Source organism: Durio zibethinus, chromosome 16 (genome assembly GCF_047325235.1).
Source record: "Durio zibethinus cultivar Kanyao isolate XHJ-2024 chromosome 16, ASM4732523v1, whole genome shotgun sequence".
Classification (NCBI taxonomy): Eukaryota; Viridiplantae; Streptophyta; class Magnoliopsida; order Malvales; family Malvaceae; genus Durio; species Durio zibethinus.
Window position 1 is genome coordinate 21,898,940 of NC_143177.1, and position 69,108 is coordinate 21,968,047.

At 32.5% G+C, this 69,108-nt stretch overlaps 4 protein-coding genes, 2 long non-coding RNA genes and 1 pseudogene across 29 annotated transcripts; 4 read left to right on the plus strand and 3 right to left on the minus strand.

Annotated features, from left to right (window-relative positions):
* Nucleotides 1–4,327: 4,327 nt before the first annotated feature.
* Nucleotides 4,328–17,895, plus strand: LOC111295589 (MADS-box transcription factor ANR1-like). Of its 2 annotated transcripts, XM_089745400.1 has the most exons (9): nucleotides 4,336–4,644; nucleotides 4,760–5,045; nucleotides 11,511–11,589; nucleotides 15,676–15,737; nucleotides 16,854–16,953; nucleotides 17,048–17,089; nucleotides 17,177–17,260; nucleotides 17,492–17,646; nucleotides 17,756–17,895. In XM_089745400.1, the coding sequence occupies exons 2-9, from the start codon at nucleotides 4,864–4,866 to the stop codon at nucleotides 17,769–17,771; spliced, it is 720 nt and encodes a 239-aa protein (XP_089601526.1). In that variant the 5' UTR covers nucleotides 4,336–4,644; nucleotides 4,760–4,863; the 3' UTR covers nucleotides 17,772–17,895. The 2 variants fall into 2 exon arrangements, with proteins under 2 accessions (XP_089601527.1, XP_089601526.1); XM_089745401.1 differs by lacking the exons at nucleotides 17,048–17,089; nucleotides 17,177–17,260; nucleotides 17,492–17,646; nucleotides 17,756–17,895 and having other exon boundaries at nucleotides 4,328–4,644; nucleotides 16,854–16,959.
* On the minus strand, nucleotides 12,554–24,666 carry LOC149514436 (uncharacterized). 21 transcript variants are annotated; one of them, XR_016328711.1, is made up of 8 exons: nucleotides 24,206–24,666; nucleotides 20,928–22,862; nucleotides 19,194–19,577; nucleotides 18,804–18,888; nucleotides 18,367–18,416; nucleotides 16,805–16,905; nucleotides 13,057–15,213; nucleotides 12,554–12,936 (listed from the first exon to the last, which is right to left on the minus strand). It is a non-coding gene; the product is annotated as an uncharacterized LOC149514436 (long non-coding RNA). The 21 variants fall into 21 exon arrangements; XR_016328709.1 differs by having other exon boundaries at nucleotides 12,554–13,295; nucleotides 14,379–15,213; nucleotides 24,206–24,659; XR_016328707.1 differs by having other exon boundaries at nucleotides 12,554–13,618; nucleotides 14,379–15,213; nucleotides 24,206–24,659.
* A 5,758-nt stretch (nucleotides 24,667–30,424) lies between these two features.
* Nucleotides 30,425–33,972, plus strand: LOC111298672 (uncharacterized). 2 transcript variants are annotated; one of them, XM_089745402.1, is made up of 6 exons: nucleotides 30,425–30,731; nucleotides 30,826–31,096; nucleotides 31,181–31,927; nucleotides 32,510–32,589; nucleotides 33,035–33,299; nucleotides 33,404–33,972. In XM_089745402.1, the coding sequence occupies exons 2-6, from the start codon at nucleotides 31,009–31,011 to the stop codon at nucleotides 33,661–33,663; spliced, it is 1,440 nt and encodes a 479-aa protein (XP_089601528.1). In that variant the 5' UTR covers nucleotides 30,425–30,731; nucleotides 30,826–31,008; the 3' UTR covers nucleotides 33,664–33,972. The 2 variants fall into 2 exon arrangements, with proteins under 2 accessions (XP_089601528.1, XP_089601529.1); XM_089745403.1 differs by lacking the exon at nucleotides 30,425–30,731 and having other exon boundaries at nucleotides 30,761–31,096.
* A 1,982-nt stretch (nucleotides 33,973–35,954) lies between these two features.
* Nucleotides 35,955–39,367, plus strand: LOC111295597 (heat shock 70 kDa protein, mitochondrial-like). Its single transcript, XM_022889145.2, has 6 exons — nucleotides 35,955–36,128; nucleotides 36,726–36,787; nucleotides 36,877–36,955; nucleotides 37,058–37,624; nucleotides 37,705–38,325; nucleotides 38,524–39,367. The coding sequence occupies exons 1-6, from the start codon at nucleotides 36,054–36,056 to the stop codon at nucleotides 39,151–39,153; spliced, it is 2,034 nt and encodes a 677-aa protein (XP_022744880.2). The 5' UTR covers nucleotides 35,955–36,053; the 3' UTR covers nucleotides 39,154–39,367.
* A 97-nt stretch (nucleotides 39,368–39,464) lies between these two features.
* LOC149514437 (uncharacterized) lies at nucleotides 39,465–42,962 on the plus strand (annotated as a pseudogene).
* Nucleotides 42,963–43,825: 863 nt separating this feature from the next.
* On the minus strand, nucleotides 43,826–47,169 carry LOC111295606 (transcription factor GTE7-like). 2 transcript variants are annotated; one of them, XR_002690846.2, is made up of 4 exons: nucleotides 45,497–47,169; nucleotides 45,180–45,384; nucleotides 44,944–45,091; nucleotides 43,826–44,837 (listed from the first exon to the last, which is right to left on the minus strand). XR_002690846.2 is itself a non-coding variant. In XM_022889156.2 (3 exons), the coding sequence occupies exons 1-3, from the start codon at nucleotides 46,937–46,939 to the stop codon at nucleotides 45,033–45,035; spliced, it is 1,707 nt and encodes a 568-aa protein (XP_022744891.2). In that variant the 5' UTR covers nucleotides 46,940–47,169; the 3' UTR covers nucleotides 43,826–45,032. The 2 variants fall into 2 exon arrangements, 1 of the variants encoding a protein (XP_022744891.2); XM_022889156.2 differs by having other exon boundaries at nucleotides 43,826–45,091.
* A 3,731-nt stretch (nucleotides 47,170–50,900) lies between these two features.
* LOC149514438 (uncharacterized) lies at nucleotides 50,901–51,643 on the minus strand. The gene is made up of 2 exons (XR_016328726.1): nucleotides 51,273–51,643; nucleotides 50,901–51,113 (listed from the first exon to the last, which is right to left on the minus strand). It is a non-coding gene; the product is annotated as an uncharacterized LOC149514438 (long non-coding RNA).
* Between the last annotated feature and the right edge of the window lie 17,465 nt (nucleotides 51,644–69,108).

The following is a 69,108-nucleotide window of genomic DNA, read 5'->3' on the forward strand; positions in this document are numbered from 1 at the left end:
ACAACTAATAATTAATTCCAAGAGTAAATTCTGCATCAAGGTTGCATTCTGCAGAGCCTTTCGTGGGCCAACACTTTAGTTTTGTTCATGCAATCGCATTGGCTTATCTTTTTTTTTTTTAATTGCCATTTATAGATTCCAAATCCTTCAAAATATAGTATATTTCTCGTAGCATTTTGGCAATGATACAAGCCAGGCGTAGGTGTTACGGATCTAAGAAAGAGTCATGAATCGCACATCGAATATAATAAGAAGGTCATTAGGGTATAAAAAGGTTCACACCAATTCTTCTTTGTAAGGCACCTTTTGTAGGATAAAACTGTGAGGTCAAAGGGCCGGAGCAGACAATACCTTACAAGGGTGTGAATCGTGGCAAGTAAGCTGATCTGAGATGTCGGATGAGTGGATGCCCGGGTCCTGGAGTCGCACGGGTTTAGAGTTTAAGTCTCGGTCCGTGACAAGTGGTATCAAAGCCAGCCCTAAACCGTTCGATCTATGCTAAGCACCTTGAGGAAGGTAAGCAGGATGGCTAGCCTCCATGACGAAGGCGTCACGAGGTTGGATAAGAGAGAATGTCACGAATCTAAAGAAGAGTCATGAATCCCACATCGAACATAATAAGAGGATCACTGAAGTATAAAAAGATTCACACCATCTCTTCCTTGTGAGACGCCTTTTGTAGGATAAAACCGTGAGACCAGGAGTCCAGAGTAGACAATACCTCACAAGGATGTGAATCGTGACAGTCAAGTTGATCTGAGATGCAGGAAGGGTAAATGACTGGATCCTAGAGCCGCGCAAGTTTAGAACTTAAGTTTCAACCCGTGACATAGGCACTTAGCTTAAAACAACCTGCTTTCTTTTTTGTCTTTCCTAGCTATGATCATCCTAACCTTTTCCCTTTGAAATCCTTGATTTTATCTGAAAAGTTGAGGGACGTGAATCAGATTTAGTCTATGTTTAAAACTAGGAAAATTTCCCTTCCAGAAAATGAATAAGTCGAAACTTTTTTTTTTTCATGTTGTTAAAATAGAATAGTATGGTAGCATTTGCTTTGTTGGATAAATTATGGAAAATTTACAAATCAATTTAAAAGGAAAGATTCTGGTTTTGGTCTGAACTTAGATGTGACTTGGACATCTTTAATTATTAAGTTAAAATATGTTACTAATATAATTATTAATCATTTCTCAAAAAAAGTATAATTATTAATCAGAATTTGACTGCAATTATGCGCATATTTTGGTGTAAAAAAGTAAACAGTAAGGGATATTTCTTTCCTCTAAAGTCTAAAAAGAGTGGATATTAGCATATGGCTTTCCTAAATTATAACAGATTCTATTATTTTCACTACAATATGCAAAGAGAATAAGAATATTAGTCTTTCTGTCCTTTTTCTTTTCAAATTAACGAACTCAATTTTGATAGTTATTTTTAAAAATATTATTTAATTAAAATTTTAAAATATTTAAAAATACATATTTTGAAAATTTTGAAACACATTTTCGAATTTTACAAATCTTATTTTTTTATTATTTTATTAAAAATAATTGTCAAAATTGTATTTATTTGACCCAAAAAAAAAAAAAAAACAAATACGATGAAACAAAAGAGAACATAATATGTACGAACTTGAAAATAACTGTAATTACAACACATGCATATATATATATATATATATATATATACATGTTCTGCTTTCATAATTTTCCATTAAAAATATAATATAATATATATTTCTCGTCAATTTAAAAGCAAATGCTAGTGGCAATTCTTTTTTTCACAAGCAATGTAAAGGGGAGAAGTAATTTCTAAACATACCAAACAGAAAAGTGAAGTCCCATTTATAAAAATTGTTTAATTCTCTCTGTTTCTTCTCTCTAATTAGATTTCCTCCTTTAAATTTTCCTTTGGAAATCAGATGGAGGTTGATCATTGATAGTTGCATCTTCCAACCAACAAGCTGGCTGCAAGAAAGAGCAAGATTTGAGCCTTTTTCGGAAAGATTTTGCTTCCACATTCCTAGGTTAATTTCCCTCTTTGGGAAACCTTGTTGAAGTCGAAAAAACAACTTTGCAAACTTTTTGGACTTCCATGCAAGTGTGTTTCTTCAACATAGCAATTTGCCACTTGCTGACCAACTCGCATGCCTGCATTGATCAATTCCATTCTTTTCAATATTTAACTCTGTACTGACCAGCTATATGGGAATTGGAGAAGAAAGCTTGAGCTTTTAAATTACTGCCCACTTGCATGGATATTAATTAAACCTTTTTTGGCCACCGATTTATACTTTGACGCATTTTGATAGATTGTCGAAGTTTATTATTGTACATTTTAAACACTTTAATCTTGAATTTCACTTTAAAATATTAATTAAGCATTAAACTTAAAATCCAATATTTAAGATATTATCACATCTTTATCATGCGTAAGTAGAGACAGAAACTTATCTCATGATAAATTTGAAAAGGTAAAAAGCAAGAATAACATACAATAATAAATAATTAAACAGAACCTTGATTATGATACTATATTAATTAGCATCCAAAATAAAATTAATCAATTGATAATAGGTTGAGAGGTCCAATTTAAATATAAGATAACAAAAAATTATATATTTACCAAATGTAACATAACAATATTTTAGCATAAACTATAAAATCAGTTAAGAATTAATGATAGATGAGATCATCAAAAGTGGTAATATCTAGCATACAAATTTTTTTTTAATTTCCTTTTATTATTACTACATGATTAGAAATGGCAACCAGTCAATCGGGGCGAGTTTTTGCTCATTTTGAACCTAACTCAACTTTATATTTATAAAATCCGAACTCAACTAGACCCAAAATTTTTTTTATTATTTTCATATCCAAATTCGACCCGATCCAATATTTACATAAACTGTATCCGACTCAAAATTAATAAAATATTATTTTTTAAAATATAAAATATTATTTTTTAAATATAATTATATAATTATATATAATTAAATAATTAATTAAAAAATAATTTTATATATTGGGTCAGGTCAGGTTGGGTTTGCCTAAAACCCAAACCCGACCCAACCCTGTTTTTTTTTCTTAATATTATCTAATCCGACCTAATCTAAAACCCGATTTAAAAAAAATACCAAATGAAATCGGATCGAGTCAAAACTCGTCGAAAATAAATTAAGCTACCAACCTTATACATGATGAAATTGAAGAGTATACAATCAGATATAAAACTTTGAATGTTCATATGCATATGCTCTCGATATTTTCAATAAAATAACTTAATAAAAAATTATTTTTTAAAAAAATACACCCTGTTCGTTCTCCTTGTAATAATCCAATCGGTTTTTCATGTGAAAAACCTTTTCTTTTAATTTCCTTTTACTATAAAAATATTTATGAAATTGAAAATTTGATCAAATGTACCTCCCCTGCTATAACTATGAAATAATATACTGTAAAAGCTTAGCAACTTGAGATTTGTCTTTCCAAATGTATAAAGTAAAGCTTGGTTAAAAAAAATTAATTAGACATGTGTAAACCCTAGAAGCTCAAATCTGTCAAAGAAATTGATACAGTTGTCAATAACGGAAAGAGTAGGGCAATTCTCTCTCCAACCAATCAGAAAAGTGCCAAGCATTGAAAATAAAAATAAAAAGATTGTACGGCTCTCATTTTGTTAACCCACGTGTCGATAATCTATACGTCACTTTGCCACTACTGCCACACCCGCCACCCACGAATCATGGGCCTACTGTGCAGTCCGAGGATACTTCTTCTCTAACTCTGTCGATTACCATATTACTCTACCCGCGTTTTCCTGTCCGCTAAATCTACCTATAATTCCTCGTTGATGTAAATGAAATACTATCAATTATTAGAATTTGATTTAAATAAAATTTAAATTTAAATTAATTATTATCAAATAAAATTTAAGTTATTAAAAAAATTAAATTCAAAAATTTTAATATATAATTTGAATAACTTATTAATTTAATTGAATTTTTATATTTTAATATATTTTATTATTATTTTATCTTTATATGTATTAAATCAAGCTAAATTCGAATATAAATAATTAAACTTAAAGTCAAGTATGATAATTAAATTTATTTTTATTTAAAAAATAAATTTAATTGAATAAATTTAAATAATTTAATTTTTTAAAATTAAAATTTAATCAAAATTAAATTAAATTTTATACATTAAAATATGAATTGAGTTTAAATTTAAATTTAAATTTCCCACCATATTAACTTAATTGAATTCAATTCAATAATATCTTTACTTAAGCATTTGTCTATCACGACTTTGATGCAGACGCGAATGATGCCATTTTAATGAAGCGAGTAGATTAAATATTTAGCCACTCTTGAGAGCCGGTCCAAGGATCCACATGGTGAGTTCCACAATGAAACCACTAAGTGGTTTCGGGCTCCATGTTTTTTTGTCAGAAAAGAGGTTTTACACAAGTTAGAAAACCCCATCCAACTTTCCATTTAAAGCATAAGCAATTTTTCCTCATTTTTGTTTTCTCAAAACCTTTCTCTCAAAAAAAAAAAAAAAAAAAAACCTTGCATCTCTCTCTGACTCTTCGTCTATCTTTCGGTTTCAGCTTACTCTCTCCATAATCAGCTTAAAACAAGTAACTTTTTGCCTTTAGAAAATCTCTTTGCAAATATATATATATATATCGTGTTTGTCTGTCTTGGGTTTTCTTTTTCGACATTGATTTGATGACTTTGTTGAGGTTTTTGTAGGGCTGAAATTGGGGCGATCTAGGAAAAGAGAAGCAAAAGGAAGAACCCTAAGATTGATCTTATAAGTATATAAAAGGAAGAAAGGAAATTATAAATAAAGAGAGATGGGAAGAGGAAAAATTGCGATCCGTCGGATAGACAATTCAACAAGCAGGCAAGTGACTTTCTCAAAGAGAAGGAATGGATTGTTGAAGAAGGCGAGGGAGTTATCCATCCTTTGTGATGCTGAAGTCGGTTTGATTATCTTTTCCAGCACCGGCAAGCTTTATGATTATGCCAGCTCTAGGTCAGATACTCTTCTCTTTTTCTTTTTCTTTTTTTTTTTTTGGTTATTTGTTGCATTTGTTTTTTATTTATAAATAATTTCGTTATCTCTCCCTTTTATATCATATTATCTTTTTCTTTCACTATATATATACCAGTCGCTTAATTTTTTATTTTTTATTTTTGGTTTTCTGAGAAACCATGGCTGTTTACATTTATATAGAAATATTACTACTACTACTATAGGATAAAGTTTGGCTTTTCTTTCCCTTCTTTTAAGGTTAACATAACTTAAGATAGAGTTTGCCAAATTATATATATATATATATATATATATACATATATATATATATATATATAAGAAGTTGAAGATTTTCTCTAATTTTTTTATATTTGAGATTATTAGAATTTAATCTTTAATTATTGAAACTAATCAACGGATGACATAACTATCTACAAGATTTACCTCCACTGTTGTTAAGATTCATGCGAATATTAAGTTTGAAAAGTTTATAAATATAGATAATGAAGAAGAAACTCAAAAACAATAAAGCTATTTCAAGTATATATTATTAGTTCAATTTCTTTTAATGGAAAGGATCGACAGCAGTTCTAATTACAAGACAAACTTTCCCCTTTTCTTCTTTACGGATAATCTTTTAGTACTGTACAAATCTAAGTACAAGCTAACACTTAAAAGAATGGAAGATTAGTATCCTTAAACCTACATTAATGTTTTTTATTCATCCATTAATTGGAGAAAACACTATGAAGTATGAACGAAGATTGGAATCCTAATATATTGTCTATAAACTTGATATTACAATATTGTTTTTTCGTTTTCAGTAATGTCCCAATATAATGGATAGACAGCTTAAATGAGAAAACAAAGACAAACACCAAAGAAGTCAGAAACTCACAATACCAAACCTTTAAGAACAATTGTACAAAAGTTAGAGCAAAGCTCCAAAAGATATATATTTTTAATTTTATAATACAATTAATGAGGAGTATCCTCAAATTTTGTTCGAGCTTAATCTGCACATTGAACAATCTTAAAGATGCATTTTGATATGACACATTTAAGATTTTATTTCCGATGTGCTTCCCACAAGAATTGATACCTAGTTGACAAAAAAGGAAATTCTTCCCTTTATCAACTAGACTAACTCTTGAGGGTAAAGCTCCAAAAATATAGTCTAGGAATGAAGCTTACTATGTGTTGTTAACGGTATACTATACAATACATGTATTTTCGTACAAGAAAGATTTAATGATGAGCTTCGATGAGGTTTCTCTTTCTTCATGTAAAAGATGATCAAGGGAATCCTAACTCTTGGAATATAGAAGGAATCCTTAATTTTCACAGAGGAATATATCAATTCTACTTGGAGAGAAAACAAAGAAAAATTGACAGTATTGGATTGTAATTTTTGGCTTAAATCATTTCATAATTAGCTTTGGAGGTTGATGCATGCTTTTCTTCATTATTTAGGATCGATCAAGTTGGTTGTGCCTTGGATAATGCTAAAGAAGTTGTTGATATCTTGGTTAGAGAAGTTGAGCCTTAAGAGAATATTTAAAGAGAACGATACTTGTATATCTGATTTGGAGGATATAAAGTTTTGAATTCCATAAAGTTTGCAGCTTGAGTAGGAACTGCGAACATCTAAAGAATTGTGGAACATTCTTTTGAGAAAAGAAAAGGAAAATTTTGTGGGAAATCCTGTCAATGTGGGTCCAATGCCGAGACAGCGGAGTGAATGCTAGCCAAAGAATTGTATTCTTAGAATCACTTTTTATTAAACTTAGAGTTTAACTTAGTTAAATCATATAATTATTTATGAGAGGTGATATTTGATAGGTTGATTTAGAGTTCGAATTCTAGTGCCTGCAACTCTTTCTCCTATTCTTAAACTATGATTCCTTTTTTTTTTAAAAAAATCACTTTCTATTATAACAAGATGAGAGCAAGTTAAGCAGAAGAGGAAAAGAAAGAAAGATCCTCCTTGATTGCCATGAATTCAGCATAATTAGAATCCTCCAAACCAATTGATTTGGAAAAAAAAAAAAAAACCCTTTGATTATTCCATCATGGTCATTCAAAACACCTCCAAAAACAGCAACACCTGGTTCTGAAAATTTTCCCCACCCCCGCCCAAGTTGTTAGCTTAATTGAAAAGTTATCCCAAAATTTTGAGACAACTAGCTAGACATTTTTATTTGAAGCAATAAGTAATTTAAATGAAACTTTACTTGGTTATTACTCATTACTTTTGCAGTTTTGCTACTCAATATTTATTTTTTAAGGCTTAAAACAAAAACAAATAGTAAAAAATAACCATTTGATTAAAGATGAATAAATGGCTAAAATGTAATACCAAATGAAACAAAATGGCTTCAAATAGAAGTAAAAATATGCATCTGTAATCCCATAAATAAAATTGTTAGTATATATTAATCCTTCCAAAACATATTTTCCTTCATGGTAATCCATAAATGAGAAACTTTTAGGCATACAGTTCTTCAAAAACATATTTGCTTTTATATACAAAAGAATTATGTATTTTTTACTTAAAAATTAAACTAACCAAATGGATCTGATTGAATTGTAAATGACCATAAGTACTGATTTGCACTAAATTGATCGACTTTCAGGAATTCATCTTTTTCAAATAAGAATTATGGTGGTTGTATGATGGAATTTGAGGATAAGGTGTATGTTTTTGTATGTGCATGCGTAAGCAACGAGAACAAACTACTATTAATAGTTTTTCATTCAGGTGTTTATGTTGTTTGATATGTAGTTATCACCTTAAAATCTATAGAGTAATAACAATAATCTATATTTGGTGCTTAGATCACTATTTTGGAAAGAATTAAATAATCCAGTTATGCAACCATATTATATCATTTAACTCGAAAAATAATCATATTACTATCTTTTCTTAAGAGTGATTCAAGTCCCATGTGAAAATGTTAAAATATATATTTTCAAAGGTAAATTTTGCATACACCTTATGTGGTATTCGATTTTCTTATTTATACACCCCGTGAATTTTTTATCCACTTATCGCTATTATTATCAAAGGGTAAATTTGATAATTTATATATTTATGTCATGTAAAATATTAAAATTTATATATTTAACATGAAAATTACGTATCACAATTCATATCGACGTAAAAATATAAAATATATAATTTTGATTTTATTTATCAACATAAAAATATAAAATATATATTTTTAATTTTATTAAATTTATATATAGTAATTGTTAAAATTTTAAATCATATTATCTTCGATTTTTTTTTTTGTATTATGTTCGTATCATGTTATTTATTATATTTTAAATTATCAATTATTAAGTCTAACAAAAGAAGATAACAGTGTTAAAAATGAACCATATTTTATAAAAAACCCCCAGTCCTTTAGTCATTGATACAAACTTAAATTGAAAACAGTTTTTTCCTAAACGCAATTTTCAATACACGCCATAATAATTAAAGATTTTGATTTTGGCTTTCTTTTGAAAATTTTCGAGTTCAAAAATTGGGTGAACAAAAAACATTAAAAAAAAAAAAGCCTCAACAGGAAAGGGTTAAAGGATTCTTGGGATTTTTCTTGGGTGTTCAAGATAGGTGAACAGGTGTAAAGTACAGTGAAGAGTAAAGAACAATTCAGAGGCAATCCTTAGCAAACAACGAGGGATTCAGCAAATAAAAAATTCCACAACACAGAAAAACCCTAGCAAGAATCAACATAGAGGAATTTAAAAAGAAATGGGGGAAAAAAATCGAATCAAAGATAATCAAGACCTAATTCCAATCAAATAGAGGAAGGTAATTCATCAGCAAATCCCAAAGACCTAAATACTTTGCAAAAATAAAGAAACGCAATTATCAAAAGCCACAAAAGAAGCGAGAAACCCAAAAAAGAAAAACACTAGCAAAGCACAGACAATCAAACATTAATACACAAAAATAATTCATCTAAATATAACAGTAAATTTTGCTTTGGACTCACATTTAGCCCTAAAGATGAAACTGAGAAACTATGAAACCACTGAAAATTATATCTATTAAGAAATTGGTGAGTATGCTATAGGGGGAAATGAGAAAGTGTCAATTGAGGAAATGAAAGGAGTTAAAGAATCTGAAGAAGAATTGGTGATAAATTGATGGAACTTGAGAATAGGAGTGGGGCAGGGCTTACGTAGGAGGGTTTGGGGAGTGGAATAAAGAGAAGGAAGTGATTTTGGGGAAAAAGAAAAGAGAAGAGTATAAAAGAAAATTAGTAATGGGGATTGGGAAAGAGTCTGAGATTGAGATTTTTTCTGCAGAGATAATAGATCTCCATTTATTGGAGCAATGACACTAATTTCAGAGTTTTAGAAAGGGTTTTATTACCAATCGGATTCAGGATTTGGCGTTTGGTTGGTGTTATTGCTGTTTCAAGTGATAGAGATTAGAGAAAAGACACAGAATTTAGGCTTATAGAAAGCACAAGGTAAATCTCTATAAATGAATGAAGCGTTGAGGGTATTTTTTGATATTCATAGTCAAGTTCATTTTGAACAGTGAGCTTCTAAATATACCCTAAAATTTTTTTAAAAAAATGCCACATAGTAAATACCAATTTTAACTTTTAGCAAATGATAAAAATATCTTCAATAACTTAAATATCCTAAAAGCATCTTCGTAAATCTCAAAAATAGATTTTTGAAAATTATATTGTGTTCTTAAAAATAAATTTTCGAAAATCATATTATATTTTCAAAAATTCATTTCAAAAACTATATAAATTTTTATTTAAATGTATATTTAATTATAAATTTTTGATAACGTTTAATTTTAATTTAAATAAAATAAATACATTTAATCTTAAAATAAATAAATTTGATTTGCTAGGATTTCTAAACATCTCTCATCATTTCTTTGAAGTACGATTTAATTTCGACAATAGGAACATCTAATCTAAAGGCCACCAATATTTTAGTAGTCAAAAAATATTGGTGGCCGAAATATTATAGGTTCTTATTACCAAATTTGTTAGTCTGTTGATAACATCATAAAGGTTAATGTTTTATAGGATGTTCAAGCTCAAATTAACATGCATACAAACACATGAGTCATCAATATGCCCATTCTTCTTTGATCATATGTATGAATGAAAAAAAAAAAATGTTAGTTTTCAAATACGCATGGGCATAAAGGTATTCTTGTATTGAGACTAGAAAACCAAGAACACCCTTTTGCCCATGCAAAACCAAAAAATTGTGCTTTTAGTTTTTCATAGCCTCAAAAAAAAGAACAAGTTTTTTATGTATGCTTGAGAACATCGATTTCAATTCCATTCACATATATGATCAAATAAATAAATTCATAAATATATAATTAAGATTTTTAATTATTAAAAGTGATATTGAGTTTCTCAAAAATGGATATCCGCGAAGTTTTGAGTTTTCTAAAAAAATAGATATCCAAGATTCAAGGCTTTTCAAAAATAGATATCTAAAAAATATTGAGATTTTTTGAAAATGAATATCCAAAAAGCCAAACTTAATTTCAAATAATAAAAAAAGAAGAAGAGAGAGAGTAGGAACAAAAAATAAAAAATGAAAAATGAGGTGTATTTAATAAAAATAAGAAATTGAGTTTTGAATTTAAAGTATATTTAGAAGTGATGTATATAAAATAATAAATAGAGTATAAATAAAATTTCACTTTTTGTAAACCATAATATTATAAATGAAAAAAAATGTTTCAAAAGAGATGCAAATGAAAATGTCGAATACCCCATGAAGTGTATATGAAATTTACTCTATTTTCAATGAAGTGATTGTAAAAGTGATTCCACATAATTTTATAACCTTTTAACATTTTCCCAAGAAGTCTACTAATATATATATATATATATATATATATATATATATATATATATATATATATTATAGTTTTGAGATTTGATTTTTGCCATTCGTAGGGATATAAGCACTCTAACAATTTCTTGTGTATAAAAAAAAGAAAAGAAAAAATGGAAATTAGTGGACTTCTTGTGAAAATGTGAAAAGGTTATAAAATTATGTGGAATCACTTTTACAATCACTTACACTTCATTGAAAATATTGTGCCTATATCCCTATGAATGGCAAAAATCAAATCTCAAAACTAATATATATATATATATATATATTGCAATTTTTTTTTCCAAATTAGGTTCTGATTATTATTTTTCCAACTTTTCATTAATTATTTGTTGTTTTGAAATAAAAAAAAATCACCAAATACTCCAAGTATACTGAAAGTAAATAGCTCTAAATTATGACATAATTTAAGTTGTTAGATTCATATATATATATATATATATATATTATGTTATCTTCTTCGAATTATAAATATATTCACAAATTATAGTAAAATTAGAAACTGCCATCTCTCAATTAGAATAATGGTGTTGACTTTTTCTTTTGTTTAATTTTTATCAGCATGAAACGTGTTATCGAACGCTACAACAAGCTAAAAGAAGAACATCATCAACTATTGAATCCCGCTTCAGAAGTCAAGGTAATTGTCCATCATCTAATCCTGCACGTGCCTATATTCAATTCATCATCTTTTTTTTTTTTTTTTTGTTTTATTTTTCCCTTTTGGTTGCTTTCACTTAGCCATGCCTTTAATTTGTCAAAAACATCTTCAATATGATGGCCTAAAGGTTTTGAGATTTTAGCTTGTTTCGATTAATGGTCACTTTTCTTAGCGGTCAAGTTTAGGACGCAGAAAGCAAACCAGGCATGAAATTAGATTTTTTATTATGGTTTTGAGCATAACCACCCTTGTGGTAACCGGCCAAGTAGCTAATCACTGTCTTGGTAAAAGGTCCAATAAACATCAGTGATCCCCCCAAAGATATGTTCTTAATCTTAGTGGCAATACGTGCGGTTGATCAATGAAGATCATCATCTACATACTGCTTTCAGCACAATTCCAGAAGACCTTCTAATTGTAACCATTATGACTTCCTGCTTCTAAGGCATGCTCCTCACTCTAGGTGAGATCTCAACTTTCTTAGCAGAGAGTATTAGAGGGCTTTGGAATATCATTACGGCCCTCATTCGATAAACCGTAGGGAAAGAATCACATCCTTGATGGTGGGAAGTTGGTTAAAACACGCAATATATGTAGGACAACATATCAAAATTGAACACATCTTTTAGATGAACCACAGAGATTGATAAGGATAGTTAACTGAGTTAAGCCCATGCTTACCAAGTTTACAGCAAGACATAGGGCTCCTGTTACTCCTGGAACATTAAGTATTGTTTCTAGCATGCGCACCCATATAGATATATCGTGAATGGAGCAGTGTAATGCGTGTATCCAAGCCAGTCATAGTGCTAAGGAAAGTCTACTTCCTAAGCAAGCCATATGAAATACAGGATAAATGATGCCACAAAAATATCTCATACTTTAGCTACATCAAAAACATCAGCTTCAGCAAGGAACTTCTAGCACTTCTAAACCAAGAAAAGAGAAAAACTTCAATGTATTGAAAAATGAAAAGCATCCAAGTGTACGAGTATATCCCATTAAGTAAAACCTTCAACATTGAGAACCATCCAAGTATTCCTTCAGTCACAAGATAGTTTGAAGATCTTAGAAATCATAACAAAATTTAAAAAATACTTAACCCTACAACCCCTCTCAGAGTCTCCATGATAGTATATCAGTGGTGCCTCAAGTTGACTATGACAATGAATTCCTGCAGCATCACTCATGATTTTCTATCAAATAGAGGGTTTAGCGGCAACCACTTGATGATATTTCAGCATCGATTATACTAATTGCAGACAATCATACTTGAATTTCCCAGACAGCTGTTGCACACTGATATTTGAAGTCGAAAGGCAAAAACTACAGCAACCACCAACGGGATGCCACATTATTTGGAAGGTTTGTCAGATATTGAGCATTTTTATCAGACTATCCTGATGCGTTAGCTGAGTACAGGATCTTCTAGAAAATCATACTCACTGTTTAAATTGCAGATACAGAGTCCTTTGCTTTGCCCGACTGAGATCTTTAACGGTTAAATAATACTCTCTGAAGTGGCATTACAAGTCAAAAATCATAACCTCCCTTTAGAGTACCCAAAGTCACTTACAATTGTTTTTCAACTGCGTCTGCAGGTTCTGTTCAATAGACTCCAATGCCACTACTTCTAGCCAACTACCGTCTTTCCTACATGTAAGCTGCCACCTTCTGCTCTAAATCTAAAGCAACAATCCCATCATATATTCAGAAAAATCCACTATTTGTTACCTCAAGTAGATCAGGACACTACTCCACGGGCAATCATTATGTTCCCTAGCTTCTTATTACTAGATCAAGTATCTCTTTTTTAGTCTAAAGTCGAATTCATGAGGGCATAAACAAAGTCTTAATAAATTTCTTCTAGCTGAAGAGCAAGTGCTATCAATGTTGCAAAAGAAAAATAGTATTCACCAGTACACTTCGGGTGGTGAGAGGGAAAATAAGTCCAAATCAATACCTAGTATTGATTTCTGACCCACTTACTCGTGAGTGAATTAATGTCCTGATCTCAAGCATAAATGTTTATAAATGTCAATATTCACATTCAAGTAGAAATAAAAGAGAAAACTTATTGCTCATGAGGTTCAAATAGCAGACAAATGAGAAAGAAGAGGTATCCATAATCAACAAGCAAATGTCAAAAATGCCAATATAGCACTTGGACTTACCAATAGGATGAAAACTCTGAAAATTAAACACCAATTTCATAATCATAAAACATTAATAAGTTGCAAGAAATATATAGGCTGATCATACATCTGTATCTCCAAAATATTATGAAAGGAACATTTTTCTCCTCTCCCTTAGCATGCATGAAGTTTGACCACAGTATAAAGAATAAAAATTAGAAGGGGGTAAGAGTGACTCCAACAACTTACAAGGGCAGGCAAATCACTTTTTAACATACCCAGAAATAAGTTTTCCCAAAAGAACATAAGAAGATGCCTGCAATAAGCTGTCCATAACCATTTCTTGCTCTCAGCAAATCCAAGTCCCTTTCAGCCCTTCCCTTCTTTCCCAGACATAAACATTATGAAATTAAAAATTTACATTAATTTTCCTTTCAAACAAAATCTACATTATATTTCAATAACCAATCTATTGGCCAGCACTTCCAACAACCTTTATAACCTCTTCTTTTACTAAACAAATAAACGGCAAAACATATTACCAATAATGACAAATCTCACATGGGCATGGCATAGGGGGCCCTTACCTACTAAGAAATCAATGCTAGGGAAGACATGAATGGAAAAACTTACCAACAATGTTCCTTTCTTTAGGGGGCTCACTGCATGGATAAGAGCACTCCCTCATAGGGGCGAAGCCATAGCCTAATCCCAACCTCACAAGGACACGGTGTTAAAACACCTATGGCTTAGTGATGAATACAAGTCCTTTACCCTCTATTCTCCAACAACCACACCTATGGCTTAGTGATGAATACAAGTCCTTTACCCTCTATTCTCTAACAACCACAACCTTAGCTGAGAAGATTAGCGACAAGCACTTTGTGAAATTTCAGCGACAATTATACTAATGATAGACAATCATACTATTGGTACGCCCAGGAAAGCAATGAATTAAGAGATCTTAAATATCTGCTTTAAATTCCAAGAAAGCACAAGATAAAAACAAGAGGTAACATGAGACCTAAGAGACAACATTAGGACAACACAGCTACATAGCAAATTCTATATAGAAATTTGTAAAATATAATGTTGGCACAACAAAAACAAATATAATCTAGCACAAAGCAATTTAGTTTCGAAGAAGGAAAAACGAAGAAAAGGGTTGTAATGAAAAGACAGAGGAGATTTTATTTTCCTTCATTGGGAAATACTAAGAAAGGCAAATAATGAGTGATTTGCACCTTTCCATTCTCTCAAAATCCAATCCTTGCACAACTGGGACGAAACCATTCATTCAACGAAAATCATAATTTCATTCACAATTTTACCCTTAACTCTTTTTTCCTTCTGTTTCTATCTCCTCTACCAAACAAGGGGAAGGAAAAAAAAAAAAAACAAACTGCTTTTCTTTCCTTTGCAACCCTCTTCCATTCCTCAATTTTCTCCTTTTCCCTCCATCTCCTTCCTGTCAAACACCGCATTAGAGAGAAATAACAGTTTATAATCCTTGACTATTTAAGAAGTTTTAAAAGTGTCCACATTGTCTAAGCATCAAATTAAGTCAATGCTCAACTAATTCAGCTTTATTATCATCAAAGAAGAATAGCTCAAACTTGAAAGCAAGCCTTCTAACAAAGTATGTGAAAAATCAAATGCTAGATTAAGCTTGCAAGCAGCTTCAGTCAGAGTATTAGGCCACTTGGATTCACTCCAGTTACTTATTTTACTTGAACTCAACAAAAGAATGAGTTGTGTCTGAGTAACTAAGTCGAGTCCAAGAAACTCACAAGTAGTTGATGTTGTATTATCATTGAAAACAGGCTAATCTCCCAACTTCTTTGGCATGTTCTTCAATTTTTACATCTCTTATGATAATAGTTTACAATAAAATGCTTCACATTCAAGAATACCACTTTGTACTTGATAGTTTTGGCAAAAGGAGGCAGCAAGCTTGAGGCAGCAACTCCAACACTTGCAGGAATGCCACAGGTACTCAAAAACACTCTTAAAAATCTTTGAACTTGTAAATTTAATGCAAATGTTAGCAACATTTGTAGACTCTACAGTACTCTTATCTTTGTAAATTTGCTAGGAAGGCATAAATCATGGTCTTACTTCAATTTTTTTGGTAGTAACAAATGCATTAACTACATTGTTTCAGAACTACTAGCTTCTCCTAATAAAGTTTCAATGTATAATTCCACTTACCTTTCTTTAAAGCTACAAGTACAGGGATGAAACAAGTCAATGCCAAAACAGCACTCTTTAAAGTATGCCATGGTATGCACCTCATAACTTTAGTTTCAACACTAGTAAAAGGATAAACCAAGCCTTGTCAAGATCATATCCTCAGTAAGCTTAGAAAAAGTGAGGTCCCTTTCAGATTTGACCAACGATTATGTCCCACTGTTCCATTGTACATAATAATATATGTTTTGAATTATGTTTTCAACTAGCAAAATGAGCTTGTCAACAACCAATTCCAAAAATTATTAAAAGTATAGTCCTAAACAAATATATAAAAATCACCATGTTTTGCGCAACTGTAACATTTTCTTCATGATTGTAAACGTCATATGTAAAGCTCAAGCATCTTCTCTACTTGTTTCTAACCACTAGGCTCAGACTTTGGGGTGAACATGCATAAGAATTGTCTTATTTAGTCAACATCACTTAAAGGAAAAGTCAAAGTCGATTGATTGTGGAGTTGGATAATCCCAAAACTATCGGCCATCTTCATTAATTGTTTGTCACTGTATCTAATAATCTGTTGCAGCAATATTGCCAATTTTGCAATTCTATAATACAGATCTCATGTATAATTTTATAACCAAACCATTAAAACAAGGAATTTTCTAGCATAAAACACAAAATCAACAGCAACTCTTACTATGGGGGTTTCACAAAGTGCTAAGTTTCTACTATATGACATGCATAGCATGATATTAAAAATGGTAAAGATCACTTTAAACACTCTTATTAACAAAGTTCCTAATAGGACACTCTTGATAGTTGATAAAAACCTTTAAAACATGATACAATGGGCTTTTCCTTACCATGAGATAAACAATAGCTTACATAACATTCCACTGTGATGTGTTGCAGGCAATTGATGGGAGAAGAACTATCAGGTTTAAGTGTCAGAGATCTACAGAACCTGGAAAACCAACTTGAAATGAGTTTGAAAGGTGTCCGCATCAAGAAGGTATGACAACTTTAGAATTTAATGATATTTTCACCGACAACATTCAAGATCAGAATATTTAATGCAATTGTTCCTTGTTATTATTTCCTTGTAGGACCAAATTCTAACAGACAAAATCAAAGAGCTAAACCACAAGGTTTCTTTTAAAGTTTTGCCGCATTTTTTGCAGATTTTCATCCATAGATATATTCTTGTTGAGTGACTTTCATTTATTGAATTGCAGGGACACCTCATACATCAGGAGAATCTAGAACTGTATAAAAAGATAGACATCATCCACCAAGAAAATACTGTGCTTCAAAAGAAGGTATTGTAAGAGACAATTTATTATATTTGCTACAAATATCTCACATTCACCTATGACACTATAACTCGTACTTCCTTTATAACTCTTTTCCTTGGTTCTCATGAAAGTAGTAGCATCAAAGTTTGAAACCAATACCACAAGGCCATAAGGGCCTGTGAAATAATCTTGAATTTAAGCAAATGAATGATTTTCCTCCCAATACTCCTAAACGACATAAAATTTTGGCCTCAGGTTTATGGAACACGAGAAGCAATTGAATCTAGCAGAAGCTCCTACTCAAATTGTACTTTCAATGATGGATATGATTTGCATGCACCTGTTCATCTCCAGTTAAGCCATCCCCAACCTCCTAAGACTGATACACTCGCAAAATCAATGAAGTTGGGGTAATTTATCCACTCAATACTGTTTTAAGAACTACAGCCTAGAGAAATCAAGTAAGAAAGCAAATTATTTCAATATTGATCCTAAAAAAAACTCTCAAATTTGCAACAGATTACAACTGCATTAGCAAACTTGTCTGACAACTGTGGATGAACATCACCAACACCTTATCAACAACTTGCTCATGGTTAAAGCCTAAAGCTACTACCAGTGAGCTTTCATATTCCAGCTACTAGATAAAGTATGTTCAGCATAAAGAAAAGGATTTCATATGAAACATTTAATGAAACAAACTTTACAATTTCAGTAAAATGAACAGAGAAACAAGTTATCTGATGTAAATTTACACAATAATTAGATTGCACTGTTTGTTTGATGTTACTCAGCTGCCTTGTGAACTTATTGTGTTCTTTTTGTGTTCAACTGCAATTGTACTACTTGTGTTATCCAATAAAAAAAATTCTTAGATTTGTTTTACTTTCTTCTGATGGCTCCCCATCCTTGATGAAAAGAAAAAACTTAAAACAGAAAAAAAGTAGGGGGGGGGGGGGGGGCAAGGGGAATCAAATGAACTGATAATTTAATATGCATAATTAATAGGGCACTAATAGGATAACAAGCAATTTCATTTCACAATGAGAAATGACTTGCTTGATTCATAATACTAAAAAGATGATTTAGTAACTGATCTAGGCAGGCCAAAAATTTTCTAAGCACAATACCTTTCAGGTATAGTCACCATTTCAGCAGGGAACTCCTTATCACTCGGTACCTGTGCTTTTATCAATTCTCTGAGTATATAACTAAATTTCATCTTCATCAATAATTGTAATGACTATATCGGAGAAAATCAACTACTTGAAATCAAATAATTCATACTGATAAATGTCATGATAAAAGATGATATAATTACATAGAATGTAAAAAAGATTGTAGTCAACTGCAGGCATTCATGCATACATCAAATGCAGATATGATAGCAGAATATAATCAGAACTGCTTCATAGAATTCGGCTGCAGGAGAAAAACTATGTGGAACCTGTGAGATGGAAGAAAGTTTTAACGAAAAAGCTAGCCATATTCTATTTCTAGCACTATAATATCCTCACAGTAATACAATCTTAAAGAAATGCAGATTTTCAAGAAATTTGAAACTCACTTCATACGCATAATTAGCATAATTAATTCCCAGAAGCCAGGTAAAGAAAAGTTATCGTGCTTGGCGCAGAGAGAGCCTTTGGTAGCTGCACACAGGAAAGACAGAAGTCTCAAACACTCGGAAAATTTCAATTTACTCCTGAATTCGGTACCCAGGCTATGAAATATCTAGTTTTTCCAGGTGTGCTTTTAAAAGACATTATGAAAACTTTTGATTCAGTGAATTGGAGATTTCTAATGGGGGTGTTGCATGCTATGAAGTTCCCTGAGAAGTTTGCGCCATGGATTCAATGCTGCATCACTGGTCCTATGTTTTCGGTTGATATAAATGGAGGTTTAGAAGGGTATTATTCTTGCAAGAGATGTCTCAGGCAAAGAGATCCTTTCTCACCTTATCTCTTTGTGATTGTCATGGAAATGTTTGTCATAAACGCTTAATAAGGAAGCTATTTAAGGGCCCCTTCCATGCCACCCAAAATGTGATAAGATCCACCTCACCCACCTATGCTTTGCTGATGATCTTATGGTGTTCACTGAGGGGAGCTTGCAAGCTGTTCAAGCTTTGAAGAATGTTCTGAATCAATTCTATAAGCTGTCAGGGTTGAAGTTTAATCCAACAAAATGTGAGATGTTCTGTTCTGGCATAAATGAAGATATTCAAACTCAGATGGTGGCTGCTTCAGGATTCAAACTTGGTTCCTTGCCAGTAAAAAATATTGGGGTGCCCTTTATCAGACTCAGTGAGAAGGAGGGTAAGCCTCTAGTTGATAGAATTCTGAAATGAATAGAGAGCTGGATGGTCAAGCATATATCTTTTGCTGGCAGATTACAGCTTCTCAATTTAGTCCTCTTTAGCATCCAAAATTATTGGTGTTAGGAAAAACAGACATGCAGTTATAAATGCCAGAAGTCGCATGTTGGCAGAAAGATACCAGGTAAGTACCCCCTTCAAAGCTATAAGTAAGGTAAGTAATATTTTTTTGTTAATCTTAGGCTGCAAATTGCATCTGACTAACAAATCACATTTTTTGCAGCAATAAACATGATATTTGGGCTCACATTCCAAGATGAGAAAATTAAACATGATGCAATAAATGCATGACAGCAAGATCTGTCAGTGTATGTATCAGTCACAGGAGAAAATTTTCTTCCAAATAGGTAAGGCAGTAGCTTCAAGAAAACATACATGTTATTTTTCCTTAAATTATAAAATGGATAACTATTGTGCTCAACAAAGGCTCATCCACTCAACAAGTTTTCATCTGCTGACCGCAAGCAGAGCATACCCCTCTTCCAACAATATCTAAAGACAAGTATGAAAAAAGATTTAAAGTTATGATTCTAGGTAATTTTCAACTCCCACGTGGAATGACATAATTAAGCAAATCTTTGAACTGAAAACAAACATAAAATTTTCAATGACAACTAGAAAGTTTAAATTCATCGGACTGTTGAAACTGAAGGGGATTCAAAAGTCTTCTGCAACAAAAGGAAAGAAGAAAACAATAATAAGCTTCTTTAGAGACATGCACACAAGTGCAGAAGCACATGTACAACCAGATTCCGGACACATGGAGATATTTTGGCTTCTAGGATCTGACAAGATCCCAATTGAGGTGGAGGCATTGAGGTGATGCAGACACGTCTTGGCTAACTAGTTTATCCAATGACATTTTAAGGACTTCAAGGTAACTAATGGATAGAAGAGAAGTCATCTGCTACGTATTAACAAGAACTAAGTTTCTATATTATACCAGAGAAACCATGTAGTCCTCAGGCTTATAGGTCATACCATAAATCATTAAGATAGTAATTGAGCACAAAGCATTATATTGCAGATTAACATAAAAAACAACTCGGTTTGCATGAAGAGAAACCCATTATTAAAACTGCATATCTGTTATTGGAAAAAAATTATTAAAAAAGAAATTAGAGAAAGGACAAGCAAATCAGAAAAGTGCAACCAATTAGTTTATACTCTGACTCACCCCTCAGATGAAAGCCAAAGGCACAAGGTAAAATCTAATTTTAACAATTAAGGATCCTAAGCACAAGAACATTAAATCAAACAGGCTATATACTAACACAACAAAAAACCATCAAACCTACAAGTTTAACAAATCACCTATATCTATCAAAATTTAGCACCACTCAGCATGTGCTTCACTTCAATTAGAAGAATGGTAGTTCCCATGAACCACACTGCAAGGCCAATATATGTTTCAATGCCATAAATGAAGAACCATTGAACCCAAAAGTTTAAACTGATATGCCAGGACCAAACAAGTGTTATTTGGCTTTGATGCTCCAAAAAGACCACATTCTCCTCTTCTCTCCTCTCCAAATAAGCAGTTACATCATACGTCACATAGCAACCATCAAAACCTATTTAAAAATAAATATGAAAAACAAAAGTTATGGAATAACTCCAATAGTAATCAATAGTGCGATGGGAGTATGAAAAGTAAACCCTAGAATGATGTGACAAATGGCAACTAAAGCAAGGTAAATGTACAATGACTTCACATATTTATTTTTCAACTGTAAGAGTCATAAGATATTTAACTTTAATTTAATGAATATCCAATGAAAATAACTAAAAACTAAATCTTCCATACATCCAAATTTTCAAAGGACATAATCTTCTTAATTCACATGGTCTTTTACAAGGTTTAGCTTTGGACTTCCACAAAAGGTTTGCCCTTTATGACTGACTATACCTCTAAGTTAGTTTTTAGCTCCACCTATCAACTCAAAAATCTCTAAATATCTGTGTCATATACAAATAACTAAAGCTACAACCAAAGATTCCAAGTCTCAATCTCACACAAGCAATAAAAGAACATGTAAAGCTTGACTTGAGACGACTTGAGACAAACCTAAGTTAGTTGTCATGCCACCAGCATTACAACTGCCCCTTTAGCCAGATAGTGGCCCAAAACTATTGGGTTTCATTGGCCCACGCGGATGAGCACACACAAACATTGAAGAAATAAGTAAACTACTACATGTTTTCAACTTTCTATTTAAAAACTTTCATATCCTTAAATTCTAGTGATAAGCATGTGACTTCTGCTTGCTTGAAAATCAGTAAAAGAGATATACATGTTATCATCGATTAGGACTGTAACGTTACTAAATACTGACTGTAAATAATCTTTTCAAGGCCCATGTAAGGTACAGATGGAGAGGTTCATCTGAAATTTTCAGCATGGTTTTTCTTTTTGATCTATTAACATACAATCCTTGAAGTACCTTAATTCAATATATCTCTTTGGTATCTTCATTGATTTTTGTTGAAGCTGCTTCTTGACATTAACCAAATTTCAGTCCAAAGACATAGCACAGCTATAATTTTCAATAAAATCAGACAACAATGCATTTAACATTTCCAAGTACAACAAGATGCATTTATTTGCAAAATGAGTTTATAGGATCCATTATTAATTAAAATTTTGAGACAAAGAATCTAATCCATTAGAACCTAATTTGATGCCAAAGATTTAAAAAAATTAAATTATAATAGAATTTGATCCAGTTTCTTTCAAGTGGTAAGGAATAGGCAAACAATGGTAAAAATCAGAGTGACAATTCTAGAAGTTCAATTTTAGTTAACAATAAAGTTACTTTTGAAACAGAAACACAGAGCATGACTGAAAGAACATAAGCAGGATGAATAAAATTAAAGCCATAAACTATCCATTAACTATCATTCAACTTCAGGAAACTTTAGATTCATAACAAAACCATAAAAATATGAAATATTAACCCTTGAATAACCCATGTAATGTTGCTCCAACTCTTTACTTTCCTAGCACACCTGTACTGGAAACCTCAAAGAAATAGTATAAGGGAAAAATTAAGAAGATTGAATGTATTTGTGTTGGACACATACCTTATCTGACTCTCGCACCCCAAGTGCAATCAATGTAGACATAGTTGTCAACAGATATGCCAATAAAGAACAGAGAAAATTTTATTGACAGCCAAAATTGGTCTAATGCTTCCATCAAGGTAAGGAATTTACTAAGTGCTACTCTTACTGCTAGTAATACTTCACCTAAGAACCCAAAAGGATTATTGGAGAAAAATAATGACCAGTTACTGAATTCAAATATCGCAACAACAACAAAATTATAAGAAATTACTACTGATTGCATAACTTAAACGCTAACTGATCAAACTATTTTAATGTTCCCCTAAAATGTTAACATACCAAAAAAAAAAAAAAAAATCAATGAATACAAATCTACCCCCAATCCCCTGGAATGCAATACCACTATGATAATAATTCCATAACTCACCAACAACGGCTATTTCTTATAAAGAAATTAAAAAAAGGAGAAAAATGACCGCATAAATTTTTCTTGGAAATAGAATTTAATAAGTAGCAATGACAATGATAATACCCTCCTTTTGTAACTTTAAAGATTGTACAACTATTCAGAACAATTCAGGGAAAAGGCTTTATAAAGCAATATTTGCACATTAACATAGGTTAGAAATTCAATTAAGTATTACAAAGATTGAAAATGCAAAAACATCAATATAGAAACTCAATTAAAATTAGTTTCCAATCAAATATCACAAACAAACGACAACTTAAATCCATTCAGCAACCTCATAGCACAAAGAGACAATTCATAGTGCAGCAATTTTTGTTTTACCTCCATTAAGCTTATGCAAAAGCACATCAACAAAGAATGACATTATGGTCTAACAGGATGAATCCAGATAGCAGGTCTTATAAACAGCAATTTGGCTTCTTACTTGTTTTCTTCATGTCAATATTGAAAACAACAACTGTATCCTTACATCTTTTTTTCTTTTTCATAATCCAAAAGTATTCTCACAGGAATTCCAACTCATATAAAATCAATATTACCCCTTGACAATTTAACCATACAATTACAGCAGTCGGAACTCAAATAATCTCACTTCTGATCAGTCATTGATCGTATTTTTCATAACTCACACACATAAAACCATGTGTTTTTCATAAGCAAAGCCCTAATTCACAGCGAGATTCTAACACGGTCAAAAATACCAATACATTTATTCCATCAAAAAGTACTAGCAATATCAAAATCAAGAAAACAAAAACTCTTTTTAGTTTCTTCCATGCAATTTCAGGGCAGAAAAAAACCCATAGAATGTAGTTAGTAATGGCAATTAGTACTCTTTCCAATATAAAGATTAAATTAAAAAAAATAGAAAAGTTACCAAACAAAAATTAGACGTAATAATGAATAAATTCATTGATTCAACGTTATAAAGCGGAGAAAATATGTCAAAATCACAACATTAACAAACAAGAAATCAAACAATCTATACGATCAAACTATACTGGAATTTGTCAAAAACAAAAAAGTAAAAGATATGATGACAAGAGCTTGTACTTACAGATAACTAAATGCGGAGAAACTTAAAAGCATATAAGCAATTTCTGGAAGAAGCTTGTTGAAGGCATTAATCTTAAAAACATAAGAAAGTGTATATCAAGAAACGGAATAACAAAAGAAAAAGAAGAAAACGTGAGAAAAAAAAAAAAAAAAAGAATGGTTGGGAATGAATACGCTCTTCACACCACCATTAAAATGCACGGATCATCATAGTGCTGAAAGAAAGAACTCGTAGGACGAAACTGCAAAAAAAAAAAAAAAAAAATCAAAGATATGAAGGGAAAGAAGAAAACAGTGAAAATTTGGAGAGAGAGTAATATGTTTTGTTCATTGAACCAAAAATCGAACGTATTATCCGCTTGCATCATCAAAATCGTATTTAATGCCGAGAGAAAAAATATCTGAGCCAACATACACAAATCCATATTTAAATAAGGATTTTTTGTGCAAACGGAATTAAATAAATGCTGTGCAGTAACAGCTGTCGCTTCTCTAATCGCCATGTCATATTTGAACACTTGCGTTGACTCCACGTCTACACGCTGAACTTTTTTTTTTTCTTTAGATTTTTTAGTCCAAACTGGAATTTTTGGTATAAAAAATACTATTAAATGAAGTTAAGGTTATTTGATTAGAACATGATTAGCCTTGCTATATCAAGTAACATACACGCAGAGAAAGCACCTATTAAAGAAAATTAATTAAGCTCTACATCTTTCCTGTTCATGAAAAAAATATAATATACATTAGTGTATAACTACAATTATTAATGTCAAAGTTTCTATATCCTATAGTTTTATTTTTTTAATTATATCCTATATATATATAGATAAGAGCCTTGTACAAAATTATAATTCTAGTAAGCCACATTTGTTATTCTTATCCTCAGTTTGACAAACACATTTTTCACAAATGGATGAAAAAATAACTTAAATGAAAAAGAAGATTAAAATAAAAAAAATATGAATTTTATAACTTAATTTAAGTAAATTTTATATTTTTATTATATTTAAATAATTCTTAATTTTTAATTTACATCCAAATAAATTATTAATTTTTACTTTTTATTCAAATAAATTTTTAATTTTTAATTTGTATATGAATAAACTTTAAAAATAAATTAATATTTTATTTGATTTAAAATTTTATTTTGATATAAATTAAAAGATAAAAATTTATTTGAATATAATAAAAGTATCAAAATTTATTTAACAAAAATAAAATAATTTAAAAGCTTTTTTATTTTTTAATTGAAAAAGAATGCAAGTAATGAATTTAAATATTAATTTAATTGATTTATATAATTATTTTTAAAATATAATATTCCTTTAACTTTTGTAATTTTTTTTATATCCGCATATTATATCTTCCTCTATAATATATATATATATATATATATATATATTTATATACAATCAATGTAATTTCATTCATTTTATTTTTCTCATTTAAGCCTATGGCCATAACATTGCAACTTGTCTTTCTAAAAAGAGGGTGCTTCAGTTGTTCCATCAAACGACTGATCATAGTCTTCCGCTTTACGACGCTTCATGACCTAGTAGCCACAGAAATTTTTAAGAAAACATAAAAATTTGGTTTTGAACCAAATCTTTTCTCCTTTTCTTTTGTTATAAGGTTTTATCCTTTCTTTGAAACTAAAAAAAAAAATGACTGATCGTAGTAAGATTTCGTATGATGTAATAATGTGATAAAAGTAATGTAGACATATAAATTTTTGTATCAAGGTGAAACGAAAAACTCCATTAAAAAAAAAAAAAAAAACTTGAAACTTGACAGAAATATTAGGCCCAAGCAGTGCTAATCCATGAATTAGCTGTTGTTTCTGCGCTTGGCCAGAGTCATCGACATGTCGGGAAACCTGAAAAAAAAAAACAATGCGAGAAAATTGGTGGAATCTATAGAAACATATCCTCTAGAGTTCGTTGGAGAGTTAAAGAGGGAAATTGACAGGCATTCAGCAATAGCTGCAACATGACAAGTGCTTTGTCAAATTCTTTCTTTTTTTTTTTTTTTTCATGTGGGGGGCTTTAGGAGACAGTACCCCTTGCGTGGATTTGATTGTCCTCAATCAAAAAAACAAGGATTTATTTGCTGGGATTCATAAACCGCTAATTCGCTATGGAATTAATATTACAAGTAGGGCAAGTGGAATATTTATTATGGATCTAGTGGGTGATAATTTAACATTACTATTTGCTTTCAAAAATATTGCTAGGCGACTTGGTTTTTGACTTTCAAAGCGGCGGGGGAGTGTCTGGGGACAAGAATCAAGAACCAAGTTTTCATCTTGTACACAAGTTTTTATGTATGATTACTTGCCGCTGGTTTTAGAATGCTGTATGAATCATTTATCTCACTGTTATATCTATATTTTATTTACTAGAGACACCGATGCAGAAGGTAAATATTTTCAAATACGGGCTATATTTTTTTTTATTCCAAAATGATCAAGTTGAAGCCCAAAATAATTGGGTCAAAGGATCAGCGACCCTTAGTATCCCATAGTCTCTTGCAGCATCGGCCCAATTTACAGCCCTAATACTACCCCATGATGTAAAACGTAGAAAACCACAAAAACCAAGTAAAACTTCTGAGATTTTGGAGTTAGGAACTTGGGATCCTTTTGGTCATTTTCTGAGTTGCAAATACGATCACACTGATTGCATGGAGTCTGTTTAATTTGTATTAATTATATGGTGTCACATTAATATGTAGCATGCGTGTCTTCCCCAAATCTCTCTTGGCCATACCCTTCCCTCTCCCTTTTCTCTTTTCATTTCTATAATATTCTGTTAGTAAATTTTGTCCTTTACTATGGTTTTAGGGAGTTAGAGCAGATGGCAACTCTGATATAAGTGATGAAATTGGCAAGCAACTAAGTCTAAAAGTTGCTACAGCTGGTCTAAGATAATTTTTTAGATAAGATTTTTAGGATGTGTTTGGTATATAAGATTATAACAAGATAGAATAAGATGACATTATAAATATGATTAGATTAAATAATATCATTTTATTTTATATTTGATGTATACAATGATTAAAATAAAATTATTTATTTATTGATCAAAATATATAAATTTAATCTTATGAATTAAAAATAATTTTTTTTACATTGAGAAGATTGAATCATCTCATACCAAGAGGCTAATTAATTCTCTTTGTAATTATATCCTTTCATTTAGATACGAATCAAATATAATATAAAATAATTATTATTTTATCTTATTCATTATCTTATATACCAAATATGATCTTAAGGATGAAGATTCTCTTCTAAACAAATTAAATTCCCAATGTGGTATCATAAGCTCTTTCATAATCGAGATATGATCATTGTATTTGTCTTGGAATATATGCATTGATGATGTCAGACCCATAGGGGCTGTTATATACATATGCAAAGGAAAAATCTTAAGATGTGCCTAAAGAGCACAAATACTGCAACTGATACATCTGAAGTTGCAAAGGTTGTTATAGTAACAAATGCAATCATAAGTTCATCTTTACTCTTTATTGTTCATATGAAAATTTTGTGATAAACCTTCAAATGATTTTTTTTCCCTTTGTAAACTAGAAGGCATATGCCGGAGGTGGCTGTCCAAGTTCCAGCTCCTTTATCATAAGAATGGATGAGTATAATCAGTGATTACTTCGAGTTACTTTAGGGTATTAAATATGTCCTTGAGGCACTCCCTTGACAATTACATTGTCCTATAAAATTAAATACGTAGACCATCTCATCTCCTTAATATCTTTCTTTGCCTGGACATAGATTTTCTTTTAGAAAATTCAATTGGAAGTTTCAATTTCTTTTGCTTAATCGCAAAAAAGGCACAGCAAAATTTCCCTTGTATTTCATAAAGTATTCCCAAATTGAGACTTCTGGTGCTGATGGTGATTTTTTTTGGACATAAACTTGCTCTTTGGCTACAAATAAATCCAAAGAATGCACCTGAATGTTAAGGGAAGCTTTTTGAACAATATCTTCCATATAACATAGAAACATCTGTCGATGCCTTAAGTTTTTAAGCTATACTTTTATGTCCTTGCTAATTCATGGTGTGCAGTGCACATCTTGAAAGATTTAACTGAGGAGTGCATTCATTAATTCACTGGACAACCTTCAACCATTATTCCCTTGTCCGTTGGACAAGTTGCTAATTCACAATGCTAACCGTCCATGCCCCACCATGTCACACTTCGATTTTCCATTCCCACTGAAAAGTACAATAGTATTGCCATGAAAGCAACCCCGGCATCTAGAGCTGCTGAAAGAATGTAATTGTCCCTTTGCCGCCACTGCTTTCGTTAGTGGACAATGAAAAAGTTGAAAATAGTTCCATTTATAATCCAGGCATTGTAGTTTAATGGTGTTGCTGGTGGCATCATTCCTGTTGCTCCTAGAAGGACTGGAAGGTTAACGAGGGTAATCCAAAATTGCTCGGGAAATGTCTTGTGCACGAGCCAAACAATGACAGGTCCTAATGCACCTCCTACAAAGAACCAATTCATCGTCCGATTGTTGTCTCGAGATCCAAAGATCCATTTGGTGCCCATCAAACCCCATATAACTGATGCATCAGAGAAGAGTCAGTCACCGGGGCATGTCCAGGGACTGTCAGCGGGAAGGAGATAAGCAGATGCAAATGCCAGAGAAGTAAACTGTCTCAGATGCCGTGCCTTAAAGAGAACACTGATAAAAAAAAATGTATGTCCGCAGATAAGCTATACTTCCTGCATCTCAAATTATTTAACTTTCATGAACTTCAAAAAAAAAAAGTTTTCATTGTGTTCTCATTTTTTTTTAAAGTAAAAAACCCTTTAACCTACTATCATGTTTCTAAAAATATTTTCTTTTTTTTCCATTATATATAAATTAGTTTTTCATTATGTCAATTAATGTTAACGATAGTACTCAAATTTTGTTTATCCGTGAATCGTATTCAAGCTTGAGCCAGCCCGGGAGCTGGCCCATTAATCATACTCTACGCTTTAGCGTCCAATTCCAATTTTTGCATGGATAGGCTACCCACGACATTTTTGGGCTCCATGGAGACCCATCATACTTGTCTAGGAGGCTTAATGTACCATTGGGCTTGACCTGTGAACAGGGTCAGGAGAGATGGCCCATATGTTATTTAGCAGTTATTATTCCAAGAATTCTTTAAGTTACTGGGCAGGCTTTTCTGATCAGCGGTCACTCAAATCTCATAAGACCCCTGGCTACATAATTACCAATGAAAATCATTTTACCAAATATTCCAAATGATTTGTTTTCTAAAACAAGGAAACACATATCTAAAATTGTTCAACAAAGGTAAGGTCCACCGGATCCCAATTAAAGCTGTTAGAATTAAATCAATTAGTTAAAATTTATTCCAACCCACAATTTATTTTTTTAATTTCAAATTACGTTAATTTTATAAAAAAATTAACAATTTAATAGTTTATCATTAAATCATACTATTATTACTAAAAATAATTTTCGTCTTCATGTTTTTTTTTTCAACAATTAAAAATTATTTTTTTAAGAAAAGACTTCCTATTCTAACAGTTACTACTTTATATAGATATATATATATAAGAGAAAGGGTTTGGACTGTTTTGACTTTGATTTAGACGTGTCAAAACTTAAAACCGCAGACATCCAGAAGCCAAAGAATTGAAGCTGAACGTTCCATTGCACTTGCAAGCTGCAGATACTATTTACTGGATCCATTTTAAAACGTTAACAAATGACAATTATTTCTAGAACTCGTGCTTTTGGACGTCAGATAAAGTGATTAAAACTCTGTTTTCCTCTGCCAATCTACCAGGAACAGAAGGGCAAATCAGACATCCAAAACTCACAAAACAATTCAGCAGAATCTTTAGTTCTACCAAATCTTTAAATTTTTCTCTTTTGTCCAATAATCTTCGGGCTTCATGCAATCGATTTTCACTTTTTTTTTTGTCAAAAACAAATTGAGTACACACCTAAAACTATGAGGATAATAAAAGCAAGAATTCATTCACTGCCCATAAATATAGGCCCCCTCCCCTGTTTTAACTCTTTCACCTCATAAATTTTCATGCTTTCCCCCTCTTATTTATGGGTAATCTTTCTTTCCTTTTAAACAACCAAAATTAACCTGATTTTATGAGGTTTAGTATTGGTAAACTTTAAATATCTATAAATAAAATTTTTAAAATTTGGTAGGGGATTTGAATAATTATAGTAAACCTCGAGTCTCTGAGAAACTACTATCGTAACAACACGTCTTCCTTTTCCTTGAATCTAATAATAATAATATTAATCTATGTTGTATTTTTCCGACAGTTTCCATTTTCCAAAATGTTCTTAATTTGATTTATGTGTCATGTCTTATTGCCACATAGAAGACTTTTGGATCTTTCTTCTTGATGTTTTTCTGGTTAAGTTTGAACAAGCTTTGTTAATTCTGATCTGGGTTTTCTTGTTTAGGCCAAGATATTCCTGTTTTTTAATATTTTTTTTTTTTGTTGAGGTATGCAAATTATCTTGTAATTTCTGGCTATTGAAATGTTTCAAAATTGCATGGGATTTATAACTGGTGAAGTTGGAATCTTTGTGGCTTGCAGGAGAACACCAGTTGGCTTTCTTGCAAGTTTTGGTGAATAATTCTGATATGGGTTTCTATCTATTGGATCTCTGTTCTGGTTCTGCTTTGTTTCGAAGACATTCTTTTTCATCCTCTGCTATCCCCCTTTTTCGTTTCTATAATTGAATCTGGGTTGAATAAAAGATGGGATTTTGCTGTTGAAATGTTACATTTTACCTTCAAGAAGCAGCTTTTCTTCGAATGTTCTGAAGCCCAATTGGATTCAATCGGGATAGTTGAATTTGAAATTTGTGAGTCGTACAATCTTGATCCAACTCATTGTATTTCGTTAACTTGATTGGTCAAAGGTAGTTAAATTAAAGTTATGGATTTAGCTCAGGAAGAACCAGTTGGAGATGGAGAAATGGAGGAATTGGTTAGAGTATCCTCTGGTAATATACCTCTTGCGGAAAATCATCTTCAGAGAACACATTTTCCTGGTATGGTGAGACAGAAAGCCTACGTTTTTGATGGTCTTGGAAATTATTATAATAAGGAGTGGGATCTTGCTGAAGGTGGTGGCCAGGAGTTTTGTTGGTACCATGTAGAACTTCCCAAAGGGAAACAGAAACTCTCACAGTCTGCACAATACCTTATAGATGTTCTTTGCCCACCTTTAAAGCTTCAAGACATTCTCTCACTTGTTAGCAATGGGCCATTTTGTGGACATGTTGATGGAGCGCTTGTTTTTAGGGTTAATTCACCTGGTCCTCCCTCCAGTAATTTTACATTTAGACTAGCTGCAAGGGTTACTGAGAATTCAGTGATTACTGTGTCTTTGGGACGTGTTCCCAGATTAGGTTTCTCACCAGTCGGTCAATCTCTTCTCTCAGAGATTCCTAGCGTTGAAAGCCCATCATATTATAGAGGAGAGAGGGAGGAAGGGAGTGGGATTGTTATAGGAGAACATGTTCTTGAGTTCTTATTGACAATGAATCACTCTGAGGAGGCTGATAATCCTGTTCCAAAGTCTGTCTCAAACCTCGTAGTTCACATCATTGACACACATGTGGATCATCTTCAAGATGTTGTTACTAAACTCGAGATGGAGCTGGATTCAGTGGAGCTTGAATTGGATAAAGGTAAATTTCATCCTACAGAATTTATTCGGCCCCTTATCTAAATAAACACTAGCCTAATTCCTTTTCTGTTAAATTGGTTTATAGCTTTCTGTGCTATGGACTGAAACCTTTTTGAATTCCATATTTCAAGTTCATATGGGAATAAGCGGTTTAAGGATTTTCATTGACACTGAATGAGCTTGTAAATGTAGATCCAATTTAAACCACAAATGCATGTGACCTGGTAGATTTTTCTATGAACTTTAAGGGCATTATACTCTCTGAATACTTAGGATCAATTCCATTTATTTACATTTTCTTAAACCATCCTTGGAACTTCCTGTAACCTCTTTGGGCAAAAGTTAGGATATTAGAGGCATTAAGCATTTAGCATTTGTGTTTAATTGCATTGGCGAGGATGCTTTTCCACATATATACTCTCCACTTGAGATATGAGAAACATAGGTTTTTCTCATTTTCATTTTCTTGTGCCTTCTTAGCTCATTCCCTAGTTTATATTGTGCACTTTTTAAAGTTGCATGCTTTATTTTGGCAATGAAGTTATCTGTAGATGCAAGTCATACTTATTCTGCTTAATCTCAGGTGGAGATGCTTTAAAGAAAGAGATGCTAGATGATAGAAGATTCCCCAAAATGCATCTAAATTTGCAACGACTCCTGCAGGTAATTTACATGCTTTCTAAATGGCTACTAGGCAGAAAAATTTGTAAGTTGCTTGGTGGTTAACTTAGACATTGCCTTTGAGGAATTATTTTAACCAATCGAAACCTCCATTGAGGAGCCATAATGAAAAAGCAGAAAGGCACGAAGACATGCTAGGCAGGGCTCAATCAGGTCCCTTCATCATCGAAGTTTAACCGTTTCTGGGGATGTGATGGATGTCAGCTCCTTGTCAAACTACATAGTAATGGGTTGCTGTTAAAGATTTCACTTTTGAGGGTTACTGAAAATCCAATGATTGGTTGTTCTTGCACTCATATTTTCTGATAATCCACAGGGATGTGATTTGGTTGAAACTCCCATTTATTTTGAGTTTTGATTTATTGGCTGTGCAATTAAGACCATGAGAATAAACCCTCTTTGCTTATATGTATTCTCCAAAATGCAGGTTATAGCCCATGGGGAGCAAGTATTTCCAAGAGTCAAGGAAAAATGTTCTTCTAAACATTGGTTTGCAAGTGAAGACATCAGCTCCCTTGAAGAGCTGATTGGACGTTTGAGGAGGCTGAAAGAGAACGTAGGGTTTCTAGCAAATCGTGTTACTGCAATTCAGGCTGGTTTGGATAGCTGGCAGTCTGAGCAAATTAACAGAAAACTCTATTATCTCTCTTTCCTTTCTATAATATTCCTTCCTTTATCTGTCATCACTGGAGGTAATATTTTTTTTGTCTGCCTTTCCCTTGTTGTAGGAGCTCTGATTTGTTGATAGATCTTAGGTGGCAGGTTTGAACTCATTGCTTTTTGTTGAATATTTCAGTGTTTGGAATGAATGTGGGTGGAATTCCATGGACTGTGCAAAAGGACCCTGCACTAAAAGATGGTTTCCGCAATGTCATGGTTCTCTGTCTAGCAATGCTGCTTCTAGTGTTGCTATGCTTTATTTTCCCTGCTCTTTATACCCGACTGACTGCCTGGTATAGGAGGAGGTCTTTGAGAAGAAGTTGGTCTCGTAACAGGAGATCATTCCTCAAGAGAACCTTTGGAATTCAAGAAAGAGGTGGTTACCACAGGATTTGACAGTTAAAGAAAGCCATTATCATGGTATTTTCATTAAATTAACCTTAATTGGCTCCTCAATCACACGTGTTAAGTGTACCATTCTATACACATATAGAGTTGTCATTAGCATCATTTGACTGGGCTAAAAGTAGAAATACCGTGTTCATCACTTACTCGTATTTAGACTAGAGGTGGTGAAGGTGCTTCATTAGAGATGAGTCTTATTCTTTTGCCCATTCTGTTGTATGTTATATCATTTTTGAAGGTTTAACTGTACAGGTGTTTCTATTAAAGTTTGACTATACAAACACACAAAATTTGAGTTTTATTGCAATCTCAATTGTATGGTAATTGCAACACAGTGGCACTGACATTTAAGTTCCATTTTGTATATTTGATGGTTTTTCAATGATGTCTGTGTTCAGCTTCCAGCCTTCCAAGTATCAACTTTAGCTTTGTTGAGGAATCTGGAAGTCAGGTTCACTATGCTGTGAAAGCAGGAATTTGGCTTGAAATTTTGAAGTTGAAACCCAAGGTACTAACAGAAATTGCTTGAGTAGTAAGTTTCAAAATGAAGTGAAAGGTGTAGTTGGTGTACATATAGGTGGATTAATCATAATCCTTTCCCTTTTCAAATGTCTTATAGCATATAAGTTTTTTCTGAATTCTGTCACGAACCATGTGTACCAACTATCAAAGCATATAGCTCAAAGGAAACCATCAAAATCTTTTTTCTTTTTTGGTTACAAATAAAGTCACAGTGAAAGAGTTGCAAATGCTTAGATGTAAACTTTAAACCTACAAGATTTCACTTTTTAATAAAATAATTGCATGGATCAAATAAATTAAGTTTTGCGCTTCAGAACTTTTTTTTTATTTTAGTTCTTGAAAACACACGCTTTCAGCACCATATTTGTTAGTTTTGTTGGTTAGAAGCCATTGTCTGGTGCAATGGTAAAGGTTACTTCTTCACAAAAATGCCAATGGGGTAGGATTATTAACACATTACCCTTCCATGATCAGCAGATAAATACCATTTCCTTCAATTCGGCATAACTTTAGCCTTTGTCCCCTCTCTCTCTTTCATGTACTAACCCTGAGTTACTTGCAACCTGCCAGGGACAACTAGCCCTTTAAAGCCATGAAAAATCTTAGGAGAAGTGTTTTTAGGAACAAAGTGTCAACCTATGTTAAGCCACGAATGGTTGTCCTAGCTCTAGTCAGCGCCTTGGACTTTTTTACACTGAAATCAGCCATTGCATACCAATTTTTTTCACCATTGGTTTCACGCTTGAATTTTCTGTTTCTTCTTTTGAAAAACTTCAACTGTTGTTAATAGCTCTAAACAAAGGGAAAAAAAAATAAAAAAGAAATGGAATTACAAGGAAAAGCTACCTATAATTTTTCATGTGAGCAGACAGATTGGGTGGCATAAGAAGCTTCAACCCCGCATTTCGGAAAGCCAGACCTTTCTTTAGTTGAGGAATAACAATTTTGGAATCCTTTGTGACAAATTACACGTCCACTTGCAAGGCAAAAATTTTGAATTCAGAAAGCTAAGCTGGATAAAATCATTTTAATTTGTAAATTATGGTCGGCGCTTATTACATGATTGGACGTTTGTGTTAATGTTATAATTTGAATTTAAAACATGTTAATGAAATTTTTTTAAGTAATTTAATAAATTTGAATTCTGCATAATTGGATGATTTAATTTCATTTTTAGTTGAACTCAGTTTTTTTTAGTATAAAAAAAGTTGCATTTTAGGGATAAAAAAATTTTAGGATTTGAATTTAAATTTATTAAATATTATTTTTTTAAAATAATGATGTATTAAATTTTATATTCAATTTGATTTCAACTTTAATAATCATAAAATCACTATTTCAATTTGTTACCAGTTCCACAATTAAATTAGTCTTCCTAAAGTTTTTTTTTTTATTTAGTTAAAAAAGAAAAACAAAAACCATATTTCTCAAAGCCAAATCTAATAAAAAACCAAAATTTTTTTTGCAGGAGTGTGTACAAAAAATTAATAATAATAAATTAATAGAAATAATTTAGAAAATGATGTAGCAAAAAAATAATAATAATAAATTAGTAGGAGTAATTTAGAAAATGATGTGGTTTATACCAACCATCAGATTGAGTTTTGTTGGCTTGGCATATGTGAACCGGAAAAACGAAAGGCTAAATAGCGGCTCGCCTCGCCGAGCTCTTTTTAATCTAGAACCTTCTATCTCTTACCAGAAAATCTCAATAATCCCATTTCCACCTTATAAAACTAAAGTGTCTGCCTTAGCAAAGCAAAACCCTAAACCCTAGAAAACTCGTCTTACTTTATTTTAACCGAAGTACCCTCATTCAATCTCCATTGATTCTTTGCTGCTCTTTCTAGGGAATAGCTATGGTAACGGCAACACTGCTCCGTTCATTTCGACGCCGTGATGTGGCCTCTGTACCTCTCTCCGCTTATAGATACGTAAGTTTCAAACTCTTTTTTTGTTTGCTTTAAAACTTTTCGTGTTGTTTTTTATGATTTTCTTGATTGATCTGTGGTTCCTAGTTTTATCTTCTGTTTGGTTGTTGAGAAATTCGAGAAAAAAAGAAAATTTATCTAGATTGTATTCTTTGATTGGGAGGTTGCTAAAAGTATTAGATATTTTGCGTTTTTTTGATTCATTCATTTAAAGTGGAACTTTTGCGAATATTATTTGTTTATTTGGAACTGATGATATATAAATAAGTTGATAAAGAGCTTGTTTGTATGATTAAATTGAAGTTGGATGGTACTGTCCATTAATCTGTTTGGTAATTAAAGGATGATTACATATAGTTTTTTATTGACTTTGTGTCGCTTATAAAATGAGCTTATGTCTCTAACTAAAATCGAGTTACTGTTGTTAGCCAAGTGGCTCGTCAGGTCAAGTTGGTTTAAGCTTTAGTTACTGGGGTTTCTTGAAATATGCTTGAGATTTGTCTGTGAAAATGGTTATTGCAGTTTGTTTGCTAAGGACTTGAATAATATTCCCGGTGAATGAAATGGATGGTGCCTCATGCTTAATTGGTTTTTGTGCAGCTTGCTAGCAATGGCAAGAACCCGGTAGGAATTAATTGGACAAGTTTTTCTAGAGCTTTCAGGTAACCATAGTTTGGGTTATTCTCATTATTGTTTTTTTTAGTAAATTTTTGATTGCTCAATTTAACTCTTTTCTTTTCCTTGAACATAGTTCAAAACCTGCTGGCAATGATGTTATTGGTATTGATTTGGGTACAACCAACTCCTGTGTTGCTGTCATGGAGGGAAAGGTAAGAATTCGACAAATGGGTTGATGTTCTTAACAATTTTGTTGTTAGCTTTGGAAGGTGAAGTGCCGTGATTATCTCTGATTGAGTCTGTTATGATTTCAGAGTCCCAAAGTTATTGAGAACTCTGAAGGTGCACGGACCACACCATCTGTTGTTGCCTTCAACCAAAAGGGAGAGTTACTTGTGGGCACCCCTGCAAAACGACAGGCTGTGACCAATCCAACTAATACACTTTTTGGAACCAAGCGTCTAATTGGTAGACGATATGATGACCCCCAAACACAAAAAGAAATGGGAATGGTTCCTTTCAAGATTGTCAAAGCTCCGAATGGAGATGCGTGGGTTGAAGCAAATGGACAACAATATTCTCCTAGCCAAATTGGGGCATTTATTTTGACCAAGATGAAAGAGACTGCTGAGGCTTACCTTGGAAAGGGTGTTTCTAAAGCAGTTATCACTGTTCCAGCATATTTCAATGATGCACAGAGGCAAGCTACTAAGGATGCTGGTAGAATTGCAGGCCTTGATGTTGAGAGAATAATCAATGAACCTACTGCTGCTGCACTCTCATATGGAATGAACAATAAGGAGGGTCTTATTGCAGTTTTTGATCTTGGTGGTGGTACATTTGATATTTCAATTTTGGAGATTTCTAATGGTGTATTTGAGGTATGCATCTTTTTTTTAATTCTAAAAGGATTTGTTTTAAGGATGATTAGGCCAATTGTACTAATAACTACCATATCCAGGTCAAAGCAACCAATGGTGATACTTTCTTGGGAGGAGAGGATTTTGACAATGCCTTGCTGGATTTCTTGGTGAGTGAATTCAAGAAAACTGAGGGAATTGATCTTTCAAAGGATAGACTTGCACTCCAGAGGCTTCGGGAAGCTGCTGAGAAGGCAAAAATCGAACTCTCATCAACATCGCAGACTGAAATCAATCTTCCATTTATAACAGCTGATGCTTCTGGGGCAAAACACTTGAATATCACATTGACCAGATCGAAGTTTGAATCTTTGGTAAATCACTTGATTGAGAGGACCAAGGCTCCTTGTAAGAATTGTTTGAAGGATGCTGGCATTTCCACAAAGGATGTTGATGAGGTTCTTCTTGTTGGAGGGATGACACGTGTACCTAAAGTACAAGAAGTAGTTTCAGGGATCTTTGGGAAGAGTCCAAGCAAAGGAGTGAATCCTGACGAAGCAGTCGCTATGGGAGCAGCAATTCAAGGTGGTATACTTCGTGGGGACGTTAAAGAGTTGCTTCTCCTTGATGTCACTCCTTTGTCACTTGGTATTGAGACGCTAGGAGGTGTATTCACAAGGTTAATCAACAGGAACACAACCATTCCAACAAAAAAGAGTCAGGTGTGTCTTTGGTGCAGATTTATAGCATTTTCCTTTAGTTCACTCAATATTAAATAACAAAAATGGTCATTGGGACAAAATAAGTTGACAGAATTGTTTTTTGGGCATATAAGTGTTGACTAATTTCTTCCAATCACATCTTCCACGAATGTTATTTATCTTCCTGTTTCATGTTTGATGGGGATCCTTGGTTTGCAGGTGTTTTCTACTGCAGCCGATAATCAGACTCAAGTAGGTATCAAGGTACTTCAAGGTGAGCGTGAAATGGCCACTGACAACAAGATGTTGGGTGAGTTTGACTTGGTAGGCATCCCCCCTGCTCCTAGAGGCATGCCTCAGATTGAGGTGACATTTGACATCGATGCCAATGGTATTGTCACTGTTTCTGCCAAGGATAAGGCCACTGGGAAAGAACAGCAGATTACCATCCGTTCATCTGGTGGTCTCTCGGAGGATGAGATTGAGAAGATGGTCAAGGAAGCTGAGTTGCATGCCCAGAAGGACCAACAAAGAAAAGCTTTGATTGATATCAAAAACAATGCAGACACCACTATTTATAGCATAGAGAAGAGCTTGAACGAGTACAGGGACAAGATTCCTAGTGAAATTGCAAAAGAAATTGAGGATGCTGTTTCGGATTTGAAGAAGGCAATAGAAGGAGAGAATGTTGATGAGATCAAGGCCAAGATTGATGCAGCGAATAAAGCTGTCTCAAAGATTGGGGAGCACATGTCTGGCGGTTCTGGTGGTGCCCAAGGAGGTTCTTCTGGAGGTGCTCAAGGTGGTGACCAGGCCGAAGGGGCAGAATACGAGGAGGTGAAAAAGTGAGTGACGAGGCAGTGATTCTGTTAGTTGTTTCTTTTGAGTGGCATTCAACGTTGCCACAGATGATCCTTTCGATTGATGCATATGATGTTTAGCATTTTTGTTTCTAAATAATCACGGTCGAATGTATTATCCTATTAGGAATTTGAGTTCTGAACCCCTTCAATATGGGACAAACATAAATTTTCCAAATGAAAAAAATATGAGATTTCCTTGACTTGCTACATCTTCCGCCCATTCATTAGCACAATATTTGGCTGCATGATACATGAAAGATGCAATAGTTTGCAACTATCACAGATAAAATGTAACGAATGGAGCTTACTGGTATAGGGGGACAATGCTGTTTCTATATGCTGATTTGCCAGGGCTGGAGACTAGCAAGGGTTGGTCGCTCAGATCAGATGGTAATTACGGCATTTCCTTCACAAATACTATGGACTTGAATTGTGATAAGGGAGAAATAATTGCTCAGTTAGTTACTCTTACCTCTAATAAAAAAAGTGAAAGTGAACTCTAGGTTTAGTTCATGCAATCATTTTTAATAAATAATATTCAGCATATATAAAATTTATGTTTGATATTCAAATTTCAGTATTTATAACTTTTATTCTTGCAATTACTTTGTACCAAAAAAATAGAGAAGTGAATTATCCTCTTAATACTTGTTTTCTAGAATACATAATATGAGAATAAATTTATTTATACAGAATCGAAAAACTATCCAAGGGTCTCCATGCAAATTTGCAAAACGTTTCCCTAGAAGGTGGTCATTTATCACGTATCAGCATCACCATCGTCTGATTGTTATCTTTATTTCTTCAGGTTCTTCATCAGCACCTTGAAATTAAAAGTACCAATAAGGTAGCTTTTATTTATTGCATTGTCTAGGTATACTTGATATTAGTATTCGTTTATGCGGTTTAATGTCCTTTTCTTATTGATTACTTTTAGTTTATGCGGTTTAATGTCTTTTTGGAATTACGTAAAGACTACTCTGTTTTGATTAAAGGGTATTCTTTACTCTTTTTTTTGGCTGAAAATTGTTTCAGCAGAAGTAGAAATTTGGGTTTCAATGGCTAGCAGGAAAAGAAACATCCACTCCATAGCTACTGGAAATAATGTGTTTACAATGCCTTCGAACAATAAGAAAATGAAGAAGGATAGAGCATCCGCCATGCCCGTTGAGAGATTTAAAAAAAAAAAGACAAAAGAAAAGATAAGGCCCTGGACAAGGAGAGGCGGTTTTATGCTTTACAAGATAATAAAGATTTGCATCCCAAATAGAAAAGTGTAGCACGCTCATCAGCCAGTGATCTGCATCTGCCTGAGTTCCATCATAGAGTTTCTAGTGACTTATGTCTGGCTGATGCTTCTCTAAAGAAGCTGCAGCGGGAAAATTGGTGGAACAGTTGAAGGAAATTCAGAAGGTATATCAGAGGCTTGTGAATAAGGAGCTCCATGGAGGATGGATTCAATCAGAAAGATGAAAAGGATGATGGCTTGAAAAACTGTGCACCATCTTTGAGATATGTTGTGCTAATCAAGGGAGTTTCTTCATCCAGGGAGGTTTGATTAATTAGCTCTGTTCTAGAAAGTGTTGCATGTAATCAACATTAAAATATGCATTTAAGTTTCTTGTATATGCCTTCCATGGTTAAACTTGTCAATTGAACATGGTGTGGCATCAAGCACTTGAAATAAGCATGTTGTTCTGCTGCTTTTGCAGTGTGCTAGACAAGGTTTTGCTTTGGGTTTGGCCATCTTGATTGCTACAATGGCTAGCATTAGAGTGGGCTCTTCAATTATTTGCTCATGCTGCTCTTGCTGATCTGACAGAGTTATTAAAGAGTGGTTTTGTGATAACAACACTCGTCATGCCTCATGTCAAGGAATCCATCAATGCCTTTATCTCCCCTGCCTCTAAAAACTATACTTGAAGGAGGCAGCTATCTCATTTATATTAGAATTGGTTGAAAAGGTTGTTTTTTTTTTTAGATAAAGTAGAATTTCTTCTTCGATATGCCTGTAATTTTAACTAATGTTGGGAATACTGGACTTGTTAAACCTATGCTAACTAAAAATCAATGCTTAGAAATTATCAAAGTCAAGGGTCATGATATACTTTTTCCAGATGAATCATGAATTATTCCAATAATTTTGGTGGCCCATGAATGTGCAATGTGCATGTAAATATCTTTAATATATGCTTATTATTGGAAGTTGTCTCAGAAATGGATAGATCTTGCAACGTTGAACCGATACGTGTTTGGTTAATGCCTTGTTGTTTCATTCTTTAATCTATGCTTCTAATTTTTCAGTTGCCTGTCAAAGCCTTGTTGAATCACGTTCTTGAAGCTTCTGGCATTATTGAGTGGTTTGAAGAAGCGACCCGGGAAATCCCGATGCTTTGCTTTTTATCTTTGAAAACTTGTCACATCCATTGACAGCATAGTTCTTGACAAACTTTTGCCAAACCCATTCAGCCCAAGCAAACTTTTCTCTGTCGATTATCTATCTTCTCTCAGTAACTGCTTTAAGGTAACTTTTAAAGGCAGGGGTAATTTTGAGGAATCAGCTATAAATATTTTCTAAAACTTCTTTACCTTTTCTTAAACATGCAGAAATCCGCTTTTTGCCAGCCGCGAGTTCATGTTGTGTGGCCTGCTTTTGTAGGTATTCTTCTACCTGATACCAATTTTCAGGCTGAAGATGCAGTATCCGTTTCAAATTTCCGAAAGAAGCAAAAAAGGGGTTGGAAATCTTGCTCTCTGGAGGAAGAAACTGCAAAAAAAACGTGCAGCGTTTTTGTGAGGTTGTTGTTGAAGGATCCCTTCTTCTGTCATCTCATGATTGCAAGAACTTAACACTCGATATTCTACTTCTTCTCCTCCCAAGGTCGCCTACATCTTTAACACCAATTGTTTTGTCCAACAAATTCTTTAACACCAATTGTTTTGTCCAACAAACTTGTCCAATGCTTGATGGATATACTTGACACCAACGACTCCTAGCTGTACAAAGTTGCGCAGCATTTTCTTAATAAATTATTAGATTGGGTTGAAAAGGACAATGATAGAAGAGCAGCTGTTATTGTGGCTTTACAGAAGCACACAAAAACAGTTGAGAATTTGATGGAAGAGATTGAAACAGAAGCAGACTTCATGTTGTTTGTCGAGGACATTATGAACATGTTTCTGGATGAAGATCATGCATGCTTCTGATGGTTTTTCAGACGAGAGTTCAGAGATAGACTCAGTTTGAGGACAAAGATTCTGTCGGAATGTTGGGGAACTTTGATTTTCTAAAAGGCTGGATCATAGAATCCCTGCCTAGTGTATTGAAACATTTAAAGAAGGATCCAGCACCAAAATGCCCGGGTCCAAAGTGAAATTTTGAAGTTCCTATCCATTCAGGATCTATTTTTCCTTCTCTTGGCAATGTTACTTCATTTGAGTTACAGAGGAAATTCAGGTGGCCAAAAGCAGCCACCTCGAGCACTTTGCAGGATGTGCGTTGAACAACTTCAATCATTGCTGGCAAACACTGAAAAGGTAATATTGCTACCTCCCTTCTTTGGTGCAAAGCTTATCATCCGCTCTTTTGATTCTTTGTTTCCGGCTTTGGTGATTCTCTGTATCTTGAATTTAATTGTTGCAAGAATTCATGCAACATATAAAAAGCTGGTTTGCTATGAAAAGATTGGTGTTTAGTGGGTGTCTTACTGCCTTGGAATGTTCTTAAACTGCATTATCAATCTTTAAGCCTAATCTATGGTGAATAGATGATAGAAATTAGGAATGTTTATCTTCCATGGTTATAGTGTGCTTACCAACCTAATTTTTTATGTTTGTCATGATCTTGTTTTCAATTTTTATTTTTTTAACCTTTTGTAGTTCAAGTAGTGAAACAATACTCAGCTTTTGACAGTTAATAATGGCTGGAAGCAAACCATGGATTTATTAGTGATGAAAATAAATGAATGCATTAAGGTACTTGCTCATCCCAATGCTATATCAAAGTGCTCCTTTAACCTGGGAAATACTCTGAAGCTGCCTCTGAACTTGTCATATGCGTAAGAAAGCTTTTGCAGCTTTTGTTATTCACATTTCATCTGGAAAAAATAAGTTGGACAGTGATTCAATGCCAGAATTAATGGATACATTAGTTTCCTTGCTATCATAGTCATCAGTTTATATGCGGTCTTGTCTTATTCCATACCTGCTAGTTTTAGAGCTTTTTTGTTTTTGCCTCTTTCAGTATTCTGTCTTACTGCGTTTTTACTTGGACATTTATGAATAAGGATTTTATTTCTTTATGATAAGAAGATTTTTTTTTGGGAATCCAAAGTAATAGCGGGGCAGTGGTAAAATTAAAACCTACACTCACGGGTCTTTCTCAAAGTCTTTTAGCCAATTAGGTCAAAAGGTGAAAGGCTATTATAAGTATTTTTGAACCATACTCTACCCATAGTTTGAATGATGAAATATGAAGCTTCCTCCCCCAACCATTGTCCCCACTACCCTTTGCTCTCACTGTCAGCATCTCAATCCTTTCAGTGTATATGTTGACCAAGTTGGTAGTGCCATCCAATATCTAATAGAAATCATTCCAATTCGCTTGCTTTCAAGTTTTTTATGTTTTTATTTTTTTATTAATCATCATATCGGTCATATGTTAGAAAATTTTATATGGATATATAGTAACCATTTATCGAACAAGTGTCTATACGTAAAATAGAGGAAACTTGCATGTACAACAAAAAAGACAAACGATAGAGGCAATGCAACTTTTGTTTGCCAAAAGGACAGCGCAGAAGTGGGCTTCTAAATTGTCACTTCGAACAGTTTCCTATTTCCAATAGTCAATTATCATTGGCTTCAAGCAACTGAGAATCTGGGAAAGTAGCATGGTCCCTGCCGACAGAGCAATTACCATCGTAGAAATAACTGGAATGGAACATCTTCTCAATGGCATGGCGACATAGTGGTTGACGTGCAAATCATAGCCTACCAGTTATGGTACGAGTTGAACCTCGCAATTACATAGGGCGAACCTTGCGCTTGTAACTTGTTGGCGCACGAGTGTTTGGCCTATCGGGCAATCTTGTTCCATTGGAAAAGAGCATATACATATGGCAAATTTCCTTTTCGCTTAGAGGCGGCACCATTATGTGTTTCTCATGTTCCCACCCTCAAATATCAAAGCCAGGCAGTTGCCGCCTCTCATCCAATCCTTTCCAAATATAATCGAAATTCGTACAGGGTTGCTTTTTACGGTTATCTTCTCCCTTCTTTTCCTCCAAAAGGCTACAACCACCGTTCCAGTTATGATTTTTTTTTTTACCAAGGGAATAATATGCACTCAAAAAATTGCATTACGAGTCTGTTGCTATATACCCATCCTACCAACAACCAAGAAGCAAAGATTAAATTGTAAATGCCTCTATTGATACTGAAAATCAAGTATTAGGGTTGATGCATACAAAGTGTTTTCCAACCCCGTCGATCTTCCCCTCCTACCTATCTTCTACCAAATCTCTTAACTCTTTTCACTACATTTCCCTACCCACTAAAATCCACATTCATTTTTCTGGCCAAGGTGGCCCTATTTCCAATTTCGTCATATTTCTTTCCTCCAAAGAGAGCAACCATTACAATTCACACAACACACTTAAAGAACCCACCCTGTACAGCAACAAAAAAAGAAAAAGAAAGCTCACACATTCAGCATTTAATACTACTGAAATCCACATCTAATTTTCAATTTGTTAGGAATGTTAGCAAAATGTACCTCATCTATATCCCACCCAACTCTGGATTGCCCCAAAATCTCGGCTGACAAGCTTCAAAAACAAATAATTCATTCTTCAATCCAAGGCCTTAATTCCTCACATCATCAGCATCAGAATCACTTCCTGAAGAACTCCCAGAATCCGAATCTGCAATAATAACCTTACAAAAGTAAGAATTTTTTTTCCTTCATCTAGGAACCATCATTCCAAAATTCATAATTTAGTCGAGTAATACCGCTTGAAGACGATGAATCACTGCTTGAACTGCCGGAGCTGCTAGAACTGCTACTAGCATGATCATTATCCTTCTCAATCTCTACAGGTGGAAAACTGCTCATTGGCATTTCATCCCCAATATCTACATCTTCATCGCCAGCATCCCCTTTCTTGGGCTTCTTCGTCTCCATTGCAACCTCAATCTTCTCCACGGTTACTTCTTCCTGTATTTTCCATCATTCTCCAATCGGTATCAGTACAAATATAAATCCATCAAATTCATATGATAAAGATCAAAATTATCATTTACCCATCAAGCAATCACAATGTGCTTACCCTATTGCTGTCATTAGATGCCACATTGTTTGCCATCAATGCTTGCCGCTTAATCTTGCTGACCATCTTCTTGTAATTAGTGACAAGCCTATCCAACTCCCACAGCGTCTCTGTATCCATTGCCTCTATATCAAGTTCAATCTCATCCCCATCCTGCCTCAAATGCCCATTCCTCTTCCTTATAATCTGAACCACATTATTCATCTTCTCCTGCGGCAAGCTCTGCAATCCAATCCCCAATTTTTGCTTCTCCTCCATACTCATTTCCCTCTTGTTCGGATCCTTAGCCTTTGGCTTTGGCTGCTTCAGTGGCTTCACTGGCGGTGCCCTAACTGGTGAAGCCACCCTCGCCAGTGGATGAAACTGCATCTGAGATGGTGGTACATTTGAGTCTGAAACAAAGCCCGAAACCCCACCAACTTTTCCAGATCTTGCCACAATGTCAATTGGATCATCCCCATCAATAACCATCTCCCCATCCCTTTCCCTATCGTTCTTCAACCTATCAGCTTCGCCATGATCCCAAGAACTTGCCTGCAACTCTTCCTCATAATAACCCCTTTCTTGTGGCTCTTCTTGCTCCTCCAATTTCAAACTCAATGGCCGGAACAATTCCTCAAATCTCGCAAGCAGCTGCTCAGCCAACACATAAACCTCATGCCCCTTAGGGTTATACAACATGGCGTTATTAAAAGTCAGCCTAACATCGGCCGCGAAGTCCAACGGTGACCCATAAAAATTCTTGGCCATCTTCGATTTAACAGTACCCAGATCCATCGGCTTCTTGATTATATCATAATAATCATGAAGCCCCATCCGAACGACATCCACCGGCGAATTGAAGATGTACCCATACTTATGCTTCATCAATTTGTTCAAGATTTGGGAACAAATTTTCATCGAATGAGCCGTAGATGCTTTTCCGTTCTCTTGAGGGTTCAATGTCTTCAATTCTTTGCTGAAATTTGGGGGCAAAGACCGTTTGTTTCCTGAAATGTTTTTTTTGGGTAAGGGTTTCTTATTGGAATTGGATCTCACGTGAAAATCATTCGAATCGATTCGATTCTTCAATTCACGAATCTGCTCCAACTCGGCAACCAACCGGTTCTTCAGATCAATCAACTCTTTCCTCGAATAAGAGCTGATGGGAAAGTTGACATAAGCGCCAGAGCTGAAGTCGTTAAGTTTCCTATTAATCGATGATGCATCATCAGAAGCAGCGGATTGCGTCACAGCAGGGGAATCATTGACGACGTGGCCTGCAAAGTCATCCGGTTGCGCCAACTGATGATGGAAATGACGTTTCTTGTTGAATTTAGGTTTAGGGTTAGGGTTTGGTTTTGTTGCTGTTAAGGGAACTTTGCCCATGAATGTACCGACACTGCTTTTCGGCTGCGGTGGCCAATTCGACTCACTTCGATTCGTTAACACCGCCGACGCCATTAAATTTTCGGGAGCCGGCAGGGTTCGGGCGCGGGTTTCCCGATTCAGATGGACAAACTACAACCATGAAAAGAGATAGTTTGGTTCCCACGCGTCACCCAAATAGCCACCACGCGCCGCCTTAACCAATATAGCCAAGAACTTGAGACAGGAAAAACCTGAAAACTATTTTATTTCCGGAGAAAATTTACACGTGAAGACTAGGGTTTGGTATCGAACCCTTGATGAGCGAGGAAGAAGAGAAGGCTGGCTCTATTCTTAAAGGCCATGAGATCTGCCCAACTGAGTTTCGGGCAGTATTCTGAGCGTTAGATAGAGTTCTGTTCTTGATCTAAGGATTGTTACAGATTTGGAAGGTGACCAGAAAGCTGGCCCGGTGACCTGGCATTGACGGTTAGGATGGGGACCTTGGAACACGTGTAAAACGGAAAGAGCGTGGATCGGGATCGTAGATTTGGGTTTAGGTTTGGGGTGAATTTGGGGTGCATGTGGCGTGAATTTAGGGTTTTTATGGGGGGTGGCGCCCACCTGGTAATGACGTGGACGAAAAGCCAACAGGGTGGTCCGGCTTAAGCCTGAGCCCACACGGCATGAGTGTTCCAAACGTGTGGGTGTGGAGCGTGTCAAACACGAAGCATAATATCGTAAAATTAAAATGATTAGTACTTATTTACATACTTGAAATTACTAAATCACCCTCACTTAACACAAAATATTCTTTTCCATTTTCACGTGTTCAACTGTTGTTTTTTATCCAAAATTTAATTATGTAGTAAAAATAACTAATGTCGTAATTAATGGACTCCTCGGGGTATAATTAGTTTAGTATTTTGAACCGCGCATGTATTCAATCTTCCTCGTTATAGTTAATATGAAATTCCGTTTGAATTTTCAAATTCATGCACGAAATTTTGTAATGGTTAAAAATGCAAAATCAAATACACTAATAAAAAATAGCTTTAAATTTAAATTAATAATTATTCAAATTTTTATCATCTTATTATAATCAAGATTGTTAATATCATATCAAATAAAATTTTTATTTTTTTTAAATATAATATATATCGATATTAGTTATTTTGATATATTATTTTTAATTTTTTGATTTAATATAAATATATTTATAAATATATATTAATTTGTATATTATAATACTATTAAAAATTTACAAAATAAATATGAAATATCTTTAAAAATCAAATAAATAAATTTTAGAATATAAAAAATAATATTATAAATTTTTTATGATATTTTTAAACACTTAATCTAATCATATGATATTTAAATAAGTATTTTTATACAAATATTAGGATAAAAACAAAAAAGATAAAAAAAATTAATCTTAGCTTCTTGATTGTTAAATTTAAAAAATAGAACACAATTTTTTTTGAAAAAGATTGAAATATTTATGAACTTTTATTTGAAAAAATAAAGTATAAAAGAAAGCAAATTATAATAAAAAAAATAAAAACTCTCAATTTTAAGGGTTATTTTATCAATTAATTATATTTTGATTAGATTAAAAATAGTCAAATAATAAAAAATAAATTAAAAATTACAAAACATGTTTTACATTCACATACTAGTCGAAATAAGGTAATCTATTAAAATTCATCAAAATTAGTTGAAATCAACAAAAACAATTGGTATTATTCGATATCAAATCTGATAAAAAAATTATTTTTAGATATATCATATTTTAGTATAATTAGAGTGATCAATATGATTGGTACCGAAACGAAATTAATAATTATGATTATAATCAATTAAATTTTTAAATATTTATTTTATATAATTAAATTTTTATTGAACAAAAATAAATTAATCGGCATCACAAATTTTCATTAAATTATGACTTAATTGGATAAATTAAATAATTAATTGAATAAAAATAAATATTTAAAAATTTAATTAATTGTTAAAATGTTAAGAATTTGATTGAATATTATAATTGAGAGATTTTTTTTATATACAAGCCATAGTTCTGCAAAACACTTCAAATTATTTGTTTGATTTCATAAAAAAAAATTATTATTATATAATAATGCTTCAAATTATTATTAATTAACTATCAACTATAACATTTGATATAAAAATATTTTTATAAATAATAATTCAAAAGTATTTTTAATAAAAAATATATTAATATTATTAATATTTTGAATAATTATTCATAGTTTATTATTCTTTTTATCTCATTTTCTTTGTCTATTTTTTATTTTTGGAATGTTTCAAAATTATATCCTATCTTTTGAATATTTAAAATTCTTATTTTCATATTTTAAAATTATTTTTTATGATTTTTTTTACTTTTTGACATTAAAAATTATGAAATTTTAATTTTATAAAAAAATTTAAAATTGAATATTATATACATTAAAACAAAAAGAATAATAAATTCTTTAATATTTAATAACTTGCGTCATCAATTAGTTTAAATTATTGGCAAAAAAATAGTATAAATTACATGGTAATAAAATATTAATAGAATTGGCCAAACAATTATTAAAAGATAGGAGTTAAGTGTAAAAATCATATTGAATTTTAACTTCATCAATTTCTGATTAGGTTTTGTCTAATGAAGAAACTTTTCTTCGGTTTTTTTTTTTTTTTCCTGATAAAAAATGTAGTAAAAATATAAAAGAAAGGAAATCAACACAAAATTGGCAGCCAACAAATCGTGACAAAGGATAAATGGCGGGATCCAAGGTTGATTTTGGCGGGGATCGACATCGCAATTTGGCGGGATGAAACATTTCTAAGGTATATTCGTCATTTTGCTTCAATTTTCTGACGCTGCAAAACGGATCGGTATATTTTCGGCATTAGAATCCGATGCTGAGTGTTTCGGCGCGTGCCATCATGCCAATTACCAAAATTAGAGGTGATGGACTTGCAAAACTGAGAGCGCATGGGTAATACTTTATCGAACCAAGGGTAATTATGGTATAAAAGCTGAGAAGACCTTTTTTTTTATTAATATTCCTGCATTTAATTTAATTATATGGGCCCCAAAAAATTTTATTGTTTAGCGAGATTAGGAGTTTTTTTTTTTTTTTTTAATTCTTTAAGTTAGTATTTACTTACGAACTCGAAAATTTTAGTTTTCAAACCGAATTCGATACTAATAACTAAGAGTATTTCAAGTAAAGAAAGACTAAATAAAAATTTAATCACCTTAAGATCATAAAATGGTGTTTTGTCCTGGCCTAAAACAATAAATTCTTTGATTTAGGCGAGTGTTTTAAATGAAAATCATAATAAAATATCATTGTTCATAATCCGCAGTCATGAATTATTTCATTAATTTGTACAAATATTAATTACTAATTTTAATAAAATTTACACATTACTAATTTGCTTGTTGAATTTTATTATGGATCCATTTGATTCTCGGTTAACGTCAGAATAATGCGTTTGATGGTTTTAGCCGATAGTACATTTGGATTGTAAATCTGAAATTTAAATTTAAATTTTTTTGGCTTCAAAAAATTCATTTTGACCCGTTCATGAAATTAAAATGTTTAATTTTAGTTGGATTGCTCAAATTCCTTTTCACACTTAGAATTGGTTCCGTTTTCAACTAATGTGAATTTATTTTTATTCATGTAATGATAAATTCTTTTGATGATAAAATCATTTTTTAAATTGAATTGATAAATTATTTATGATAAATCTTTTGCTAATAGAGTCCTGATCTTTATCAGATAAGATTTGTTCCTTACTTAAGCACACAATAATGGTGGAGAACAAGGACAAAGAGGAATCGAGCAAGACTCAATAGTCATCAGTCAATTCCTAGCTAGCCTAGTATTGCTTGAAGGTACCCATTAGCCCAATTCCTAGCAAAGCCCTCTGCCAAGTCTCCACACCCATTAGCTAAAACACCATATACACACAAGCAACAAGTTTTCAGAAACCATCACACATTCAACAATCGACGACCATTACCAACAACTCGATCAAACAAAGAAGAAGACATTAAATTTTCAACATGGGATTATCAGCAATACTCTAGAAACTGAAAGTGATTAACAATTCTAGATTGAACAACCCAAATAAAAAACATCACCAAACTTGATGGTTACCACCAAATCCGACAGTCACCAAAATAGCCCCCCCACCGCAACAGCCGTCCACTGGCGAGACTAGGTCTTGCCACCGTTATCAATTTCTTGCCAGACAATAGCCCATAAGTCATACCAACACAGTTCATGAAAGAAAAAGCAAAATAAAAAACAAACAAACCGTAAAAAAGAAAAACGAGTTTTCATGGGATTTTGGGTCTTCAAATCTGGTTAGGAAATAGCCAAAAGCAAGGAGAAGAACATACCTTGCAGCAGTGGGAATTGGAGTTACGGAGAAGAAGATCTTGTTTGTTAAACCTACGGCTTTCAAGCCCGATCCATAAAGTTAGAGGCTTTCATATGGAGAATTAACGACCCTACGTGAAAGAGGAGGTTACGAGGAGATATTTGGTGAATTTTAGGCTTCAGCGAAGATCAGATGACGATGGAGTGCGGCAGTCGATGGCACCGCAGTGAACCGCAGTGGTGGCTTGGTAGGAATAAAAAGGAGAGAGAATGAAAAGAAAAGTAAAAAACAACAAATAAATAAATAAATAAAATCTCAACTATTTAAAGGAACTCAAAACGGCATTGTTTGGATTGTTTTTGTTTTTGTTTTGCTTGACCTGCTTGTGATCCGCGCATCTACCCACGTATTATCTAACCCAAACCGTAACCCACTTTCTTTTTGAATAATTGAGCCGTGGAGTCGAGCCAATTTTTGTGAACCGCCAAGCCAAAAACAGTTTTTGGTATATTTTCTATTTTTTATTTTCTTATTTATTTATCTATTTTAAAAAAATTTATAAACTCTTATCAACATATCAAAAAATTTTAAAATTAAAAATATATATAATTTTAAAAAAATAAAATTTGAAGAAAATAAAAAATAAAATCTTATCAATATATTGAAAGTTTAAAATTTTAAATTAAACATTACCAACATATTAAAAGGTTTTGTAATTTTTAAATACTTAAAAATAAGATTTTATCAATATATTAAAAAATCTTATTAATTTTAAAAAAACAACTTTAAAAAATAATATGTTTTGAAAAGAAATATAATTTTTTTGAATTTTACTAACATATTGAAAGATATTTTTGATAAAAAAATATTGTCAACATAATGAAAGATATTTCTAAAAATATATTAATTGATTTTGGATCTTCGATAATAGAGTCACTAAAAGCATTGTAAATAGCAATTTCTATATAAATTCTTAAATGAAAATTTTTTTTAAAATTTTACCAACATATTAAAAAATTTAGTAAAAAAAAATTCAATATTAAGATTCTAAATCTCACTTGTCATGATAAAAGTTTTTTCTATAAAAATTAAATAAATATGATAACAAAGTCCCTTCAAGTATGACAAATAATTTTTTTGAATACTTTTGAAATAAGAAAATATTTTTAAATTATTACTAACATATTCAAGTAATTTAAAGGTAATTTTCAATAATTAATTATTTGATAAAATTATTTAGATTTGAATAATACGAAATCAATTAGTAACATCCTTTGGATGGGTATTATAAGAGTGCTAAAACCTTTCTTACATGTAGCTATACTCCTTAACTCAACTTTGGTTTCATAGATTAGAATTTACATTTTTTAAGAAACTTAAGTTAATCTTGAGACTTCTCTTTAAAAATGAACAGATTATGTTAAGTAGCCAATTACACCTAAATAAAAAAGATTAGTGACGACTCTCTAAAATTATGTTTAGCAATAAGTTTACAGACTTATACGTTATGATAATTTGTCAACTTCACTAGAGACAGCCAAAAGTCAGGCTAGTAAACAAGTTTGTGTTATCTAAGCCTAATAAATTTGGTTTTTTTCTTAAAAAGATTTTTATATTTATTTTTCAAGCATGTATTATTGTGTCATTTATGTGCATTTCTTAACTTACTCTTTATACTCATGCTCAATCTCTTAAAAAAGAGTAAAATATCTACACTTTCGTAAGATTTTATGTCTCTACATAGGCTAGTGAAATACTCTCAATCAAATTAAATTCTTTTTGCTTATAGCCTATGATGAGTGAAAATTTTGATACCTTACTAGTCTATCATAGAAAAAAATAGGATGAACAATTTTTGAATCTTTAGATTATGAATCCAAACCTCATGCAGTAAAGCATAAGAAGTTAACTTTAGGTTAAAGTCATATCTATCCATCATTAGAATATAACCTTAGTTTGGACATATGAGTGGACTTTTCAAGTTTCATTGTATCAACCTTATGAAAGGTTGGAAACTTTTATTTGGCCTTTTTATTTATTGTTAAGTTGTTATATGTCAGACTTTAGCACGGCATCATTAACATATACATTCACCTATGCATCATAATGTGGTAAAGATTAGTAAATGCATCCATTTTCCTCTTCATGCATTGTTATACATATATTCATATGTTTATGCATCATAATTTGTTATGTGTCAAGCATTTAGTGCATGCATTCATTAATGTATATAGGATTCTTAAGCAAGTTAGGATAATTTTGCAAACTTTTTCGCATAAACACTAAATAACATAAGCATGTCAATTCTGGTAACAAAGGTACAAAAATAGCTCGACCATCAAAAACTTTGATTCAGTTACCTTGCCGATAATACAACACTTAAACCCAAGCCAGACACATGGAGTAAGAGATTACCAACCACCTTAAGAAAAAAAGATAAGGCCTAAAATGAGCTTTGAAGAGAACTAAACAAAATATTAAAGGCTTTGAATAAGCTGAATAAAGGGAAAGCTATGGAAGAAAATTTCATTCCAAAAAACTATACTTTACAGGATGTTATCAACCTTTTATACCTTTCCAAGTATAACCCATACTAGGCTCAATCTTTTTAAGAAAATTTTTCATAACAATTCACATTTTTTGTAGGATATACTTATCTTATGATCCCTTCTGCAGCAATCTAAAGGCAGTTTTAAAGCTTCATTAATCATGCCTTTATAGAAAAAGTAATTGAACTAGTTCAAGTCTCCAACTTAGATGACCTAAAAAAGAAAGAAAAACTAAAGGTAAAGTTAATTAAGGCCTTAGAAGACTCTAAATCTGAAGAGAATACGAATTTATTAGAAAAATAGTTAGAGTTGTCTAAAGGATAGACTTTTATGACTTTATGGATGCAACTAAGCTTTACTTGATCCCAAATGTTGTAATTTCACTAAAATTCAAGGTTTCGAAGTTTAAGAAATATAATAGCACGAAGTGTTTAATAACTCATGTCACTATATACTATCGAAAAATGGCTACCTACACTAGTAATGAAAAGTTTTTTATATATGAGTTTTATGGTAGCCTTACAAGCTTAGCCATGAGGTGGTATGTACAGTTAGATAAAACTCGCATTCATTCTTAAAAGGAACTTGTTCGAGCATTCATTACATAGTATCACTACATCATAGAGTTGGCCTCTGACTATCTATCTTTGTAAAGTATGAAGAAAAAGGCTACAAAAACTTTTAAATAGTATGTCTAGAGGTGAAGGGATATTACTTCCCAAGTCCAACTACCTTTCATTGAGAATAAGGCTACTATCCTATTTGCTAGCAGTTTACAGGGCCCATACTATAAGAAAATTTTTTGCAATGCCACTAAAAACTTTGTTGACATGGTGATCTTTGGAGCAATTACTAAAAATGTCATCAATAATGGCAAGCTAGATGGAAGAAAAACTATCAATGAGAAGAAAATTAGGGCTCTTAAGAGCAAAAAAATGAAGCCCAACTTATGAGTTTAGCGGGGCAACAATTTAGAAGTTATATCCCATATCCACAACCGGTTTATCCTCAATACTACCCTTTGTTAATAGTATTATACAGGTATCTTATTAGCCTGTTCCACAACCAGTTTATCTACCTATTTACCAAATAGCTTTTCAAACACCCGCATATAGGTCTAGTCTTATCACTACACCAGTTTCAAGACTTAATAATCAAGCAAGTGGTTTAAAAAGACCCCGAAACAACTAAGAAAAAGCCCACATTGATCATATTCTTATGACTTACACTGAGTTATTTTTAGAACTAGTTAAAAATCATCAGTATTGCTAGTGTATTTAAAACTATTGAAGTTACCTTATCCCAAATGGACGATGCTAATGCCATATGTGATTACCATAATGGTAACATGGGCTATTCTATAGAAAGTTACCATACTTTTCAAGTATAATATGCAAAGTTTGATTTGAATAAACTTGGTGATCTTCGACAAATCGGGGGTTGAATGTTAGTGAAAACCTTTTACTTGATCACACAATAGCATAATTTTATGAAGGATAAAAAATGCTAAGGCTAGATAGGAGTTTCTCATTTTAAGATTTCTTTTAGAGTAATGTTAGGATATTTTTTATGTATTAAAACTTCTTTTTTTTTTATCATTTTAATGAAAATGGCAAGTATGATGCATTTCATTATATTTTCTCTTTCATTTATATCGTTGTTCTATGATTTGTTGTTTCCCATATCCTTTTTTGCATTCTTAGATTCAAATGATGAATATTTAGACAATGGTAATAATAATTTTGGTATTTAATCTTGAAAAATCATTCATATTGATAAATTTGATATGTGCAGATTATTTGAATAAAATGAGTAAGATATGTAAATAAATTTAAAACTAGTAGGCATATATTATTCATGAAAAAATAAAATAGACCTCTTAAAAACACATGGTCTTTTAAGACCATCCACTAGTCTGTTTTTGTTTAATAAACAATCTTCAAAGAACGTATTTGCATTTGAAATGAAAAATAACTATTTTTTTTACCTTTCATGAAATCATCCATTACTACTTTTTTTTAGCCTATTTTGATTTCTTTTTCTGAAAAACCACGAACAAAGATTGCCTTCTATATTGAAGGGCAAATTTTGGGAAACAACCTATATAAAAAAAAAAAAGCAAAAAGTTACAAAAGGTTGCAAAAATTGAGAGTCAAAAAGGATAGTTGGCCTTTTCACAAAATAAAAAACAAATGCCATAAATTACCTGAGAGACAACGTATAAAAGAATCATTTTGTGAATGAATTCCTTTTAGAAAGAAATAATGAATAAGAAAAATGAAAAGTATGAATGAAAAATGAAATCATAAAGAATGGGGTAATTTGCCAAGCTGTTTCATATGATGAGAAATGATCTTTTGGTTTGAACCCTTTAAATACATGTTTTAAGCTATTTCATCCAATTTTTTATAACATTTCACCATCATCTAGATTACGTACATTAAAGGTTCATTTTGATTAAATGTAAATACTTAAATTGAAAGATCATATATTAAACTAAAGCATACTTGTGATAAGACAATGGGATTTTATTTTGTTCATATTTTTTATAGATTGTAGATACCCAATTTGGTCCAGGCCCGGATCAATTGGGCCTGGTCCAAATGGGTAAGCCCAATTTTGCTTTGTATTTTATATTTTTATTATTTTATATTTTATGTATATATTTTCCTTTGTATCTTATGTATTTATTATTTATTTATTTATTATTATTTATTAATATATATATCTTTATTATTATTTTTTTCTTTTTTCTGTTAATATTTATATGTATATCAGATTATATGTTATCTGTTATTTAATTTTAATTTATTCGTTAATTTTTTTGATTTATCTGATTTATTTTCATTAATATTTTTATTTGATTTTTTTTATTTTTTTAATTTATCCGACTGAAGATTGGATTGGGATTCAATCAAAAAAGTTCATGTTGGATTCAATGATTAAATCCCGATCAAAAGAGGAATTGGGATTGATCAGAAACTCTTCTGATCAATCCCTATAAAATGGATCCTTAGGAACAGAAAGAACACATAGAAAACAGAGAGAAAAAAAGCTACTGGTTGAGAGAAAAAGGCATACATAAGAGATTTGAAAGCTAAAAAAGGGTTTAGAGGCGTTAAAATAGCTTTAAGAATCAAAGAAATTTTTTGAAGATTTTTTTTGTGATTTTTTTTCTAAAACTTTTTCAAAAATTTTCAGATTCCGGTGAATTTTTCGACGAACGTTGAATTTTTCGATGAAAATTTCGATCAAGTTTGAAATTTTCGACCAACTTTCCAGTTTCCGACAGCATTTTAAAAAACCGATCAATTTTTCGATGAACTTTCGAAGAAAAACCCAGATTTTGACGAAAATTTTTAGAATCCGATGAATATTCAATTGGAGTTCTTCGGATGTTCTAGAGAGAGGGGAGAGAAGAGAAAGGAAGAGAGAGAGGAAAGAGGTTCGATCTACTAAAAAATAAAGGATTCAGCCTTATATACCCTTCCAAAATGACGTCGTTTTTACGTTAAATAACCAAGAGGATCCACGCGTTTACCAAGATCCGACCCGACCCAAACTTGACCCGTTTTTCGACCCACGCGTGATCTGTCTTCCCGAGTCGTTAGCCGAGCTGAGTCGACATTCTGAACCGCGTTCTCCAAGCCATTTTTCTTCTTTAAACCGAGCTGAACCGAGCCATTAGTCGAGCCGCTCCAAGTTTTTTTTTAATTAATTAATTTATTTATTATTAGATTAGGTTTATTTAATATTCTTTTATCTTTATTTTATTTTTATTTTTGTTTTACTTTTTTTTTATTTTCACTTTTATGTTGTTTTATTATTTTATTTTCTTTAAATAAAAATAAAAAAATATATTTTTGGAGAAAAATTGAAAGTATCAATTTTTCTTAAAAATAAATTTTCAAAAAAAAAATTTTTTGAGGAAAAGTTGAAAGTATCAATTTTTCTCGAAATTAAAGTTTTCAAAAAATATTTTTGGAAAAAAGTTAAAAGTATCAATTTTCCTTAAAAATAAATTTTTAAAACGATTTTTAAAGAAAAGTGAAAAGTATCAATTTTTCTCGAAATTAAGGTTTCCAAAAAATATTTTTGAAAAAAGTTAAAAGTATCAATTTTTTCTAAAAATAAATTTTCAAAAAAAAATTTTTGAGGGAAAGTTGAAAGTATCAATTTTTTTCGAAATTAAAGTTTTTGAAAGATATTTTGGGGAAAAATTGAAAGTATCAATTTTCCTCGAGATTAAAATTTCTAAAAAATATTTTGGAGAAAAGTTAAAAGTATCAATTTTTCTTGCACAAAAATACTCATTCTTTTCTTCTTTTTTTATTTTTTTAATGTTAAATAATCCGATGATGGAGCCTTTGCAAGTGAAACAGTAGTTTTCTTGCATACTCCTGAGGTGAGAAAAATTTTTCAATTTTTGCTAAAAGTATTAGAATCAATTGAGAATAATTTTTAATAGTTAATTACTTGGTAAAATTTTAAGGCTTATTGGATAACACAAAATTATGCTGGTACCATCTTTTGATGGGCGTTGTGAAGGTGCTATAACCTTTCTCACACATAATCGAACTCTCGAACCCTGTTCTGATTAGTAGACTTAAACCTATTCTTTTTAGAGACCCTTCAACTTAGGTATTCCCTAAAAGGACAGATTCTTTAGGTGGCCAATCGCACTTAGATAAAAAATGATTGGTGGCGACTCCTTTAAGTCAATGTCTAGCGATAGATCTCCGGATCTAGACGTTATGACAGCTTAGCGACTCCACTGGGGACTTTGAGAGTCAGGCCAGCAAATAATTTATGTTATCCAAAAGCCTAATAAAATTAAACCTTTTTGTATATATGTGTTATTATTCATTCATGTTTATTTACTTTGTTAATTATGTCATTCATGTGCATGTGCATGTACATAACATGAGCTCTACACCCGAGCTCCGTCCCTCCATGAGGGAGTAAAGTATCTATTACTTTCGTGAGGTTTAATACCTCCGCAGTGACTAACGAAATACTCTCACTCAAATTGAACCTTTTTCATTTGTAGCCTGTAATGGGTGAGGATTAAAGTGCCTTACTAGTCTGTGATGGACAAAGATGTAAGGAGCAATTTGGAAACCTTTAGACTTTGACCTTAAAATCGCATATAATGAACCTTAAGTGTGCCTAACCTATAGATAGAGCCATCACTCTTCCCTTTTAGAATTGATCAAAAGCATAAGATTCATTTCTTTTACTCTGTGTGATGTTTAAATTTACTTGGTTATTTATTTATTCTTTTTCTGGGTATACTAACCTTTTTCTTATTCTTTTGCATTGGTTCATACGCATATCATAAAGTTGCATAAAAAACATTTGCTTGAAAAATGATCTTCAACAAATTTTTTCATAGACTCCACTGAACGACTAGTTTGTTCTTTATCTGTATTAGCACCTTGTGGGACACCCAACGAAGTAAGGACCCGATCAGAAAAGATTCAACTGAATATGAGAGATTATTTGCCAATCGGGTATGATTCTACTCTGTCTCAAAAAATATCTATCCTCCTCAAATAGAATAATCTAGAGGATTTGATTGATATCTGAAAGAAGATGAGTCCCTCAAGATAAGAGCGGTTTTGCCAGAGACATGAGCATATAGCACACCTTCTAGTAATAATTATTGATGATCAACTAATCAGAGCTGCAATATAATTTTGAGATCCTGCATACAAGTGTTTCATCTTTAATGAAGCTGATATGACTCTCACCATCGAAAAATATTCAATCTTGTTGGGTCTGTATCTCAAGGCTCCTAACAAGATATATGTCAAAAAACATAAGTCAAGATTTTGTAAAAGTCTGGCTCAACTCATGAGGATAGACAAGAAAATTATGGATTCTCATACAAAGAAGAAACAAGAACAGGTTTGCCTACCTTAGAAGTTCTTTCATGAGTTTTTGATGTAACATACTGATGAAGAACGGAGGTTAGATGTATTTACCTTGGCCGTGTACGGACTTGTGATTTTTTTAAAAGTTTTAGGATATATTAAGATAACGGTGGTTGATTTTTTCGAGAGTGTGATCAATGGCTGTAATCCTTCAACGGTAATATTAGCAGAGACTATCAGATCTTTGAGTTATTATCGTCGAAATGGAAGACGCTTCATAGGTTGCATATAGTTATTGTACTTATGGATGAAAAGCCATTTTGAATAGGAAAATGATGTTTTCTCTAAGCTTTATATCCGTAATCGAGCTCCGATTAAGAAATTCTGTGAAAGTAGGTGGTCAAAGCGAAAGTCTAAACAAGAATGGATAACTTTCCTACAAAAGTTAAAAAGTGTCAAGGTGAGATGGTTGGCCCCATGGATAAATCGTGAGCCTATGTTGTATCAATGTGGAGATAGTACAATGGTCCCACTTTTGAGTTTATGAAGAGTGACAAATTATGCACCACTCTTAGTGAGAAGGTAATTTGGAAGAGAACAGTTCATTCCTATGATTTATGAGCTTCATCAGTTAGATTTCTCTTACAGTGAGCCTAAAGTATTTCAAAGGATGAATGAGATGCTTAAAGCATGGAAATATCCTCGAAGAGTGAATCCTGGGTCATTTACTGATAAAGTCGCCCCAAGATACTTGGTTTGGAGAACAAAAAGAAGATAAAAAATGGTATTCACTTATGAAATCTCTCAACCACCAATAGAAGAAAAAATCGAAGAGACACCATCAGAATTAGAGCTGGCAACAAAAGAATTTGAGTCTGAAAAGGGCAAGTTAAAGTAAAAAATCTAAAAACTTCAAGAAAAAAAACCCAGTGAAAAGATAGAGTCGAAAGTCATGAAGTTAAAGTTCACAAGATTGCTAGAGAACATGATACAACTATTGAAGATCTAACAAAGTTACACTAAGAGCATAAAAGGTTATGTATGAAAGAAAGGGCCATTATCGAGCTGACTGAGAAAAATATAAAATTGAAGCAAGAGTATGCTGAATTGAAAGAAAAAAGTATCGAAGCACAGGCAGAGATTAACATGCTAAACAGTTATTTGAGCAAGCTAAGTCAAAAGTTAAATGAACAAGGAGACCATATTACTGCATTGGTTAGAGAACATAGAGAATTATCATACCAAGTCTGGTGTGGTAAAAGAGAGAACTTAGGAAGATAGAAATACATTGAGCACCTAACGACCCAAATCTATAAAAGGGTATGCAAGGCAAGAGAGATGATGGAAGAGACAGAGACATTGAGACAAATGGTGACACCAGTAGGAGAACATGGATAACGTCTGTTGAACTTCATCGAAAAAGTCAAGGCCCAGTATGAACAGATCAAATAATTTTATGGCTATAATTCTAGGATGATAAACTCAATGTAGATAAAATTTTTTTTGGAATAAATGAAATCTTTTAGTTGAATACCATTTTTAAGGTAAATGTTCTTTGCATACATGCATTTTTCATTCATTGCATTCTCATTCATTACACTTAACAAAGTAACCATGTGATAGTCATGCAAATTTACTAATTCTAAGATATGGTACTCAAGGTTTAAGGATAGCTCTATCTAGCGATAACCCTACCTATCAATACAACACAAGATCCAGAGTCAGACAAATGGAGCAAAAAAATTTTCACAGATTTGAAAAGATAGAAAAAACGCAGGAAAAGATGAAAAATAAGTTGAGTAAGATTCTGGATGCTCTTAATAACCTGAATAAAAGAAAAAGAGTTAAAGAAAATGCAAGCCAACAAGTTCCCCCGTTACAAGAAATGGCTGACCTTTTATATCTTCCAGGTTTTGGCCCACCTCAAGTCGAGTCTGCTCAAGAGGTTCCATCGTAGTACTTCACATATCCAACATATCTTGAAATATCGTCAACTTCCAACCCAGGACATTATAATAGCTATGTAAATCTTGTTTTTACTGAAAAGATGGTAGAGCCAATTCTGGATCTAAATGATTTAAAAGAGAAAGAGAAAGAAAAGATAAGAGTGAAAACTCAGGAAAGCTCTAAAATTAGTATGCTAGAGCAAAGGTTACGGACTGTGAAAGGATTTAATTTTTATGGGTCAGTTGATGCTGCTGGGCTCTGTCTAGTCCCTGATGTGATCATTCTTCATAAGTTTAAAGTACCAAAATTTTAAAAATATGATGGTACAAAATACCTCAGAACTCACATCACAATGTCTTATAAGAAGATGGCAGCTCATGCTCATAATGAAAAACTATTAATGCATGTCTCTCAAGATAACCTTACTGGCTCTGCGGTCAGATGGTATGTTCAGTTGGACAGGACCCGCATTCGCTCTTGGAGAGATATGGCACATGACTTCATCGATCAATATCGACATATTATCGATTTAACCCCTGATCGTTTGTCTTTACAGAATCTGAAGAAAAAAGCAAACGAATCTTTTAAAGAGTATGCTCAGAGGTGAAAGGATATTGCTTCTCAAGTACAACCTCTTCTGACTGAGAAAGAGACTACAATGCTGTTTGTTAGCACTTTAAAACCTTCCTATTATGAAAAAATGATAGAAAATATAATAAAAAACTTTATTGATATGATAATTTTGAAAAAAATTATTGAGAGTGTCATCAAGAATGGCAAGCTAGAAGAAAATGAAGCATCTAGTAAGAGAGTCTCGAAGAAGAAAAAAACTGAAGCTCAGGCTGTGAGCTTTGATAGACAGTAATTTGAAGGCTATCAACCCTACTCACCATCAGTATATCTGCTATATTACCTTACTGTAAATAATACTTTCCTTCACCCATACCAACCATTTGCACAATCACTATACCGCCAAACATATCAAACCCCTCATAAGCCTCAAAATACCATGTACAGTCCTAACACTCAGTCTATCCCAAGACCTCAAAATCGCCTAACTAAACCCATTGGTAGTTCACGGGAGCAACGAACTACGCGTGAGAAACTTATGTTTGACCCAATTCCAATGACTTATACAAAATTATATAAGGAGCTTTACAATAGTCATTTGATTGCTCCAAGTAAATTGGAACCCCTCAAGTCACCTTACCTTAAGTGGTACGATCCCACAGCCTACTGCGACTACCATTATGGGATTGCTGGTCACTCCATCAAAAATTGTATCACCCTGAAACACAAAGTGCAACGGTTGATCAAGGATGGAATGATTTACTTTGATACGGGAGGGGTGACTGCACCGAATGTTAGTGAAAATCTTTTGTCAAATCATAATGTGAATGCTATAAGTGAAGATGAAGTGAGGTTTAATCAAGAGGAGTGGGTTCGCCTTTGTCCGTCAGATTATGAGCTGAATAATTGGAGTGCTATCGAGATGCCTGTGACTTTTGATACTAATACAATATAATTGTAATTATCTCAATAGCTATTGCCCAAGGCATTGGGGTGATCTTTCTTGTTTGGGCCATTCATCTTTTATTATTTTTAATAAAAAATAAGAAAGATTCATTTTCATTCATTTTTTTTTGTGTCTTTATTATTTTCATCTTTTCAAGCACATCTTGCCAACATATCCCATTTCATTCAATTTCAGGTCTTTAAATGAACATGAAGATAATTATGATAACAATTAAGAGGTTAGCTTTGAGAATTTAATTAACACTGATGAACTTGACAATGAAGAAAATTCTAAAAAATATGTTATGCTTCCGAACCTAATGAGATTGATTGAACAAAAAAAAAACCAATTGAGCCTCATCAGGAGGTGGTGGACTTAGTGAATCTGAGAGATGAAGAGAATAAGAAAAAAGTCAGAATGAGCACTTCACTTTCATCTGGAGATAGGTAACGATTGGCAGACCTACTTCAAGAATTTGTAGATGTATTTACTTGATCTTACCAGGATATATCAGGGCTGAGCACAAAGATAATAGAGCACAGATTATCCTTAAAGCCAGAATGTAAGCCAGTTCAACAGAAACTGAGATGGATGAAGCTCGAAATGCTACTAAAGATTAAAGAAAAGGTGAAAAAAATAATTTGATGCAAGTTTTCTACAAATGGCTAAATATCCAGAGTGGGTAACCAATATAGTCTCAGTTCTTAAGAAAGACGGAAAGGTACAAATATGTGTAGACTATCGGGACTTGAATAAGGCTAGCCCAAAAGATAAATTTTCTTTACCTCACATCGACACACTGATAGATAACACGACTAAGCATTCAATTTTTTTCTTTATGGATGGTTTCTCAAGGTATAATCAGATAAAAATGACTGCAGATGATATGAAAAAGACTACTTTCGTGACCATGTGAGAAATTTTTTACTACAAAGTCATACTTTTTAGGTTAAAAAATACTGAAGTAACATATCAAAGAGCCATGGTAACACTCTTTCATGACATGATGTACAAAGAGATCGAGGTGTATGTAGACGATATGATTACAAAATCGTGTGAGGATAAAGATCGTGTCACTAGTCTCAAAAAGTTATTTGAGAGGTTGACAAGATTTCAACTCAAATTAAACCCAGCAAAATGCACCTTTGGGGTAAAGTCAAAAAAATTGCTAGGTTTTGTGGTCACTGAAAAAAGAATTGAAGTCTATCCCGATAAGATACAAGTCATTCAAAATTTGTTACCTCTCAGTACACCAAAGAAAGTTTGAGATTTTTTGAAAAAAATGAACTAAATTTCTCAGTTTATCTCTCAGCTTACTTACAAATGTGATTTCATATTTAAGCTTCTCCGTAAGAATAATCTTGAAAAATGAAATGAAAAATGCCAAGAGGCATTTGATAAAATTAAGCAATACTTATTGAACCATCTAGTATTGGTGTCACCTGTTTCAGGAAAACCTTTAATTTTATACTTAACAGTATATAAAAATTCAATGGGATGTGTGCAGCAACAGCAAGAGGAGGTTAACCGAAAGAAGAAAGCTATTTACTATTTGAGTAAAAAATTCACGAAATATGAATCCAAGTATTCTTCATTGGAAAAAATGTGTTGTGCATTAACGTGGACTGCCAAAAGACTCAGACAGTATATACTCTATCATACTACATGACTCATAACAAAATTGGATCCAATTAAATATATCTTTGAAAAGCTTTCTTTGTCTGAAAGAATTGCTAGATGGTAAGTAATGCTCTCAGAATATGATATTATATACGTGAGCCAAAAAATAATAAAAGAGAGCGTTATAACAAAATTTCTTGCAGATCGTGTTACTGAAGAGTATAAGCCAATGAAATTAGAATTTCTTAATGAAGACCTAATGATTGTTTCCCAACTGGAAGAAGGGGAGCATGGAGAAAAATGTTGGAGAATGTACTTTGATAGAGCTGTCAATGCTTTGAGACATGAAATTGAGGTAATTTTAATATCTTCAGAAGAATAATACTGCCCTGTAATAGCAAGGTTAAATTTTAATTACACAAATAACATCGTTGAATATAAGGCATGTGTCATGGGCTTACAAGCTGCTATAGATAGAAAAGTGAAAACACTAAAAGTGTTTGAAGACTCAGCTCTAGTTATATACTAATTGAAAGAAGAATAGGAGATAAGAGACTCAAAACTCATTCTATATCATAAGTATATTCTAGAGTTGATAAAATAATTTAAAGATATCCAGTGTGACCACTTACCTCGAAAAGAGAATTTGATTGCTGATGCATTGGCTACTCTAGCTGCAATGATTTGAATTAATGATAATATCGACATTCAGCCCATCAAGTTAGATGTTAAGGATATACCAGCTTATTACTCTAATATAGAAAAAGAAAAGAATGAAAAACCTTGGTATTATGACATCTTACAATATATTAAGTATCAACAGTACCCAGTTCAAGCAACAGAAAATGATAAAAAGGTCATCCGAAGATTGGCTATGAGCTTTTTCTTGGATGGGGATATCCTGTACAAAAGAAGTAGAAAAATATTATTGAGGTGCGTAAGACTGAAGCGAAAAAAATCATTGAAGTACATGATGAAATATGTGGAGCACATATCAGTGAACATATGATGACGAGACAGATCATGAGAGTAGGATATTACTGGTTGACGATGGAGAATGATTGCATTGACTATGCTCGTAAATGCCATAAATGCCAAATATATGCTGATAAGATCCATGCTCTGTCATCTGCTTTACATGTTATGGCACCACCATGATCATTCTTAATGTGAGGCATGGATGTCATCGATCCAATCATCTCAAAAACTTCTAACAGGCACAGATTCATTTTTGTGATGATAGATTACTTCATAAAATAGGTAAAAACATCATATGTAAGTGTGACACGTTCTGTGATTTACAAGTTCATAAAGAAAGAGATCATCTGTAGATATGAACTTTCGAAGAGAATTATTTCAGACAATGCCAAAAATTTAAATAGTAAGATGATGCAAGAAATATGTGCTCAATACAAGATCAGGCATCATAACTCGGTACCATACCGTCCGAAAATGAATGGGACAGTTGGGGCAGCCAAAAGAACATAAAAAAAATTTTTAAAAAAAATGATCAAGACTTACAAAGATTGACATGAGAAGTTATCATTTGCATTGCATGCATATCGAACATCAGTTCGTACCTCTACTGGGACAACCTCATTTTTTTTGGTTTATGGGATGAAAGTTGTACTACCAGTGAAAGTAGAGATCCCCTCCTTAAGAGTTCTAAAAGAAGTTAAGTTAAAAAAAGCTAAATGGATTCAAGAACGTTATGAGCAGTTAAATTTCATAAAAGAAAAGAGATTGACTACATTGTACCATGATCAGCTATATCAAAAAAGAATGATGAGGGCCCATGATAAGAAGATTCGACCCCATTACTTTCGAGAAAAAAGTTGATCTTGAAAAGAATTCCCTCAATCCAGTACGATAGTAAAGAAAAATGAACTCCGAATTGAGAAAGATCGTATGTGGTGAGACGAACTTTTTCGAGTGAAGCGCTGATACTGACTGAGATTGATGGAAATGATTTATCCCATCCTATAAATTTTGATGCTGTGAAAAAATGCTATGCTTAAAAAAAAGAGAAAAAAATGAATGAAAAAAGAGAACTCAAGACGAAAATCCTAAAAGGACAGTTTGAGTCATAGAGGGTTTGTCTAAGTTGAAAACCTAAAAAGGTAGCTTAGATAAGGAGAATACAACATCGAATTTGAAAGTCCGCTGACATGGAGGCTAGCAAATTCGAAAAAGTTTCAAGTTGTTAAGTATATCAGAGGGTTGGGTTTTAAAAAAAAAACTTTGAGATGTATTATCATGATTATCTGATTGTTCATTTTGGGCTTTATCCCCATACTTATCCTTGTAATTCTCCCTTGACTGAAATTAGCCAACATTTTACTAATAAGAGACATTCTATTTCATTCTTTGTGTCTTTTTCTGATGACTATTTCTCAACCATTCGTATTCTTTTCTTCCTAATACCCCACCATGAAAGAAATATGCAAATGTATTCTTACTTTTTGAGTTTGAAATAATGATTGATGAATGAATAACAACATGAAAGATTTTTACATTACATTGAATAAGTCAAGAATGATAAAGACAGAATCGAGATGTTCAGTTCCTGATTAGGACATTAAATCTGAGAAGAGATTTCTTACAGGAAGAATGTGAGTGGAAGAGACAATTAAGAACTACACTGGCTCGATCTTAGAAGAGCAGTGTAATTGAATCTTTAAAGAATCAAAGGGCTTGATGCCTAAGAAAAAAGCTTGAGAAATTTAAGTACCATACATTGAATAGGAATTAATTGGCCAACATTTACATAACATGCATTGAAATTCATATGCATTACATAGCATATACTACTTTCAGGAAAGTATAGTGTACAAATTCAAGAAGCAGGGGTGTTCCAACATCCCACATAGAGAAGACAGATGTGAAGATATTTTTAAATTTGAAAAAAACTTGTCAGATAAGTTCTTAATCCTTGAAATAAGATGTCTTTTGATATCAGGGGATTTATAAAACCTTTGGGCATAATCTCTTGAAATTCCTTCAAACACAATTTTCAACTCCTTTGGACATGATTGTCAAGGAGTAATTTACTTTTCAAAGTCGTGGTGCCTCTGTTTAGAGGAGCAATTTACTTTTCAAAGTCGTGGTGCCTCTGTTTAGAGGAGCAATTTACTTTCCAAAGTCGTGCTGCCTCTGTTTAAAGGAGTAATTTACTTTTCAAAGTCGTGGTGCCTCTGTTTAGAGAAGCAATTTACTTTTCAAAGTCGTGGTGCCTTTGTTTAGAGGAGCAATTTACTTTCTAAAGTCGAGGTGAGCAATTTATTTTTCAAGTCGTTGAACTTCTGATTAAAAGAGCTATTTATGTTTCTCAAAGTCGTTGAGCCTCTGCTTAGAGGAGCTTTGATCAAAAATAAAAAAATAAAAAAATAAAAAATATCGAGTTGAGTCTTGATTAAGTGTCTACGTCTTTGCGCAATTTCTATTTCACAAAAAAATGCAAAGAGGGACAGTTGTAGACACTCAATTTGGTCCAGGCCCGAATCAATTGGGCCTGATCCAAATGGGTAAGCCTAATTTTGCTTTGTATTTTATATTTTTATTTTTATGTTATATTTTATGTATATATTTTCCTTTGTATCTTATGTATTTATTATTTATTTATTATTACTATTTATTAATATATATCTTTATTATTATTATTTTTTCTTTTTTTTTTCTTTTTTCTATTAATATTTATATGTATATCAGATTATATGTTATCTGTTATTTAATTTTAATTTATCTGTTAATTTATCTGATTTATTTGATTTATTTTCATTAATATTTTTATTTAATTTTTTTATTTTTTTTATTTATCCGGCTGAAGATTGGATTGAGATTCAATCAGAAGAGTCCATGTTGGATTCAATGATTGAATCCTGATCCAAAGAGAAATTGAGATTGATCAAAAACTCTTCTGATCAATCCCTATAAAAGGGATTCTCAAGAACAGAAAGAACACACAGAAAACAGAAAGAAAAATAGCTACTGGTTGAGAGAAAAAGGCATACAAAAAAGATTTGAAGGCTAAAAAAGAGTTTAGAGGCGTTAGAATAGCTTTAGGAATTGAAAAAAAATTTTAGAGATTTTTTCTACGATTTTTTTTTCTAAAAATTTCTGAAAAATTTCCAGATTCCGATGAATTTTTCGACGAACGTTGAATTTTTCGACGAAAATTCCAGCCAAGTTTGAAGTTTCCGATCAACTTCTCAGCTTTCGACAGCATTTTTAGAAACCGATCAATTTTTCAATGAACTTCTTACGAAAAATCCAAATTCCTACAAAAATTTTCAAAATCCGATGAATATTCAACCGAAGTTCTTCGGGTGTTCTAGAGAAAGGGGAGAA

Excerpts from the sequence above, each read along its gene's own strand:
- LOC111295589 (XM_089745400.1), top strand. The coding sequence starts at position 4,864 with ATGGGAAGAGGAAAAATTGCGATCCGTCGGATAGACAATTCAACAAGC. Across the intron at positions 5,046-11,510 it reads TATGATTATGCCAGCTCTAG|CATGAAACGTGTTATCGAAC; the intron begins GTCAGATACTCT and ends AATTTTTATCAG. Across the intron at positions 17,261-17,491 it reads ATACTGTGCTTCAAAAGAAG|GTTTATGGAACACGAGAAGC; the intron begins GTATTGTAAGAG and ends TTTTGGCCTCAG.
- LOC111298672 (XM_089745402.1), top strand. The coding sequence starts at position 31,009 with ATGTTACATTTTACCTTCAAGAAGCAGCTTTTCTTCGAATGTTCTGAA. Across the intron at positions 31,097-31,180 it reads GATAGTTGAATTTGAAATTT|CTCAGGAAGAACCAGTTGGA; the intron begins GTGAGTCGTACA and ends TTATGGATTTAG. Across the intron at positions 33,300-33,403 it reads TTTATCTGTCATCACTGGAG|TGTTTGGAATGAATGTGGGT; the intron begins GTAATATTTTTT and ends TGAATATTTCAG.
- LOC111295597 (XM_022889145.2), top strand. The coding sequence starts at position 36,054 with ATGGTAACGGCAACACTGCTCCGTTCATTTCGACGCCGTGATGTGGCC. Across the intron at positions 36,129-36,725 it reads CTCTCTCCGCTTATAGATAC|CTTGCTAGCAATGGCAAGAA; the intron begins GTAAGTTTCAAA and ends GTTTTTGTGCAG. Across the intron at positions 38,326-38,523 it reads TTCCAACAAAAAAGAGTCAG|GTGTTTTCTACTGCAGCCGA; the intron begins GTGTGTCTTTGG and ends CTTGGTTTGCAG.
- LOC111295606 (XM_022889156.2), bottom strand. The coding sequence starts at position 46,939 with ATGGCGTCGGCGGTGTTAACGAATCGAAGTGAGTCGAATTGGCCACCG. Across the intron at positions 45,385-45,496 it reads CATCTAATGACAGCAATAGG|GAAGAAGTAACCGTGGAGAA; the intron begins GTAAGCACATTG and ends TGGAAAATACAG. Across the intron at positions 45,092-45,179 it reads TGATTCATCGTCTTCAAGCG|ATTCGGATTCTGGGAGTTCT; the intron begins GTATTACTCGAC and ends TTATTATTGCAG.